This window comes from Octopus bimaculoides, chromosome 14, assembly GCF_046866305.1.
Source record: "Octopus bimaculoides isolate indiv1 chromosome 14, ASM4686630v1, whole genome shotgun sequence".
Lineage (NCBI taxonomy): Eukaryota > Metazoa > Mollusca > Cephalopoda > Octopoda > Octopodidae > Octopus > Octopus bimaculoides.
The window spans coordinates 48,667,364-48,739,452 of NC_142941.1; the positions used below are offsets into that span (position 1 = coordinate 48,667,364).

General features: G+C 38.8%; 3 protein-coding genes across 18 annotated transcripts in view; 2 read left to right on the top strand and 1 right to left on the bottom strand.

Annotated features, from left to right (window-relative positions):
- Positions 1 to 273: 273 nt before the first annotated feature.
- Positions 274 to 35,326, top strand: LOC106875546 (uncharacterized). Of its 8 annotated transcripts, none has more exons than XM_089362887.1 (4): positions 274 to 687; positions 3,918 to 3,963; positions 5,030 to 5,319; positions 33,213 to 35,326. In XM_089362887.1, the coding sequence occupies exon 4, from the start codon at positions 33,616 to 33,618 to the stop codon at positions 35,101 to 35,103; it is 1,488 nt and encodes a 495-aa protein (XP_089219013.1). In that variant the 5' UTR covers positions 274 to 687; positions 3,918 to 3,963; positions 5,030 to 5,319; positions 33,213 to 33,615; the 3' UTR covers positions 35,104 to 35,326. The 8 variants fall into 8 exon arrangements, with proteins under 8 accessions (XP_089219013.1, XP_052828839.1, XP_089219014.1 ...); XM_052972879.2 differs by having other exon boundaries at positions 5,030 to 5,194; XM_089362888.1 differs by having other exon boundaries at positions 5,119 to 5,319.
- A 19,976-nt stretch (positions 35,327 to 55,302) lies between these two features.
- LOC149132719 (uncharacterized) lies at positions 55,303 to 58,010 on the bottom strand. The gene has a single exon (XM_089362884.1). It carries the CDS (start codon positions 57,774 to 57,776, stop codon positions 55,884 to 55,886), a length of 1,893 nt encoding a protein of 630 aa, XP_089219010.1. The 5' UTR covers positions 57,777 to 58,010; the 3' UTR covers positions 55,303 to 55,883.
- A 150-nt stretch (positions 58,011 to 58,160) lies between these two features.
- Positions 58,161 to 72,089, top strand: part of LOC106875545 (nicotinamide/nicotinic acid mononucleotide adenylyltransferase 3) — a 25,697-nt gene continuing 11,768 nt past the window's right edge. For 3 of the 9 annotated variants that reach the window (XM_089362894.1, XM_089362895.1, XM_089362891.1), the window contains exons 1-6: positions 58,611 to 58,976; positions 60,738 to 60,820; positions 64,926 to 65,014; positions 67,705 to 67,772; positions 69,159 to 69,259; positions 70,898 to 70,998. In XM_089362894.1, the coding sequence (XP_089219020.1) occupies positions 58,816 to 58,976; positions 60,738 to 60,820; positions 64,926 to 65,014; positions 67,705 to 67,772; positions 69,159 to 69,259; positions 70,898 to 70,998 (603 nt within the window). In that variant the 5' untranslated portion in view covers positions 58,611 to 58,815. Of the gene's footprint in view, positions 58,303 to 58,610; positions 58,977 to 59,530; positions 59,823 to 60,154; positions 60,227 to 60,259; positions 60,400 to 60,737; positions 60,821 to 64,925; positions 65,015 to 67,704; positions 67,773 to 69,158; positions 69,260 to 70,897; positions 70,999 to 72,089 lie in introns of those variants that run through there. The other 6 variants (XM_089362896.1, XM_089362892.1, XM_089362898.1 and 3 more) reach the window with 5 other exon arrangements.

Consider the following 72,089-nt stretch of genomic DNA (forward strand, 5'->3'; position numbering starts at 1 on the left):
GAGAGGTGTAGAAATTGTAAGGGAGGAAAAAATAGAGAAAGACTAAGAGGCATGAGAGAAGGAACAAGGGGAGAATAGAGTGGGATCGAGAGTGAGTGAAAGGAAGAGAGAGAGAGAGGAAGACGCAGACAGAGGGAAAATAAAAAGAATTCTAGGGAGGAAGGGAGAGCAAGAGTGAGAAAGAGGGTGGGAGGGAGAGAGAAGAAGTGTGAGGGCAGAAACAATAAGTTCTCCCCCCCTGACCTTGTACAATGCTTGCTCCCTCTTCCCTTTAAACCTTTCGTCTCGGCCAAGGAAGGGGCATCACTACAAACAGTTGCTTGTTAAGGCCGGGTTTGCAAGGTGTGTGTGTGTGCGTGGATAGGAAACGAAGAGGAGACCCGAAGCACAAGAGGCAGTGCTTGATTTAATAATAATAACAACAACAATAACAGCACCACCACTCACAACTCTCATCATCATCATCAACATAGAAAGTAATACAGTGACAGCTCCTTCGCATAGAGAAAAAAATAACTGTGTGTATATATATACACATATATATATATACATATATATATATACATACACAAACGCACACTCATATAATAATAATATATACATACATCTGTATGTGTGTGGTTTACTAAGCTAGCTATCTTCGTTTTATTTTCGCCCTTACAGCTTGGCTCCACCACATTTTCTGGGGTAAGTAACCTACATCGTTCAAACCTTTTTCTTGAGCCTTAAACGTTTTATAATTGCTGTTTGTTTGGCCTTGCTTTGCTTGTTGAGTCTTGCCATTTATCTGATTATTTCAATGTTCAGTGGTTTATATATATAACTCTCTCTCTCTCTCTCTCTATATATATATATATATATACACAGAGACACACATATGTATATGCACACACACATAAGCACATACTTACATATATATATCCATATATATACACAGTAAGAGAGAGAACGCCAAATAAATATGTATGTGTAAACCTTTGAAATTTTAATATAGAAGTGCGCGTGCGTTTATATATAGTCTTATACTCTTTCACTTCACTCTCCCTTTCTCATTCCTTTTCTATCTCTTTTTTTTTCCAGCCACCATTTTCTCTCTCTCTCATAACTTTTCACCCTTCTCTTTCTCTCTCTCTAATTGCGTCTGTACCTCTTAGCCTTTATATGTATCTATCTGTCTCTCTTTCTCCCTCCACACGCATCTCTCTCTATTTCTCCCTTTCCCTCCACCTATCTCTATCTCATAGTCTTTCTCTCTTCACCTTCTCCACCTGTTTTAAAGAGATTCTTCATTACCTTCCTTTTCATTGCCTCTCTTTCTCCCTTCTCTCTTGTTTTCCCCTTGCTTCCTCCTTTTCGTGTCTTATTTTTATTCTTTCCCTCCTGTTGATTCTTCTTGCCACTCTTCCTCCTCTCTCTCTCCCTATCCCTCTCGCTTCTCTTACGTTCTCACTAACTTTCTCTCGCTGCCACTGCTTCCCTCTCCCTCTTTCACCTCTCTCTCTCTTTCTGTATCTATCAACCACCTCCTCCCCCTCTCTCGGCTGACTACGTGTCCTCCTCTTTCCCTTACACACACACATATATGTGTGAATGTATGTATATATGTATGTATGTATACACACGTTCATAATGATCGTATAAACATAACCATAAGCGTAAATTATATTCACACTTAAGTATATGATGTAAACATATGGGTACCTGTGTGATTGTGTATGTGTATGTACACACACACACACGCACGCACGCACACACAAGTACGCGCGCGCGCACATTATTTAATAAATACAGAAGTTCAACTCTTTCCTACGCATAGATCCATGTAAATATACACAGACATCAATGATGTCACCTATAAACACCTGAAAGGCTCCATCCGTTTGCGATGCCAACGAGGAAGGGGCTCTCTTTTAAGGTTGTTTCTTGTTCCGCAATGGAGGCCGAGATTCCCGGATTCCACTTCCTAAAATGTCGTTTACTGCCCTTGAGGAGGAAGGTGTGAACGTCACAACATTTCCTTTCTTTCTGAAATAAAACTCTATCATGATCAAACCATATCATTATTATTATTAGAGTTGCTAATGACACCAGCAACAGTGGAGTGTCGGATAAGATTCCTTGTATCTGTTAACTTCCGATCCTGCCGAGATGCCTTTCATTCTTCTGTTTGACTTCTTCAGTTGATTGACAGACGCTCCATAAATCTTCGTCGATGTTGGTAATGTGTGTGACACTGTTCTGTCGTTATGTCTTTCAAAGTAAATAATACTTCGGGTTGCTTCTCAAAGGAATACTGTGGCTTTTCATGCCATTGTTATAAACCATCGCCAAAACCTAAGCCCAACGAAAGTCGTTCGGCTGTTAGACACCAGTATCAATGGATACCATTACTTGACTGTTATTTTATACTGTCGACTCCAGAAAGATGAAAGGCACAAAGTTGATCTTGGTAGAGTTTGAACTCAGAATATAAGGTGCCACGATTACATACTGTCAAACAACTGTCTCTATTTCATTCTACCAGAGTCGGTCACTGTATGCTCCCCCGTCGAAGTGTGCAGTCTTGTCCATGTCATAAACCATTTGTTATTAAAGGTAGAAGCGGTAAGATACAAGACAGGATTGATTGGTAGACTTTGTAGATTGTCTGACTGCAATGTTTAGTTGAATTCCTTTCTTGTTATGAGTTCAAATTTCACTGAGGTCAACTTCACATTCATCTGTCTGGTGTCAGTTAATTAAAGTACCAATCCAGTATTGACACTACTCACATATCTCTGACAATGTTGCTGCTGTATACCTATATTAATAAGGTTGTTGATGTGAATGGAACTATTATAGAAGTCTAAGGCAAGTCACGAAGTCCTGCTCATTATCTAGAACTTTGCTGCTATACAGACACAGTAATGTTATAGGTGTGAATGCAATGGTAATAGAAGGCTGAGACACGACATTACAGTATTACTTGTATATCAGGGATTGTGTTACCTCGGTAACATCCTGATGTGAATGGACTTAGATGATGACCTTGCAATATTTAGAGACATTATTTTTCTCTATATTTTAGCTGAGGTCAAATTTGCTTTCCATCTTTTCAAGGTGAATAAAATATGTACCAATTGTTATTGTTTGGCCTAAAATCAGCCTCGATCCAGCAGACTTATTTGTGATCAAAGGCTATCTTGTCCCTTTTAAGTACAGTATATCCAGGATTAGCCTACTGTTTCTAGCAGGTTCATTGACTATGTTGTGCTCTGTTGTGCTAAAGGGAGAAATAATTATTGTATACAAGCCAGCTAGTGTCTTAAACAAAAGAGAACTTGCATTACATCATCTCTTTGCCTTTTTTCATCTTTTTACTTGATAATGTCTTACATCAACATCACACAAATCCCACATTCGTTATATATTGTGTTGCAACTTACGGCTTAGTGACAGGAGGAAGGGGACAAGGTGGAATAATGGTAGAAACAATCCATGGACCATGTGGCTTCCTTGTTTGGAGACTTGGTCCACTTACTTGCTACCGAGTGGTTACTGTCATCCAGAAGTCAGGTGATAGTGTTGAACTAGGCAAGGGGTCAAGCATAGCAACTCAAGAACTGGCTCATCCAATGACTACAGTGTCCTTCCACTTGGTTTGAGTCACAGAACAGAGGCAGCTCTGATAGAAATGATTTACTCAAAGTCTTATGGTCAACTGGAAACAGCTGTGGGAGAAGTGACTTAGCCAACGTGCCATGTAGTTGTATTGAACCTAGAACCATGTGACTGCATGAAGCAAATCTCTTAACACATCACCCTACATGCACCAAACTGTTGACTAATATTATTCAGAAAAATATGACTTTTTTACATCTCCTTTCACAGCCTCTTACTGCACCTTTGTCTCTAAAGCCTGGTTTTATGTTTTACAGATTTACAGCTAGGTGAAAGATACCTCCCCATGTCACCTATACACAGGTAGGTGAATTATATTTCCCCATGGTACTTATATACAGACACAAGTTGGAAGCACAGTATTGATGTATAGTTAGACTGTATGAGCAGGAAGGAAATTCCAGAAGGTAAAAGTTCTGGGGAAAGAGGACCGGCTGATCTGTTCCGTGTGACTGTAAAGTGAAATAAATTATTTTAGTGTAACGGAGAAGAGTCCCATGGTTTAAGTAAACAAGTTGTCAGAGAAAAGATAAAGCGACAGAGAGATGGTTCCTGCCTTTAAATCTTAAATTTCTCATCTTCTTCACAATAAGATAATTTATTCTGCTTTGTGAATGTTTTCTGCTTGCAATTTGTTGGCGTAGATCACAACTGGTTCCTGGCTCTAAGCTCTTTTCCATTCTCTTTTGTGCAGACTGGTTTAATAGTTAGGTATAGTAAAGATGGCAAATGCCAGAGAAGTGTGTGTTTACTTATGGTTTTGTGTTTTCTAGTTGAGGAGCAGAGTCAGTTGTTGGAGTAAAAGGGTCAGAACTAGGTTAGGGGTTAGTGATTGTAGTGTGTTGGTAATTGAAATCTAATAGGTTCCATGGAGTAGTGAAAAAAATTAAAACTGTAACCAAAAGTTTATTAATCAGATGGAGACAACCATGTTTCTGAATGTTGATGGACTAACAGGACTTTGACTGTAGTCTAACATATCACTATCTAGCACTGTGGAGTACTTCAGATATATATAGCAGTACTCTACTATCCTAGAGTACTGCTACGTTCCTGTGTACTATTTCAGGTATGTCATAGTACTCCTTGGGGTGCTTCTGTTGAGTGATTGAGCTGTGAGTTTGGCTGTCATAAATATGAGGTCTGTTGCCCATCTCATTACCCTGCAGGACCTATTACAATGTCCATTTATCAGTGGTCAGTATTGGTCCCCCTCACCACTATGTCCTATTTTAGCTAGTATAGACAGTGTTAAAGACTGCCACTTCATTGTCCAGTGGCATTTGTTCAGAGGTCAGGGATAATGGTCGCATTTCAGAAAACTCGATCCATCAACGATGCACTTGTTCACTGCTTTTTGTATTGTTAGGTTCCTGAACTCTTAATATGAGGGTTGGACGTACTGCAGCACGTGCTACTCAAATGTGGACATTACTGTCATGGTACTGGATATTTCAGGAATCAAGATCCTCAAGAACAAGTCTGTAAGCTGGCAACTTTGCAGCTGAAGGCAGATCCATGCTGAAAAGAATTTGTAAGTTGGATTCAACATCTGGTTTGGTCCTCATCTTCTTGTGGATAGGAACTGGGACAAGAAGATGGAAGTGGAAAATGCTTACATTGCCATGCTTTGCCCCCAGAGAATGCCTGATTAGAATGGTATATTTGCTTTTTTCATTTTGTGAACAATTCTATGATTTTTGTGATTGATAGTTTGCAAGTATGCACTGAAATTCAGGAGAGATTTCTGCATGATGAATAGATGTTGTTGCCATTTATCAGACATACATTCTCACAAGCCAACGATTCTACCTGAACTGGGATCTTGGGTGGACTGCCTATATCAAGGCCAGACATTACCAGATGCTGTCATCTTTTTACTTGTTGACATTGGGGTTTGTAGAATGTCAAAATAATAAGTTGTTTCAACATCATGTTTAACCCTTTCGTTAGCAACCTGGCTGAAACCGGCTCTGGCTCTGAGTTCAAATGTCTTGTTTTCATAAGTTTTGAATTAAAATCTTCCCCCAAACCTTAGTCACAATTTATGGTCCTAACACTAGCTGTTATATTTAAAGTAATTGAAAGAAACACAGAGCAAATCAAAATAAATACAGTAGCGAAAGGGTTAATGATGTGAGTATAGATTTTACTAGAGGACTTTCAAGTTGAGGGTTTTGAACAATTTCCACAAATCCTTGTTACCAAGGGGTATTACTGGTTTAAGATCAGAGTTGTTGAGTGTATGGTTGGTTCAGGATCAAAGTTATAAGGAGCATTGCTAATTCATTGGGTTACTTGAAGCACCACTCATTCAGAATCAGAGTTTTAGGAAATATTGTCAGCTCAAGATTTCTCTAGTGTTCCTTTCCTAATCAGCATGTCACCTGTGTAATGTGGTAAAAATGTTACACCTGTCCATTCTCTGTCTCCCCTGTCACTATCCATGCCTCTCTGTCCTGTTAATCACATTGCATTAATAATGAGAGATTCCATTGGGTCTGTTACTATCTGATACACTTGCTACTACTGACTTTCTTACTGCTATCCATCCATCTCTCTCTCTCTCTCTCTCTCTCTCTCTCTCTCTCTCTCTCTCTCTCTCTCTCTCTCTCTCTTCTCTCTCATTGTGATACCTGCATAATGAAAAATTGTATCAGATTAGTATCCAATCCCTCTCTCAAGTGGGTAACTGCCATTATTGTCTCTCTCTCATTACTCCCTGCCATTATTGTCTGCCTTCCATTGCTCCTTCTAGCACTGTTTCTCACATTTCTCTCTTCTGAAGTTTCCCTTCAATCAGTCCCCCCCCCCCACATATTGTCTTCTCATTTCTCTCTCTCACCTTAGTTCATATTCCATGATGCCCCCCCCCCCGTCCTTCTTCTGTCCACTCCACTGTTCTGGTCCTGAACAAATAGACATTATAGAGCAGTGTGGACCTTTTTTTTTTGTTTTGTTAAAGCAGTGAACAAAGCAACTATCCTTGTGTTGGTGCTTTGAAAAAATGCCTCTAAGGTCCACTCTGCAAAGTGATTGAGAAATAGAGATTACGTTGGGTCAAGAGTGCCATCCAGTGTTGGAGAAGACTTTAAAAACCTCTCTGTTGCTGGTGCAAAATGATTGCTAAAAGGGATGGATATCCACTCGTGGCAACCATACTGAAATAAAATGTAGGAGTGTGACCTGACCCCTGATCCCTTCCAGGGTTCACACCATGATCAATCTGTTTGACCCTTCCCAACATGGAAAGCAGTTATGAAACATCGATGATAGCAACAACGATATATTTTCAAAGCTGAGTCTGGATGAGTCACGATTTAGAAATTTCCTAATTCTGATCCTCAGCCCAGATAAAAGCTCAGCCTTGGATTTATCCATGTATAATCCTAGGGTACTGCCACGTATCTGGGGTGCATCTGTAGAGAGATTGAGCTGCAAGTTTGACTGTCATAGATATGAGGTCTGTTGCCCATCTCATTATCCTGTGGGACCCATTAGAATGACAATCTGTCAGTGGTCAGTGTTGGTCCCCTCACCACAACCCCTTGGGTAGACTTCTTGTAATTCAAAAGGTACAGCTTTACCATATGCACTGTTTCGTGTAGATTCTGTCTGACAGTCACATTAAGAGTGCATTTGTGTCTGTGGAACATTCAACCACTTACACGTTAAATCAAGGGCAGGTAACTCACTTGATTGAACGGTCAAATCTGCATAATTGAAACTGATGGAGATATATAAAGTTCCCGAAAGAAACATGGATAAGTTTAAGCCTCCCTAAAAGCCAGTTAACGTTTTCAGTCATGTCCCTTATTACACTTGAAATAGACTCATCAGAACACTGACCATCGGTTCTATAAAGTGTGTATGTATATCTATCAATGTGTGGGGATGTGTATGTTACATGTATGTGCATGTGTGTGTGTGTGCAAACTTTCAGACCATCTGGTCTTGGGTTCAGTCTCATTGCATGGCACCTTGGGCAAGTATCTTCTATAGCACCAGGCTGGCCAATGCTTTGTGAGTGGATTTAGTAGATGGAAACTGAAAGAAGCCTGTTGTGTGTGTGCATGTGTATGTATACTGTGTATATATATATATATATATATATATATATATATATATATATATATATATATATGTATATATATGTGTGTGTGTTTGGAGCACACCCGAAATAGTTTTGCTTAAATGCTTGGATGGTTCATTAGAAGTAATTAATAGCTTTTGTTACTTAAGAGATGTAATTAGCAAAGGAGGTGGCAGCGCTGACAGTATATTAGTCAGAGTAAGAAGTGGTTGGAGAAAGTCTAGGGAGCTACTACTACTGCTGTCGGCAACAAGGTCTTTTCTCACAGAGTGAAGGGCAGATTGCATGATGCTTGGGTTAGAACTGTTGTAATGCTGCATGGCAGTGAAACATGAGGAGAACTGGGCATAAGAAGAATCCGATGTAGTGGGCAGGAAAGAAAACTGTGATGGTTTGGACATGTGATGCATATGAATGAGGACAGATGCATAAGGAAGTGCTCATCGTTTAATGTGGATGGAGGTTGTGAAAGTGGGAGACCCAGGAAGACATGGAATGAGGTGGTGAAGGCTTTTCTCAGGACTTTCAATCTCACCACGGAGATCACAAAGGTCTGGGATGGCTGGCAATATGCGGTTCTCAACAAAAACTTGCCCATCATGATGAGTTCTGGTTGAGCTGTGTGCCTGTATATATGTATATGCACAAACTGGGCCCTTTTCCCAGTTTTCTTTCCTCTCATGACAACCCTAACCCTAACCCTAGTTCTACTTTTCTTACCACCCAGAACCTCTACACTTGTTTTCCATTCTTCAACCATTAATCCCGATCTCTCCACCCATTCTTTCAATGATCCCCATCTCTACTGTGCCACCAAAGTATCTCTCCCCCTTTGCCACAATATGTCTCGCCCCTACCTCTATACACTTCATCTGCCACAATCCTCCCCATCTCCTGCAACCTATCCCACAACATGTCATCTCTCTTTCATCCTTCTGTTTATTGTATCTTCATGTTTATTCTCCAGTCGTTGTCCCCCCCCCCCAACACCACTTTATCAGACATCCATTAACCCTTATTTACTCACTCCTGGCACCCCTACCTCTTCCCTACCCACCCCATATTCTAAAGGTCCACCCTGACACCCCACCTCCATTTTGTTTCTATTATTCTTCAGCTCCACTTAATCACCCACCCCCCACCGTCCAAAATGTAAGTAACCTGTTCTGCTCTGCCCCTTTTCTTTCCCTTTCTAACCCTTGTTTGCTCCTCATTCTTCTAGCATTAAGTTGTCCCCCCCCCTCCTCTTGCAAACTGCATGGCTACCCCATTAGTGCTGCCAGTGGCATGAAAAAAGTAGCCCAGAACATTCTGTAAAGTGGTTGGTGTTAAGGAAGGACCCAGCTGTTAGGGAAGGGATCAATAGAAATGTGGGTGGAGAGAGAAGTATTAATGGAGGACAAAACAAGTGGAGTAGTTCTGGGTTATTAAGAAAAAGGGGAATCGAGAAAGGGTTACGGTGAGGAAGGTGGTGGGTGTCTTGAAGAGGAAGGAAATTGGGAAAAGGGCACAGTTGTGCATGTGTCAAATGATGATGATGATGATGTAAATGATAAAGGTTGATATATACATATATATATATATATACATATGAGGTTTAGCAAGCAGGCTCTTGGAGAAAAGGGAAACCCAAAGAGAACCCCCCCCCCACCTCTTACAGATTTGTATGATGGAATTGTTTTCTAGTCAGGAGTGTGAAACTGATGTTGTAAACTCTGATATTGCCATATCCATACTACTACTGCCACCCCCCTCGCCGTGTGTGTGTGTGCACGTTTGTTCCCACACCACTTGACAGGTTTGCTTGTAAGCTGTTTGGCAAAAAAATCCCAATGGAATCGGTACCAGATTTTCAAAAACGAGTCCTGGGGTTGATTTGTTTGACTGAAACCCTTCAGTGCAGTGCTGCAGCATGGCCGCAGCCTAATCACTGAAACTAGTAAAAGAAAAAAAATATCGAAGGAAAACAAAAATGTGTATGAGAATGAAAGAGAGAGAGAGAAAGAGGTTTGAAAAATTATGTAAGAACAGAAAGGAAACTTATCTCTTCACTCATTCAGTGAATCTGTGCATTCGTTTTTTGCAGAGAACTGTGTGTGTGTGTGTGTGTATGCACATGTAAAAGTATGCATGTGTGTATGAATATATATATATATATGTGAGTGTGTGTATGTGTGTTTGTGTTCCTTTTTTTACTTTTCTATGTAAACCTTTCTCATATGCATCATTATGTTAAGTGTGTGTATATGCTTGAGCTGATGCATCTCTGTGTTTTTGATGTGAATATCACCCCCCCCCCTCCCTTCTAAGTATTTATTTATGCGTGTGTGTGTGTGTGTGTGTGTGTGTGTGTGTGCGTGTGTCCATTATACTGTGTATGACTTCATGAGGAATGACTTGTACTTTCTGTTTAAGTGTTGCTTGTGTTCAGGTCCTGCTTAGCACGTTATTGTCATTTTCTTCTCATTCAGAATCAGTGACAACATTTTCTGAAGTGTTTGCATGATTATGAAAAAAAAAAAAAAAAAAAAAAGAATTTCTTCTATTCTGGGTCTTCCTGGGATCAGATTCCTTAGAAAATTTGTTTAGACACAAGGGTTTTTATGCCTGAAGAGTTCATAGCTTAAAGCATTTTATTGTGAGAATGGTTTAGTCTAAAAACAAGAAATACACACAGAAACAGAATTTAAATGTTAGTAGTAGCTGTAGTAGTAGCTGCAGTAGTAGTAGTAGTAGTAGTAGTAGTAGTAGTAAGATGGATGTGGATGTGTGCAATATAGTATGTGTGTGCAATATTGTGTGTGTGTGCATGATATTGTGTGTGTGTGTGTATTATTGGCAGAGTCAGGGGTGTGTGTAGTTAAAAACCCCACTTTGCAACACCATGGTTCCCGGTTAGATACTGCTGTGTGATACAGCTGGAGTGTCTTCTATGCTTGGGTTGACATGGGAACTGTGCGTAAGCCGACTAAATACACCATCTCTTTCTCTCTCTCTTTCTCTCTCCACCTCAAAGAACATACGTTGCATCTGGAACCAACCCTGAATCAGCTCTACAGTTTCAATTGGATTTGGTACTTCCATATCTACAGTATCCTACCAACCCATGATTCCTTCATGGTTGTTTTATCTCACTGTGAACTCCATGTTATTGTACAACCTAGCCATTTCTGGCATTCTACATGTTGATCTGCCCAGATTCTAATGAATTCTATAACTAATTAATTAATCTCTCTCTCTCTCTCTCTCTCTCTCTCTCTCTCTCTCTCTATATATATATATATATATATATATATATATAATGTATATATATATTTTTAGACATATATATATATATAGATAGATAGATAGATAGATAGACATACGCACACACACACACACACACACACACACACACATATATATATATGAGTTGAAAAATTGATTAACTGACTCAAAGTATGTTTAAAATTGATTTAAAACCATGTGAGAGAGATAAGTCGTCTAACAGTGTCAGCCAATCCAATTGTTTGGATCTGTTGTTGTAAAGACACAACACCAGTTGGACTGAAGAGAGTCACTCCTAACTGCATTTGTGTTTATTGTCAGAAAATGTACAAAAGCCAATATTATTGATTTGTCTTCCTTCTTTCTTGAATTTCATATTAAACACTCTTAAAGGAGTTTTGTTTTCTTTTTCCCCCCTTCTAATTGCATGAAGAATTCCAAGCAGGCAGAACACTTCTAAAGAGCTTTTCTACTATAGGCACAAGGCCTGAATTTTTGGCATAAGGGTGGGGGGTGGGGGGTGGGGGGGGGGGGCTAATCGATTTCATCGACCCCAGTGCATAACTGGTACTTATTTAATTGACCCCGAAAGGAGGAAAGGCAAAGTCAACCTTGGTGAAATTTGAACTCAGAACATTTCTTCCAGCTTGCTAACAATTCTACAGCACTGCCAGCACACCGACTTCGGTCAGGTTAAATTTAGATGTTCCCTTAGATTTAAGGTTTTTGGGGTTTAGTAGAAGGGAAGGTTTAGGTCTGAGATTTCTGTTCAGGGTTTAAGGATGTAAAAGAGAAAAGAGACTGGAACGACAATGATATGGTACTGAATCATTCCGTCCATCCTACCCTGATAAATAAATTTATTGAGGGAGATATAGTCAGGTTGATTATTGGTGAGGTAGATAGATGATTGGATAGACGAGACAAACAGACAGATATATTCATGGATGAGTAGAGAGGATGACAGATAGACAGATGGATTGATGCAGAAATAGATGAATAGATGAATGAATAAGACACACATAAATTCATGGATGAATAGATGGAAAGAAAGATGGATTGAAATAGATACACACACACACACATCACACACACACACACACATACATATACATACATGCATACACACATACATGCATATATATATATCATATATATATATATTTTCAATCCCCAACTACCCGTTTAAGTATGCATTCATATATATATTCACAAATATACACACAGAGAAAGGAAGAGAGGGGGACTGTTAGAGAAATACACAGTTCATGTGTTTCTAGTGTTCAGCCACCAAATCCATCCACCCGTCCACCCATCCGTCCATCCGTGCCTTCATCCGTTGATCCATCCATCCATCCATCCGTGCCTTCATCCATCCATTCATCCATCCATCCATTCATCCACCCGTCCACCCATCCGTCCATCCGTGCCTTCATCCGTTGATCCATCACTCAGTTGTGTTATCAGCAAAGGACGACAGCAACAACAATGGTTGTGATGATGATGATGATGATGGTGGGGTACAGACAAGGCAAGGAGAGGAATGCGAGGTCATCTGGGAAGTAGGATGCTTATAGGTACCCATTAGTTTGGACTAGATTTTGCAATACTTAGAAATCAATAAATATTGAGTAGTAACTACCAACGGCACTACCACTGCTCTTCACAACTGCTACTACTACTACTACTACTACTAATGGCGGTGGTGGTGGTGGCGATGGTGGTGGTGGGGGGGGGGGGTAGGTTACTTAGCAAAAGTGAAAGAAAAAAAAGGTGATATTGGGTCTCTGAAGATTTTGAGGTAGATTGACACTTGTAGTTGTTACTGGAGTTGCTATCCTCTCTCTCTCTCTCTCTCTCTCATTCAGTCTGTGTGTCTGTCTCTCTTTCTTTCTCTCTCTCCCTCTCCCTCTCTCTTATTCAGTCTATCTGCCTGTCTCTCTCTCTCACTATTTCATGTTGGTGGGGAAGGTTTTACACATGTGCTTGTAAGGAAAAGGTAGAAGGTTTAAGAGGGGAGCGTTAGACAGATAGATATATGCGGTGGTGGGAGCGTGGAGATAGGGGTGGGGTGGGGGTTTAGAAGACAATGGAATAAAGGAAGAAGGACTATGGGTGTGTGATAGTCCTTTTCTCTCAGAGACATTGTTGATTTTGACAGGGAATCAAAATATGCCTGTGGAAGATTAGTTAGTGGTAGACATAAAGGTTAGTCTTCTTCCTGTCTCTTCCTCTCCGTCTGTGTGTGTGTGTGTGTCTGTGTGTGTGTTATGTGCAGATAGAATTGAATCCCAATAATAGCAGTTGCTGCTGCCTTAAAGTAAGTTCCTTCTTTTCCTCTCTCTCTCTCTCTCTCTTTCTGTCTCTATTTAATGTATCATCATCATCATCATCATCATAATCATTTAATGTCAGTTTTCTATACTGGCATGGATGGATTGCATGGTTCTGACAGGATCCGACCAAGTTGAAGAACTGATTTCTGTTCCAATGTCTGCTTTGGTATGGTTTCTATACATGGATACCCTTCCTAATGGAAGGGTATCCATACAAAGTGTGCCGGCAGGGTGCCTTTTTTGTGCCACCCCTGTTTGTCAGTTTGCCATGGAACCCATAAAACTAAACAGACCCCCCCCCCCCCACGGAAGTGACTTAAAGTATGGTAAAATGAATAGGCTTGTTGCTGTTGAAGAGCTACATGCCCCCCTCCCGGGTATTATTTTAGGGTAGGCAGGTGGTTTTGGGGTAGATCTGCAAAGATAATGGTGGAGGAAATGTGAGAGTGTACCCTCAAGGTACAAGATGAATAGAAAGGAGTGTGGAGATAGATCAGGGTGGGTGGAGGAGAGTGATGGTCAGAAAGGGGAGGTGGATGTGGTAAAGGGTGAGGGAGGGTGGAGAGGTGGTTGATGGTAAATATAAGTTGGGGAGGGAGGAAGGTGATAACATTGAGGGGGGTGAAGAGCCACTGGATAATAAAACTACAAATAGGGTGGTGGGGAGGGGGGAGATGACAGGTGAGCGTGGGTGATTAAAGGTTGCAAGATTGTGGGTGGGAGGGTGAGAGACATAATGACAGGTGTGGAGGAGGATCAGAGGTGTGTGTGTGTGTGTGTATATATGTGCATATGCATGCTGTGTGTGTGTGTGTGTGTGTGTAAGCCATGCAAGTATGGAAAGCATAGGTGGCGGGCTTAGATAATGATGATGATGATGATGATATATATATATATTTGAAAAAATGGAATAAGAATGATTTTTCTGATAATCTTCCCCCCCATTTTAATGATTAGATGTTTACAAATCATATCGTGACTTTTGCCTTTTTTTCTCTTCCGTGATTAAAGGAGATTTTTCTATATTGAAAAGGGTTCTCTGTTTAGGATTGAATGTCTTGCGTAAAAGCAATTTTCAAATCGTTCTGGGTTTTTTTTTTCTGTCAAAAGTTTTTTAACGTAGTTTTAGTGTCTGTCTGGGTGTTTATACACACACACATGTATATATACACATGTATATATATATATATATATATATATATATATATATATATATCAGATCAGATCAGAGCCTGGTGCAGCCGTTGTCTCTCCAGACCTCAGTCAAACCATCCAACCCATGCCAGCTTGGAAAATGGACGTTAAACGATGATGATGAAGATGATGATGATGATGATATATATTCCTTTATTCTTTTGTTTCAGTTATTTGACTGTGGCAGTGCTGGAGCACCGCCTTTAGTCTAACAAATTGACCCCAGAACTTATTCTTTGTAAGCCTTAGTACTTATTGTATCAGTCTCTTTTTCTGAGCTTCTAAGTTACGTGGATGTAAACACACCGACATTGGTTGTCAAGCAATGGTGTGGACATACAGATACACACACTCAAACTTCTTTCGGTTTCTGTCTACCAAATCCACTCACAAGGCTTTGTTCAGCCCGAGACTATAGTAGAAGACACCCACTTGCCCAAGGTGCCTTGGGATTGAACTCAGAACCTTACGTATATATGTCAGAAATTAGAATGAGAAAGACATAAGAAATTATGCAGTGCACTCATAGGTGAATATATATATATTGAGTTCTCTAAACCTCCATAGACAGAATGGTTATTTCTTGCTGCTTCCATTGTTGAAGAAGCCCTTTAGAATTCATGCCCTATGCAGTGTCAGGTAGGGGTCTGATCTAAAGTCATTTAAACCTCTGTGGTTTAAAATAATCTGCAAACAAACATCAGGATCTAAAAGTTAATGCTTCGTTTATCAGAAGTGTTTAAAAAGTCCTCTCAAAGGGATCAGGTCAGAAATGTGGCAAGACTTGCTTTCCAACCTAATAATTTATTTGTGTGTGAGCAAACGTGTACGTCTTACCTCTGGGTGTGTTTGTATTGTGTGTATATCTTGATAATTTTTCTGCTGGTTAATTAATGTGGTTGTGTGGTGTTTCTATATATGTGCATGTAATAAAAGTTTTAAATGTCTTAATTTTCTATCCCCGTCTCCTTTACCCCCATCTGCAGTCTTTTGCACCCCTTCTCAACCCCTACAAGTTTTATTCATATATTTTACTCAAGGCATCCACAAATCACCAATAGACATGGCAATTTTAAAATTTATGTCATTGGTGTAAATAGCCTTTGAAATAGCAATTTTTTTATATGTTATTTGTTATATGTTTATGCTTGTGTGTGTGTGTGTGTGTGTGTGTGTGTGTGTGTGTGTGTGCTTTCGTTTATATTTGTATATGTTTGTATTTATGTGTATTTATATCTATCTGTCACTCTCTCTCTCTCTCTCTCTCTCTCTATGTGTCTATCTATCAATCATCATCACCATCATCATTGTTGTTTAATGTCCGTTTTCCATGCTGGCATGGGTTGGATGGTTTGACTGAGGACTGGCAAGCCAGAAGGTTGCACCAGGCTCCAATCTGACTTGGCAAAGTTTCTACTGCTGGATGCCCTTCCTGATGCCAACCACTCCGAGAGTGTTTGTACATGCACCCACTATCTAATTTATCTATCCATGTATCTATCTGTCTGTATATTTATCTTTACATATACATATACTTACATACATACATGCATACATACATACATACACATACATACATACACATACATACATACATATATATATATATATATATATATATATATATATATATATATATATATATATATATACATTTAGTTAGGAATTTGGTCTGAATTGGTTTAGAATCGGTGAGTTCTACTTCTTGGGGAGGCAAATACCTTCTGCTCTTATCTATCATCTCATGATTACCTTCTCTTTCCAAGCTCTTCAGAGACGGAAAAATAATTTGTTGGTCAGAATGAAACACCTTTTGTAGACTTTGTGAGGCATGCCATCTTATCCGGGATGCTCTTCAATCATGTCTTTTTATTAAAGTCCTGGGGTTCTTCCATCTGGAAGTTTCCAAGATCAAATTTGGTTCCTGGTGCTGTTAGTTTTGGTGTCCCTTGCTTTGGTGATACAAGGGATATCTCAAAGACTGTCAATATAGGTTTTTGCACGAGGGTGTCTCCAGATTGTCCTTGCTGTATATCAAGTGACTATTTCTGCTCTCCTGAAACAGACCTTTCGCGAGTACCCCTGCTGCTAATTTGATCACTTAGGTAACGAAAACCATCTAAACTCTAAGGACCTCCACAAGGTGCCCAGCTTAATGAGACCTAAACCTAGCCCCTTGGAAAGACACTCTCGTCACTGTTGGTAATATCATAAAAACTATTGCATGTCTATATATCTATATTTATAATGTTTTATTGCTCGTACAAAGTGATGTAATAAATACTATTTTCAAAAGAGATATATTTATTACCACCACCCAATAAAATTAAAAGAAGTTTCTCATTTGTATAACTCCTCCCATAACTTCTCTAGTTTACTCCCTCGCTTTATCTTCCTCTCCTCTTCCTTCTTCTCAATGACTCTTTCCCTGCGCTCTTTTTCTTGTACCACTTATGTTAACTCTCTCTCTGACTATTGCTGTTTTACTCTCTACCCCTCTCTCTACTTGACGTAAAGCGTGAATCGAAAACCACCCACCCACCCAACCAACCAACGAGCATTTATATCGGCTAGTACTATATATATGTGTGTGTGTGTATATATATATATATATATATATATATATATATATATATATATATAATATTTTAGGCCGCTCTGTGTTTTCCGCAGCATGGAGCCAACTCAAACAAGTCTACACACATACATGCGTTTTTGTTCCTCCTTATCACCACCCATATACATACATATATATATATATATATATATATATATATATATATATATATATAGACATAATAAGGGATCAGCAATTTGTAATAATTATATATATATATACACACACACACACACTTTATTTAATACCTTTCTTTTTTCAAACCCTAGTTACACTCTACTTCTTTATCATGACATCGTATCCGATATATATCATCACCATTGCATTGTACTTTATTTCTGCTCTATTCGTTCACACACTCCTCCAGAGGACATTGACCTCCTTAATGTAATCGTTGCTGCTGCTGCTGCTACTATCATTACTACAACGAGTACTACTACAGCTGCTGCTGCCTTTCTGCTTTTATTTCTTGGCCTTTGTCGTTCATTTAAAAAGACTACCAAAACAAGCACGACGGAAGAACGTATTAATGCCTCAAATTTCCATAACCTTCTTTATAAAACCGAAACTGTATTTTTCTCTCCATTATCCTAAATTCCAATATCCTCCCACATACTCTATTATTATTATTATTATTATCTCCTCTTAAATTAATATTACCTTAACATTACATGTCTCTGCGGCTCGCCTTAAGCGTCAAGGATTATCCATTTATCGATTTTTGTTTTCAATTTCCGTTTATTTCATAATTAATTTCTTTTCGCTCCCAATTTTTTTTTGCCTAGTTTCACTATCAACCATCTGTTGTACCCAAATGAGTGGAGGGCAAGGTCCACAAAATATAGTAGGGAACCTGTTAAGGGATTAGATACTATGTCAATCGAATGATTTTATTCTCTTACTGCGAAATGTGTGTATCTGATTAGAAAACCTCGCTATTATACAATTTAATACCGCTTAATTTTTTTTCCTTTCGTTTTTGAAGATACGTTATTTAATAGAAATTAGGAATGTGTGTGTGTCATTGGATTTTAGGTACCTGGTCCAATCTGATCACTAATTGCCTGTATCTATATCGCCTTCTTGACCTATTTTTACCCATTACACACACACACACACACACACACACACATATATATATTACACAATACACACACACATGTACATTTCTTATTTATGGTTGGTTGGACAAAATGAAGGTGAGGTTGGAAGTGACTAGTATGGCGTTGTCGTGTCTTTTGGAAGGGCATGAATATCAGTTAATCTATAAACTGTTTACAAAGTGATCATTAGGGATTGTCACCTTAAGTACGATTGAGCTGTATGGTGTGTGTGTGTGTGTGTCGGTGAAGTAAGTGGCTGTCCGTTCTGATCCTGGTTTCACTTCAATCGATTGTGTTTGCCTTCTAGTAATTCCTGGCCGACCCAATGAGGGAGATTCACTGATACGTGGTCGCTCGACTTGCTAGAAATTATAGGCATATATATATCCTTTATATCATTCACACTCTACGACCTTAAACAATGTTAGGGCACATTTGAGGATGTAGTTCTGCAAACCTTTTTTTGCTTGATTAAGGTTTACCTGACATTAAATCGCAAATTTGTCCTGTCAGTGCTGAGAAAGGGAACGACAGGTGTGTATGTGCGTGTATATATATATATATATATATATATATATATATATATATATATATATATATATATATATATATATATATATATATATGTATGTATGTATGTATGTAGTAGTAGTAGTAAGGTTATTGGGGATTTATGAAAGTGTTGCCGTATTCCTTATGCAACCCTCTGTACGATTTCCAGCTCTCTCTACACGTTAAGACATGTTAAGATAATAGACATGATCTCTATAACTTATACAAGTCTTGTGTAATTTATTACTTATAATTATTAATGGGTAATGGTGGGTAATGGGATGTGATATGGAATGCTATTGAAACAATCGTAACCAACATTAAACTTAGGTTACACAAATATCTTCACCTTTATATATATATATATATATATATATAAAGGGTAAGACCATTATTTAGAATAACGATCATATCAAGTGGCGAGCATGGAAAATAATCGTATAAGTAATAATTATTATATATATAAATATAATTATAACACACACACATATGATTCTTTATACGGGACATGCAATCTGATTATTTTTCTCCCTCCAGTATATTCTGCCTGTGTCATATATTAGGCATTTCACTTGGAAATAAATAAAAAATAATAGTAATAATCTATTTCTTGGAAGAATCTTAGATACCAAATGAAGCGTATTTGGCGTTGATCAGTTCTCCGAATCTGTTAGAGACGACCAAACCATTCTGGAGCCATTTTGTAAAGGGAAGGAGCGAGAACGCGAAGAGTGGTGTCTGTCTAGGATTGAGTTCTTCCCTTACACCTAACTCGACCATTCACCCACACACTTGCTATTATTATTACAACATTGTCTGGCTGCATTCTTTTCCCTCACACGTATATATTGTCAACAAGTGTTTCTCTATTTAATTACCTCTGCTGCTACTAACCCTATTTAATGGATCCCAATATCTCTTATCTCTTCTCTCTCCTCGCTCTCATACAGCTTCGCCCGTCGTTGTCATGGTTTTAACGTATGAAGATGATGATGATGAGAAGAGATGAGAGAAAATAAGGGCTCATAGAAAATAGTAATAATAGCCACAAGTAGTAATTAAATGGCGGAACACTTGTTGATTAATATAAGACGCGCGCGCATATATATATATTAATCGGCAGCAGTTACAGAGTGCCTCAAGGGCCGAGAGTTAGGTACAACCAAACGTGTGGCGCGGCGGGGGGCACTCCATTAGTTATGACAACTAGGGTTACAGTTGACCCTATCGACAGAACAGCATGCTGGGGAAATTAACGTGCAAGTGGCTGAGCACTCCACAGACACGCGTAGCCTTAACGAAGATCTCAGGGAGATTCAGCGTGACACAGGGAGATTCAGCGTGGCCCTTTGAAATACAGGTACTACTCTCTCATTTTTGCCAGCTGCATGGACTGATGCTATGTAAAATAAAATGTCTTGTTCAAGGACACAATGCATTGCCAGGAATCGAACTTGGGACCTTACAATTATGAGCTGGATAGCCTTACCACTAAGCCACATGACTTTACGGCTGGATAGCAATGATGATACAGGGGCGGGGGGAAGAGAAAAGAGAGAAGTGACATGGTTGGGTAGTCTTCAGGAGCTGGGAGGTAGGCATTGTGCATGTTTGGGGGGGGGGGTAATTTGATTCAGTGCAAAGGTGGGGTGGGGGAATAAATCATTGTAAGAGGTGGTGGGGAGCACAATATATACACTGCTGCTTCCAGAAGAGCAAGTTTTTTCAAGGACCTCATATTGCTAGACATCCTGGTCTGTCGTCATCACCATGAGGTTCAGGGTCCTGAAGTTGGCTTTCATCACTTCATCCTATGTCTTCTTGGGTCTCTCCTGTCCACAAGTCTCAACCACATTTAGTGATTGGCATTTCTTTAGACAGCTCTCCTCCATCCATAGGCATCCTATAGCCATACCAGCATCATCTTCTTTCTTGCACACAACATCTGATTCCTCTTCTCAATTTTTCTCTCAGCACCTTTCTGCTTTGTCTTTCATGCACATTCATATTGCACATCCAACAGAACAAACTTCATTTCTTTCCAGTATTCTATGTATAGGTGTGTGCGTGTGTGTGTGTGTGCGTATACACTGGTATGACTTTAAAACAGCATCTGGTATTTGGGGCCTCAGTGTGGCAGTTCCAGGGTTGTGAGGTGTGTGGAACTACCTCTTAACCATTCTTATTTCCAGGTCTACTCTGAACTGCCACGGTACCAGCTATGAGTTAATTTGCATGTAAATAAAACAATTTTGAGTGACGGACCCCAAGTTGAATATAAAACTTGCAGTTTCGGTGTGATTGCTAGTCATCTCACTTTGGCCTTGCACTAAATGCTAATCACAGACACTCAGAGAGTGGTGCTTGTGTTGTACAAGCGTCTGTCACTATAATCCAATGATGTACAGATGTCTCTTTATGGTGACCTTATTTGTTGCTTGTCATTCCATCAAATGAAAGTCCTATGGCGATGGAAGAGTGGCAACATGTGCAGACCTAATCAGTTGGAAATGCACTGTTACACAACGCAGCAGGACGGAGTAGTCATATGAGAGGTCATGGATGGAAGTTAGAAGTGCCATTAACAACAAGGAAACGCAAGGAGATGGCAGTCATCTATGAGGATGGAGCAATCATCATCATCACCATCATCATCGTTTAACATCTGTTTTCCATGCTGGCATGGGTTGGACGGTTTGGCTGAAGTCTGGTAAAACCAGCAGCTGCACCTTGTTCCAATCTGATCTGGCAATGTTTCTACAGCTGGATGCTCTTCCTAACACCAACCATTTCAAGAGTGTAGTGGGTGCTTTTTACATGCCACCGGCACATGGGCCAGTCAGGGTACTGGCATCAGCTATGTTCAGATGATGCTTTTTACATGCCACCAGCATGGGAGCCAGTCAGGGGGCACTGGCCACAGTTACGATATTGATTTTACTTGACTCAACAGGTCTTCTCATGCATATCATATTGCCTGACGCATTAGGGGTATCCAATCATCATTTAATGTCCGTGTTCCATGTTTGTATGGTTTGCATGGTCTGACAGGATCCAATGGGCCAAAAGACTGCATTGGGCTCCAGTGAGGTCTGCTTTGCTATGGTTTCTATGGCTGGATGCCCTTCCTAACTTTAACCAGTGGTTGGCAAAGTGGCTGTGAACCCTGAGGGGGGTAACATAATGCTAGGAGATGAAGGGTAAAAGTTGGAGAAAGGGACCAGAGCAAAATAAGTTTCTTGAGGAAGGGAGGGTGGGGGTGATCAGGTGGAGTTGGAAAGAGATAAAAAGAAAATATGTAGTGATGAGATGTCAGGGTGGACCCTCATGGTACAGAGTGAGTAGAGGTGGAGCATAGGGACGAAGAGTGTGGGTGGATGGAAGTTGGAAGAGAGTACATAGGGAGAGAGAGAGAGGGAATGGGTGATGGAAGGGGAGGTAAGCAATCACATAAAAATAGGGCAGGGTCTGAGGATGGATGTAGTGCATGATGGGAATGTAGGGAGAGTAGGAGATGACTGACAGTACGAAACAGCAGAACAGTAATGATGAAACATTTTCTGCTGGGTTTTCATTGGCTTTTTTGTATCCTAAAAGGTAAATGTTTTCTACTTTCCCTGTTCCTTTATTCATTTAGTTTTAATAGTGTGTGTGTGTGTGTGTGGTAAGAAGTTTGCTTCTGGGTTCAGTCTCACTGCGTGCCACCTTGGGCAGGTGTCATCTATATCCTCAGGCCAACAGAAGCCTCGTGGATGGCTTTGGTAGACGAAAACTGAAAGAAGCTCGTACACGTGTGTGTCCCTCTCCACCATTTGACAACAGGTGTTGGTGAGTTTATGTCTTCGTAACTTAGCGGTTTGGCAAAAGAGACCAATAGAATAAATATCAGGCTTTTTGAAAAAAAAAAACAAAAAAAAACAGGTCCTGGGGTTCATTCGTTAGACTAAAAATCTTCAAGGCTGTGCCCCAGCATGGCCACAGTCTAATAACTGAAACAAGTAAAAGAAAAGAAAAGATTCACAAATGCAGAGGGATTTCATGTTTGGCTTTTGAACTCAGTATACCACCACCACAACTGCTGGTGGTGGTGGTGGTGGTGCCAATGTGGGAAGAGTAGCATTACTTGTGTCTCTCTCACGTACATCTAATAAAATCAGAGAGAACACTTCCAGCACTCCTCAGTTAGACACAGGAACATTGCTACGACTGCAGCTAATGCACCCCTGCAACTATCGCTGCACCCACCCACCCACCCACCCAACTGTCAGTGCCTCCAAGCATCATCATCATCAACAGTAACACTACACCACTTTGTGGATTACTATGCAAGGGAAAAACCAACTGTTGCTGCTGCTAGCAACTACTACTACTACTACTACTACTACTACTGCTGCTACTACTACTACTGTTATTTCCCCTGCTGCTGTTGTAAGCGTACACTTTTAATGCAAAGCTTTCCCCTGTTGCTGTTGTGGTTGTTGTTGTTACTGTAGTAATACTAGTCGTAGCAGCAGCAGGGAATTCCACCGAAAAAGAAATCAGTTCTTTGAACGTAGTATGTACATCTGTGTGTGTGTGTGTGTGCATGCGTGTATGTGTGTGTGTGTGTGTGTGTGTATTTATGCATATCAGTCTCCACTCCATCTTACTCCACCACCGCCGCCATCACCGCTATCACTTGGCCACCCTTATGTACCTTCAGTAGAATCTACCCTTGTAAACATTTGAGTCTAGCTTTCAGGCTGAAGGATGTCTTCCCTACTTTCCACCCGTTTCTGACTCCCTAAAAATAAAAGTCTCCTGCTGCCTTTACAATCTTATTGGGGTCAGTTTTATTTCATAATTTACATTTCTGTTGGTTGTTCGTCTCTGCGTGTGTGTGTGATTCTTCTACAGACATCTGTTGCTTCTCTCAAAGGCATCTCTCCTTTCTCTTTGTGGCAGTTTATGATGATGATGCTGCATTAGTCATTGGGGTGTGATGGCTTCCTCCTCTTTAACTTCATTTACTATTCAGGTTGTGATCATGTAGCTTACCTCACTTGCTATCTTAAGCACACCTGAAACTGTTCCTGATCAACCCCTAGCTGTCTCTCTCTCTCCCTTTTTTTTTATCTACCAAGCTGCTGTCAACTTTAATTGCTGGTCCCTCTGTAGTGTCAGCATGATGTAGCCCTTTCTTCTTCTTCTTATCTCATGCAGCCTTTCATGCCACTTCCTTGTTCTCCACATCAAAGGCAAGTATATCTTTTTCATGTCTCCCCCAGTAATGTTCTAATACGTTGCTTTACAATCCTCAACATTCCATACTTCTGGTCCTCATATCTCAGTCCATGTGCAAATTTCTTTCTGCCTGCCTCAGCCTTAGCCAAATATTCCTATCACCTATTCCTGTCCTTCCACTCATTTTTACTAACGCTTCCTCTAACTACCTTCTTTCCAGCTTTTCTAAGCCAACCTCTTCATCTTCACCACCCTTTCAACTCTGTCATCATTCCACCATCACCATGCTACTTTGGCTTTGGTTGAGACTTTGCCCCTACTACGTGTCTGATCTGTAACTCTTTGAAGCAGGTTATTTGGTAGAAATTCCTTGTTGTCATCTCTGTTACAGCTATCTGCTTGTTTCTCTCTGCAGTCTTCTGCATCACTTAGAATTTCTCTAGACCTATTCCCAACTGCAGGATTTTTTTTTGCTCCCCTCTCATCCACCTCCATATTCTCCTCTTTTTTCCATGTCCTCCACATCAGCTGCTAATCTGTGGTGGTGTAGTGTATTCTTCACCAGGAAAGGTTTCAGTGTTTGCAATTGTTCTTCTCTTTTGTTTCCTGGTAAAAATGTAATCTGACTTGTGTGACCACCAGATTGCAAGGTGATCAGGTGGTTATACAAATGTGTGTGTACACACACACACACACACACATAGGAGCTTTCAGCTGTGACTCTAACATAAATACAAACACACACACACACACACTCAGAAACAATACCTCACCACCCCCATCACTCACATTACTGTTTAATTTCTGGTGTATTGTTTTTTTTAAGTGACCCCCCCCCCACACACACCAACTAAATTGCTGTTGAACTTGTTGATATTACAGCTACCCATTATCCAGTGAATGGCTAACAAGTGTGCGTGTGTGTGTGTGTGTGTGAGAGAGAGAGAGAGAGAGAGAGAGAGAGAGAGAGAGAGAGAGAGAGAGAGAGAGAGAGAGAGAGCATTTTCCAAATGAATTTTGTGCAGAAGCTTAATCAGATGTATATTTATAGGAAGTGAGCCTGTCTTCACTTGCTCTGTGTGTGTTTGTGTTTGTGTGTGTGTGTGTGTGTCTTGGAGAAAAGGAGAGAAAGAGAGAGAACTCAAGTATTGAACTCCTATTCATTTGCTCCATGCAATGGAGAGGCAGGTAGACCGACAGTTATATATTCTTTTATTCTTTTACTTGTTTCAGTCATTTGACTGGGGCCATGCTGGAGCACCACCTTTAGTCAAAGAAATCAACTCCAGTACTTATTCTCTGTAAGCCTAGTACTTATTCTATCGGTCTCTGTTGCTGAACTGCCAAGTTACGGGGACATAAACACACTAACATCGATTGTCAAGCAATAGTGGGGGCACAAACACTGATACTAATACATATATATACATATATATATGTGTGTGTGTGTGTGTGTGTGTGTGTGTATGTATATATGTGTGTGTGTGTATATATATATGTATATATATCTATATATCTATATATATAAAACAGAAACTCTGTGTGTGTGTGTGTGTGTGTGTGTGCAAGTTTGAATATTTATAACTCGAGTTCGATTGAATAACTCGATTGAAAGAAACTTCAGACATGCATTTGGTATGTTCCGAGGCATGTTTTAGTCATAACAACTGCTTCGATCAATGTTTGGTTTTTGCAAAAACTCGATCGATAATTATCAATTTTTTTCAAAAAGTTGTCCAGTTTTGCTCAAACTTGACATACCTATGCATTCTTACCCAATCCTCTTCAGCTGAGATGTGTCATTAACTCTTCTATTGTGGAGGCTGGGTCTTCTTGAGTACAACAAGGTGCTTGAGGTTTTGGTCCTTTGTCATCACCTCCGTTAGGTTTCAGTGTCCTGAGGTTGTGCTTTAGTACTTCATCCCATGTATATGACGGGGGGGGGGGGGGGTGACCATCGAATTGTTATGATACTGAGTGAGCTTAATGCCAACATGTGGTGTTTTTCAGAGAAACATCATCATCATCATCGTTTAACGTCTGCCTTTCATGTTGGCATGGGTATTATCTTTTATGTGCCACATGTCCTCTGAGCCCAAACTACTGCAGTCAGTGTTTGATGGTGGTGGCCAGTTGGGGCCATTTTCCTGTCAATGTATCAGTCCATCCTTGCAGTGGCTTTATGCAGCTGTTCTGATCAAGAACAGAATAACCACCAGTTTCTTTGAAGATGTTAGTGGTGAGAAGCCATTACTGACTCTGTGTTGCCATGGCTTGGAAAACATGCACTTGTTTGGACAGATGTCTTCTGCTGCATCTCTGGCAAGAAGGCTTCCTTCTTTACCAATCAAAATAGATGATGTAATCATTGAGTTATTTCTGCTGTTCTCTGTGTATGAGTGGTGAATATTAAATCTTAAACATTCTTTCTTAAATTGCCTTTTAATTAATTGGCATTACTTTTGAATTAACACTGTCAATAATAATTATGTTACGCTAATTAAAATTTTCAAGTTTATATTTTCATTATTTAAAAGAGTAACAAATTATCTTTTTATTTGTGTTTATCGAATTGTGAGTGATTAACTAAATGAAAATGATTAACAGGTAATCATCCGTGTGCTTGTCACGACACTGTGTTGTGTGTGTGTGTGTGTGTGTGTGTGTATGTGTGTGTGTGTGCGTATCCGTATTGTATACAAATAAGTTTTGTACAATACTTGAAACGTACAATATGCTACTTAAGTTTCATGGTTAGGCTGTGGTTTAAAATCTGGAAAAGAACAAAAAAAAAGTATTGAGAAAAAGCCAGCTGAAAAGATGAAATCTAAAACTGACCGGTTGATCACGACAGAGTTTGAACTCAGAAGGTAAAGCATCATAAGAAATGCTCACAAGGCATTTTCTCTGATGTTCTAACAATTCTGCCAGATTTGTGTGTGTGTGCGTAAAATTTTGAGCAATCAGTATGATTTAGAAGAAACCTGGCTGCTATTTATATCGAATCAAATGAGCATCTAGAGTGTTGGAGTTGTTTAGTTCCTCGCCATTACAGATCCAATGATGTTCCAATCGTGACAACCCCACCGTTCTTTTGAGACGTAGCTTATGGAGCACTGCAATAGCCAATGTGTGTCCTTCCTTTTTAAGGACATTAGGGGGGATTTTGTTGCTATTACTGAAGCTTGGAAGTGTCTGCCACTGAAGGTCTAAGGTTCTCACTCCCCCCCCCCCCTCTCACACACAGACAAAAAGTTTATTTCATAGAATAGTAAGGTGTTTGTTTTTATTAGTACACTTGATGTTCTGTCTTATCATTCGACTCACATAGAACTTCTTGATGATGATGATGATGGTGGTGTTGGTAGTGATGTCAGCAGTGGTAGCGTGATGTGATTGTGGTGATGGTTACGGTAATGGTTAGATTATTGTGTTGGTGACGATGATGATGATGATCGTTGGTGGTGGCAGCAATGATGATACTGATGGTGGAGACAGTAACCATGGTTACAGTTGAAACAAAGTTACACATTGTTCGGTGTTATTGAAGAATCCTAGATATTCTGGCAATGCTCTGATATTTACATCACACACCCACACACACCCACACACACCCTTACTTTATCTCTCCCTCCCTCCCTCTCTTTCTTTGACTCCAAACCACATCAGACTCCTTAGTTCTGTTTATAAAAATCTCTCATTTTAGAAATATTTAAATCAAAATTTCAATCTTTTATGTTAGAAACATTTTCTCCTCTTCTTCATCATCATCATCATCATCATCGTTTAACGTCTGTTTTCCATGCTGGCATGGGTTGGACTGTTTTACTAAATCTATCCAAATTCTATCTATCCACACACACACACACGTGTGTGTGTGTGTGTGTGTGCATCTCAATATCTCTATCACAGAGTATGTATTTCTGTAATAGTATCCTATGTATGTGTGTATATTCCAGGACATCTTTTTGTCAATTTTTGCCTCTGTGTGTGTGTGTGCGTGTGTACGTGTGTGTGTAACCATTTCTCACTGATAGTTCCAGATCATGTGACCCTCTCCTATGATAACAGGTGATTGACATGATTCCACATGTCCCTAATATTCAGACAAAGAATGTCAACTGGTTTCCTTCCTCACGATGCATCTGGATGCACAGGCCTGGCTAACGCCACTGCAATGCTTGAAGCATTTCTCTCAAACAGGCAATTTCTCCCCTACCACCACCACCACCACCACATCCTTGATCACGTGATCATGTGTGAGCGACCAGAATATCAAATGTTTGTTATACATTGCTTTCAACTATAGGTACAAGGCCTGAAATTTTGTGGGTGGGGGTCAGTCGATTACATCAACACCTCCACCCCTCAGGAGTGAGTGCTCAACTGTTTTTTTTATTTCATTGACCAAGAAAGGACGAGAGCTAAAATTGACCTCGACAGCATTTGAACTCAAAGTGTAAACACAGATGAAATGCAGTTAAGCGTTTTGTCCAGTTTGCTAACGATTCTGGCAGCCCCTCCACCCTCACCACCCACTGCCTGATAACGACAAACAATCTGTATTTGCCACCATCACTACTGAGACATGTAGCCAATATTTCTGATTCCATTCCACTACTACTACTACTACTACTACTACTACAATCAAACAAGAGAACCTCAATGTAGTTATTTCAGCCACTAGAAATAGCAGTCGCTTCTCCTTCGTATCTCATTACTGTGTTAGTAAAAGGACACATTGGACAGTGCAAATGGAAAAATAAAAGACAGGATGGTCACAGTTGGAACGCCTTTAGAACAGCATGTAGTACATTGCTATACTGAAATATTGCAGTGTATGTTGTAGTGTAGCACCTCATTTATACTATATCACCAAAAACTCCACCATGGAAAACTCTGTCCTCTCAGAAAGACACACTGTTGAATGTTTTCCTGGGCAATCTGTATATTAAGATGACCAGCAGTGGAAATACTTGATCACAGACCCAGGTCAGTCCTGACTGACCTGGGTCTGAATAATAACATTTGCACTACGTAACCTTCAAATTATGTCTGCATTTCTCTGAGTATGTATGTGTGTATACACATTATGAACCTGTTTCCACCACCACCACCACCCTATCGTTCCACTGTCATTATGAACACCCTACTTCCACCCCACCACTTGCTCCTGACCATGTTTCCTCTCACTGACCACACTGTTTATTTTTGGCCTCTGAATGGATAGACTAATATGCTCTCTGACCTTGTGTGTGTGTGTGTGTGTGTGTGTGTCTTATACAATTAATTGATTGGTTCCTCACTGTCTTGTCTCTGTGTCTTGTCACTCTCTCTCTCTCTCTCCCTCAATCTTACCACCACCCCCTACCAGTGCCACCCACCTGCCTCAGATATCCCTTTACTTTGCACTCAATGTACACATATCTCTACTTCCCCCACCAACGCCATATCGGGCCGTCCATCTGGTCAAATGGTCAGTTGTTAGAAAGCCACAAATAGACATTGTGGACACTGAGACTTGCTCTGTTCACTTCTTCCACTGTCCTAAGAAGAAGAAAAAGAAGTTGTGATGGGGCTCAGGGTTAGGGTGATGAAGGAGATGGAGGTGGAAGCAAAGCTGTGAGTCCCAATTCCATTGCCAGCATTCTCTATGGGGTACATGGACATCAATTCTATGGTTTATATATTTATTTAGCGAGTGGTGGGGGTGGGGGTGGGTGCAGTGGTGCCTGTTGTGATTGGTATCTTCATCAAGGGGAGGGAGTCTCTATCTACTAAATGTAGCAGATTCTAGTGAGGTGGCATAGAATAACAGTTGGTTTGGGAGCTTTGAGCTGAGACACTGACATAAATACACACTTGTACCCCCACCATACACACACAACACACACACACACACACACACACACACATGTATGATGGGAATTTCTCATTACCTTAAAATAAGATGTGTGTGATGGAGAGATCCCTGTACATGATGCAAGTCTAAATCTAAGCTAGAACATATCGTTCCATGGTAGTTGGCTCCTCATCTGAGATGCCACATTCTGTGGCACCTCCAGCAGCAACTTGGTGTGTTCAGCCACCAACCCAAGCTCTGCTGTTCATCAGGCTGAGAAGGGCAAAATATCAGCTGCTCTCTGACAGGTTTGTGGTCAAGCCTGTGGCAGTAGAGATCTCCAGCGTTCTTGGTCCCTAGACCACAACCCTGCTCACCCCTATCAGGGTGGAGATGGCTATCCGAAATGCAAGCCCTGTGAGTTAGAGCAGATTTTTCAGCGCACCCACCTTGCCATCCTCCAGAGCAACCTCTTTTCCATTTTGTTTGTTGGGATCATGGATATTTCTTTGCTGTGAAGAAGAGGAAAGATGTGATGGTTTAGGCAGGGCCCTTCATCAAATTTAGAAAACTATTGCTAAAATATTATGTCTGTCGATAAAAAAGCTATTTGCAGTACAAAAACAAAAGGAATTACAAGAGTTTGAATGTAAATGCTAAGGTAGACATTGATCCAAGATTGAACCAAATCAGTGTTGTTACATTTGGATGACTCTTCTTTTCTGACACGAAAAATGCAATGTGGAGTGAGGTGGAATGGTTCTTTTTTTAGCAAGGGATGCAACACAATATCTATTGTAGGATTTGAACTCATGATCACATTGAGACTAATCCAACACTTTAACCTAACAGTAATCATTGTGTTTTCCATTTTTAAATTTCTAACTTATAAACATCTGTGATCCAACTCTACTCATAAGGGGGCGAGAGTAATAGCAATATTTGGGATGTGGGTGGGAGTTGTTTAGCCCCAGGACTGCTCTGATTTAACAGACTTGTGGTCAAAAGCATTCCAGCCATGACCAGTCCATATTTTTCCCATGTGCAGCAATCCCTAGACTATATTATGCAATGAGTTCTTTTGTAAGACAATAGGTTGTAACTAGAGCAAGATCTGGCTGCTCTTTCTAGCCAGTGGAATCACCTCATAGAAGTTTCCTGTTGGGTTCTTGGCAGTGGTGGTGGCGGCGGCGGCGGTGGTGGTGGTGTTAGGTGATGTAATCTATTTAGGTCAGATTATTGACCTATTTTTGAAACCCAAACTGAGAATGTTTATGGAATCCTACTTTTTTGTTTCTTTCATCTTCCCACACTTTTTCAGTGTTTTCCTTTCTTTAAATAGCTCCACCACCAACCACCACCACCCACCACCATTCACAACAACAGCTATAACCACAATCATCATCATCATCATCACTATTTCATTCCTATTATCTTCATTAATGCTTTGACATCCCTACTTTACTTATATCAAGCAAGCCTCTGCAACATTTGTTTTGTTATGTTTAAGGTTCAGCATCAAGTGATCTCATTTTACCAGCCACTTGGTGCTAAAAATAACAACCAAATCTCACTCCGACCACTACTACTGTCTTACATAATGGAAGGGCACATTAGATATGATGTAGTTCTACATAATTCTTTAAAAAGATGACTGGAAATGCCTTTTAGAGGTGATCTGATGGATCTGGGCTAACACAAAGCGGAATAACAACAACAACAACAACAAAAACAGCAACTTTTTTCTTTTTTGAATAGTTAGATTTCTGTCACTTAAAAAAGGGTGATTGTGGGTTCCAGTTAGCTTTGTTCCTGCGAGGAGACAGGTCCCTACATTTCCAAAGGCTATCAAACATAGACACCTAGAGTTACTCTTTCTCTCTCTCTCTCTCTCTTCCTCTCTCCCCCCCTCTCTCTCTTCCTCTCCCCCCCCTCTCTCTCTCGACAAAGAACTTCTCTTGCATTCTGGGGTTTATGTTTCTAAGTCGTTGCGCTGGGTCACAGAAATGGTAAAGTTGGTCACCTACCACCACCTGGCCACCATACTTGGGTGTCACTACTCGATTCCAATTAGGACACAGACTTCAACCATTTCCTGTTTTAACACTTCCACCCCTTGGGGTAGCTTCTGTTGGGTGTGTTCAGACCAAGCCTCCATGCTGAGAATAGCTTCCGTCTTTCTTCCTTTCCTTCCTTCCACCAGTTGAGGGAAGGACTGGCCATGAGCTGTTGTAGTCCTGACCTGCCCCTAACCTCTTTGAGATAAAAATTAAGTTGCCCCTTCTCAAGTTACAAAATAGAAGTTGTACACATGAAAGCACCTGGCAATCTTGAATTGTTAGTTCAAGTCCCAGAGAGGCCAGTAATGTTGGTTTGGTCAGCTCCAAGGCTGATCAAACAGTCCCATGGTCAGAGACATCCAACCATGACTATCCTGAGCAGTTTGATGGCTGTCTTGTACATTATCTGATATGCTTTATTCCTATACATAAGGTGGTAAGTCAAGATTTGAGGAAGATTTGGCTGCTATTTCTAGCAGCTTGAAAAACCACGTTGAGACCCTCTCTTGGTAATAGCAGTGTGTGTATGCAATGTATATGTTTATATGTATGTGTTTGAGATATGTGCATTACACACACACACACACACACACGTGTGTGTGTATGTGTGTGTGAGTTTGTTTTTATGTTCAGTTACAATTAAAACAATTTCACATTAATCTGATGAGTTACTCTATGCTTTCAGAGAGGACAAGTCTTACACAAGAATGTCGTTGACAGTGACTTTGGTGAGTTGAGCCATTGTCTGACAATAGCTTAATTAGCAGAAACTTTGAAGTCACTATCAATAATATTCTTGTTTAAGGGGATACACACGTGTGCGTGCGTGCATATATATGTATATAAACATGTTTTAAATTATATTTTTGTCAGCCAAAACAATGCAACTTTGAAAAATTTCAATATTAGGAAAACTTCTTTTCAAAAGATTTTGTAAGATAGATAAGAACACCTTTACTCTGAAGATTTCTTGTTTCCCGAATTATTGAAATAACCATGTAAAAGTACAAACCATTTACCTGTATAATTATTTGGCATTGTTTTGGCTTAAAAAAAACAATTATAAACATTTATTAGACAGTGTTTCATGCAAACTATAGTAGTCTCTCTCTCTCTTTTTCTCTCTCAACCCCCACAGCCTGTTGTACCTGTTTTATTTACTGCATTTCTGTTGCTTGTTACTCTTTTGTTTTCTGTTTATGCTTACATTTCCACCTCACACTCATACTCTCTCCCTCTCTCTCTCTCTCTCTCTTTCTCTACAGGAGTCCATTCTGTTATGAACAGAAGCATCTGTACATCAATGAATCCAATCAAGATGATACTGAACTACAAATACCATAGACACCTTGAACCGGCAACTTTTGGCCATGTGATAAAACTAAAAGTATAGATGCTGCCTCTGCACACCCTCGGACACTTTGAAAAACTGGCATCAAATTATTGCTCTGCTCTATAACACAGAATTACACAGCTAAACCTGCTGGTGGAGTTGCTGGTGGTCTTGCTAAAGCTTGCACAACACCAGTGTGTATTTTTGTTGTTTTGTTCTTTGACTTTCAGTTGAAGTTTTTATTTATTTATTAATATTATTTTTACATTTTAAAAAAAAAAACCAACCCTTTTTTGTCATAATTGTTTATTTTTTTTTGGAAAAGTGTTTAGAAAATGCAGCCTAGTCCAGCTGCACCAAAGAAGCGCAAACGGGTGCACTCGTGTTCGATATGCGGTGGGTCATATAGCACACCATCGCAGCTGCAGCGTCACTCGAGAGTGCATAGCGGAGAAAGACCTTATGTATGTAACCTGTGCGGCCGTCGCTTTACACGCTCAGATCATGTAAAGCAACATCTCAAGATACACTCGCCACATCGGCAGAAGAACATGTGCCGCATTTGCGGGTCACAGTTCTACAAGTCACAGATACTCGGCAGTCACTTACGACGCCACGACGTCTACCAGATCCACTTGTGCCACCAGTGCGGCGAAGGTTTCCAGGAAGCCGAGGAACTTGAGAAACACGAACGGCTCCATAACATCAAGACGGACATAAGATCGAGTGGCGAGGGAGCTGACGGAGTACCAAGTACCAGTACTGAGACGAGTACGACTGACGGTGAAGGGAAATGGCTTGGTTGTGCTCGTTTCTGTCTCGCTCAGATACCGTCGATTGGCAACAAGATCGTGCAGCCATCTGATAGGAAAACTGACACCAGCAACAATGCTGTTGGTGGTGACCAGGACAGCAACAACAACAGCAACAATGCCACAGCTGATATCCATGATAACAACAACAGCGCCACTGTCATCATGGCTGCCAATCTCCAAGACCAGTCGTTCGACGCCGATCTCTCGACTTCCAAGCCCAGCTCGAATGAGGATAATGAACCGCTGCAAATAGCCGTATCTCCTGGCTACTCTCTCGTAGGCCCCGCAGCAGACGTCGGAGACGAGAGCACCATAACTGCCAGCGATGCCCTGCCCAGCAGCTCCAATGCTGCCTTCTACATGGTGACAGGGAAGTCTGGTAGCAACAGCACTGACACCGAGGGTGCGCAGTCAAAATCTGCAACAGTAGATGGCAATTCCAACAGAAGTGCCCTGCGCAAGGCCAGCAGGCCACTGAAGGCTGTTATAAAACGTGAGCCAATTGTCAGCAGTGGCACAAAAACTGCACCAAGGTGTACAATAAGCCTTTTGGCTAGCAACAAAAGCAGTGTGACACGTGCGGAAGTGTGCACCCGTCGCATGATCTCATCAAACAAGATGACAGCCATCTCAAACTCAGTTGTGCTGACTGCAGTCAACAGCCATAACAACAACAACAACAGCAACAACAACACCAACAACAACAACAACACCAACAACAACAGTAACAGCAACAACAACAACAACAGCAACAACAACAGCAACAACAACAGCAACAATCCCTCATCATTGACTTTACCTCCATACTTATTGAATGGCAAGAGACTGGGACGCTGTGAATACTGCGGAATCTGGTTTGAGGACTATGCTATGTGCATGTTGCACAACAGCCTGCATTCCGCAGACGATGCTGATCCATTCACTTGCAGAAAATGCCTGAAGAAACTCGGCAACCGGCTGGAGTTTATGGCACATCTGGTCTGGCATTTAGACCCTGAGTTACCATAGAGACAAAGCAGGCAGGCAAACAAGCAAGTTACTTTTGTGGAGAGAAACACTTACAGCATCCGTTGGTGTAGAGATGAGAAAAGATACAACAATTCAAAGAAAAAAAAAATAATCAAAGAAATAAAAAAAAAAAAATATACAGAAATTTAAAAAAAAAAAAAATCAAAGAAGGAAACACACATTCACACATACACCAAGTAATAACATCGACTAATTAAGAAAACAGCAGGAAAATTAAATAAAAAGAGGAATTCCAATAATGGTGGTGGGGGTTGTTTTTAATCCCTCCCCCCTCCCCCCAGCTGAGACAAAAATATTTGAAGCAAAAAAAAAAACTGAATGAAGACAATCAAATCAGCTGTCTGTGTAGTAAGGATGAATGAAAGCTGCTCTTTTTTGGTGCAGAATTGCAAAGTGCAGCAATATCTGTCATAGCAGCAGTGATTTGCCACAGTTCTGACAAGCTCTCTTGTTCTGTGCATATTTTGTTACAACATGTCTGCATGCATGCTCACGGGCGTCCACATACACACACACACACTCACTGCTCTTCACAGACCAGCTCCATTTCATCTAAACACACACACACACACACAAGCATTCATACCGCAAAGTTATATTTAAATGCATATATTAAAAAAAATACATACATATATGTGTACACACACACACACACATGCATATGTACATGTGCATGTACACATGCATACACACACACGCTATATTATACTGGTTAATTGTTAATTGATGTTACAGCCTTGTTAAACTAATGAGGTTTAGCCAGCTTCAGATGAAATAGATTAGGTCAGCAAGATGCTGGAGAAGGTCTGAGAGGAGCGGTAGGAGGACTGGGAGTAGGGCAGGGGGGATAATCACACTGCCACCGCCACCACCAACAACATCATGTCATGATGATGGTGGTGGTGGCAGTGGTAACGGCACTGGTGGTGATGGTGGTGGTATGACAGTGGTAATGTATAATACCAGTCAAATATTAGGGTCTGTACTGTTGACGACATATCTCCTTGGGTCTACGAATCAAGGTGAGCAATGCTTATTATTAATATTATTTTTGGAAATAGGGCATTGATGTTTGTGGAGTGAGGAGATGCTGGTTGTAACAGATGGCAACTCCCTTGGTCACTAAAAGAAAAATCATCTAAATACCAGTGATACACCACTTCACACTGGGGTTGATGGGGGGAGCATGGTATTGGTTTTCTTCTTTCCTTATCTGACAATTACATCATCATCATCATCATCATCATCTTTCTTATCTTCAGTGGTGCATTTCCTTCTCCATCCTTTCATTTGTACACCTTAACACACACACACACACACCTATAAGTGTGTGCTCTTGTATCTATGAGAAATTATTATTATTATTATTATTATTGTTGTTGTTGTTGTTGTTAAGGGCAGTAGAATGCTTCATTGAATCTAGTAATTCACTGTTCTGGGTTAGAAACCTTTGATGCAATTGCTAAATAAAGGGCAAGTGATAGACGGGGGTTACATCTGCTTGTGCACACCCACTGTTCTTTAGAAACAATGGCTCCTGTGTTCGTTTTTTGTTTTAGATGTCAAACCACTGGAAAAGGGGTCCTCGTTCAATGGGGGTCCATTCCCCAGACAGTTTTTATTGCTTATAGGGCATCCATCACTGAGAGAAGTCCAACGGTCCGTGTCTTCATTGTGGTGCTGTGGACTGTTATGAAGTCAAAACATTTCATTTGTCAGTGAATGAATCCACCACATCATCCATAGACTCATTCATTAGCTGAGTTCAAGTTGTTGTGTGCACCTAGTGACAAACCCCATCGTAGACGAATTGGAGGTAAAACTTCACCCACAAGAGATCATGAGATTAGCCCATCTCTTTGTCATTCCCCACACCTTCAATGGTATTAAGCCTTTTGCAAGCAAGTTGAAAATGTGTGTGTGTAAAAATATATGACCCTATCGACATAACTTATACACCCTGATATTTATTTCTAAGTCATTGCCATTCTTGTTAAAAGTATGGACTGTTTTTCATCCCTGATTCTATGAGACCACCCCTTCCTACATCCCTACATGCAGAACCCTCTACTTGGCGACTCAATCCTATCATATCGTATGTGGATGATGGAATTGCGAGCCTGGAAATAGCATGGTTAAAGCTGGAGTATCTTTGATGTGGTCCAACATGGAGTTAAGCAACAATTACCACTAATTACTAATTAAGTAAGAATGTGGACCTATTGTCAGTCAAGCAGACTGGTATTAAGCTTATCACAAAGCTTCATAACTACTGCATAATGACTACAGTAGCTAAATATTGAACTCAGAATATTTCTTGCCATTTCATTATGGAATGGGAGGGGGGAACTGGCCTGTCAGTTCCCCATGCCAAGACATGTTCTCTGGCAAGGGGTCAAGGGACAAGGACTGCAAGAAAAGCATAGTTTGGCTCCCCATAAATTAGACGAATAGTATTGCTGTTCCATCTTACAGGCTATTGGTACCTTCAGTGGCATATATAATGTGTGTGTGTGTGTGTATGTGTGAAAATACCAGTAAAGGATGCCAGACTCTGTCCTTGCTGCCAAGGAATATATTGCATTCTGCCGCTTCAGACATAGGTCCAAGCTCCCTGTTGCTGTCTTTGAGAGGTTTTCTTTCCTTGCAGCGGAAATTTTTACCAACATTGGGTTCTTCACCATATTTAGTCTCGTTTATATGGCAATCCATCCCACAATTTTCTGAATATATTTGTTTTGGGGCTTGTTATTGTTGTTGTTGTTTTTTGTTTAGTTAATACACAAGGAAGGTTGAATGTAGGTGGCTGGTGGTGTGTGTGTCATTGTATAATCCACCCTTCTAATTATGCTGTGAAATCTTTGGGCAGGTAAAACAGCTGAGTAAATAGGCCCAGGTAGCATCATCATTCGACCTACCACATGTATTGAATGACCCCTCTTTAGGGTAGCTTGCCACATTTATTCTTTCTGATTTAAGCACAAGGCTTGCAATTTTTAAAGGAAAGGGGTCAGTCAATTATGCTCACCCCCAGTATTCAGCCGGTATTTTATTTTATCCAATCAGAGTTCAATTCTGCAGGATTTTAACTCAGAACAAAAGAATCGGAAGAAATACTACAAAACATATTTCCACCACTCCAGCGCTTCTACCAGCTTGCAGCCTTAATAATGATAATAATAACACTAATAATAATAATAATAATGATAATGATAATAATGATAATCCTTTCTAATATAGGGCACAAGATCTGAAATAATTTTGTGGCAGAGAATTGATTAGATGAAGCCAATTACTCGGCTAGGACTTCATTTCATTGACCCCCAAAAGGATGAAAGGCAAAGTTGACCATGGCGGAATTTGAACTCTGAACTTGAAGAATGGACAGAATGCCACTAAGCATTTTGCCTGGTGTGCTAATGTTTCTGCCAACTCACTGCCTTAATGATGATGATGGTGATGGTGATGATGATGATGATGATAGTAATCACTACTTTAATTACCCTGAGGCTACAAATGAAAACATTACAAAAGCATAATATATTTGGTGGCCGTAATGAAATATTGCTGAAGATGTGTGTTTGTGTGTGTGTGTGTGTGTGTTGTAAGATAAGAGTTGTAAAGTATGTAGTGGTTCAATCCTCTTCTGATGCAGAACTTAATGTGTTGAGAGTGGAATCGGATGTGTTTATTACATCATCATCATCATCATCATCATCATTTAACCTCCACGTTCCAGACTGGCATAAGATGGACAGTTGAAGAGGGTCCAAGCCAGAGAACTGCATCAAGCTCCAGTGTCTGCTTTGGCATGGTTTCTTCTGGCATGGATGCCCTTCCTAATGCCGGCCTCTTTACAGAGCATAATGAATGCTTTAGTCATGGCACCAGCACTGACGAGGTCAGCGAGTAACTCACAAGACGAGACCCCTAAACTGAGCAGGGAGTAATAGGGAGAGAGCTGGCTTTATGCTAGATAACAAGCAGGATAGAGGGACAAAAAACAGGGGTCTTGCTGTGAAGGTGGTACATGGCTATGCCAGTGGTTAAAAGAGATAAAGATGGTGGGAACAGGGTGTCAGGATGCATCCTAAAGTTACATGAAAGGGAAGGAGAGAATAAGGATGGGGGATTGGGAGGGGAAAGTTTGAAATAGTGTGAAAGGAGAGTGACAAACGGACAGAGATGGAGAGAGAGGTGAATGGTGGACAGCAGTGGATGCATGGTCAGTGTGGCAGAGGAAGTGCTAAGTGGCAGTGAATAATGTAGATAGATGAGAAATAGGGAGATGGTGTCAAGTGTGTAGTAAAGAGAGAGAGAGAGAGAGGGATGCACAGGGACAGAGATGGAGGTCAGAAGTATGTAGGGATGGATATTGTAATGAACAAAGCTGGTGGTAGTGGTGGGTGTCATTGGAAGATAATAGAGGGTGTTAAGGATGAGGTATGGCAGTTCTAGAATGAAGCTGAGGGGGAAAAGAAAGGAAATTTAGTGGAAAATAAATTTGGAAGGAAGGCAGAGGGAAATGATATTGAAAATGAGGGAAGGGTAAATAGAGGAAGTGGTTCCAGAGAGAGGGGCAACTGGAAGCATTAAAAGGGAGATGAAATATATACAGTTCTGCTCTCATATAATTACAACAGCTGAGTAAATAGGGCTGTGATGGGATGGTTGTTAGCAAGAAGATTAATTGTGGAGAAGGCTTGACACTAGCTGGGTGCAGGGGCCTAGGCATAAACTATTTGATTTTAGGACCTCAGTTTCTGTCCTCTACCCTCCCACCTCTTCCACATTTAATTGTATTCAAGACTCTCTCTCTCTCTCTCTCTCTCTCTCTCTCTCTCTCTCTCTCATCTTTATCTTATGTCTGTGTGTCATTGATGACCAAATTTTTTACGCTGATGAAGCTATGACCTCCCACTCTACACCACCAACTCACAATTAGCCATTAACAGTTTGCTAATGAATGTTAACTATGCATCTTGTGATATGCAAATGAACTTGGTTAATTTGCATTCCATATTATGCTAATACACATTCTCACACATATGCACACACTCCTATACATAAATATGCAATGTTATACACGTCCATTATTGTTTATACACTTTCTACACACAGATATACAATCTTGTACACATTCAGGTGTGCGTGTGTGTGCACACACACACACACACACTGAGAAACACCCATGCATTTTGGGGGTGGATAAGAAGGTTCAATGGGGTGGTGGGGGTTATTTTTAAATCTGTCCAAAAGTATTTAGGGGTGAAGGAAGAGGATTTTCATTCTAGAAAAGTTAGTCTTCCCTTCATTCTTTTACTGTTTTGTATACTTAAAGGATCAGACAGATTGTGGTGTGTGTGTGTGTGTGTGTGTGTGTATATATATATGTATGTTTATATTTATATGTGTAAATTGTTCTGAGGAAGCTATATGATGTTGCATAACCACTCAGTTCTGGGCACACGCTTACTTGTAGCTGAAACAGCTGTAAGCAAATGAATGTGATTACCTAACTCTTGTTCTTTTATCATTCATTAATTAATGTGTGATTTTACAACAATTTTGATGGTTGTGTGTTAGTTGTGATGTTAAAGTTTTTAATCATTGCATTAGCGTGATGCTGTCACACATTTTAACACACAGATGTGTGTGTATATGTGTGCATACAGTAAGCATCCAAGACAAATTTGCAAGATGGAATAAAGTTGCTTTTGGGCCTAGCATTGGAAGGGGGTGGGACTCCTCTCTTCTGTAAATTCGCCAAGACTTCTTGGCTTTCTGGGTCCCAGACTGGTATATATAAGCTGAATCCCACCCCCATCATAGGCTCTGTACACACAAGCTACATTTCTCTCTCTCTCTCTCTCTCCTATGATAACACATTTGATAAATAACAAACACTCCTTTATGATATCTACTTATCAGTTAGTTGTCCATAAGTCAGAAAAATAAAATACATTTTCCGTGTGAGTAACGGGGCATTTTTATATTCCATTGGGTCATATATCACTGGTTATGGTATAAACAGGCTCTGAATGTTACTGTCAGTTTCATGCGAATGCACTGAGGCAGTAATGACAACTCTTTAGCCATGCTGGCCAGAAACACTGCATAGATGTAATTGTTCAGACCAGGAAAACACTGCTGTTTGATAAACTTTTGATCTGGGTCAAACAAACAGACCCAGACGTCTCCATTGGTGGGAGCATTCTACAGTGCAGATATCGGCAATCTCATAGGCTTCTTTATTCTAGATACTTTTGGTAAAAAAATTCCTGTCAACTTGCTTTGGCCTGTATAGAGACAATGCTTTGGTTATCTCTAGAGGCATGACTGGGCACACTCTGGACAGGCTTAGGAAAGATCTGACCCACTCTAAACTCCCTCGAGCTTTGGATTACTATTGGTTAATTTCATAGATATAACACTTGATTTAGGTGCATACATTTAAATTCATACAACCCTTATTGCAAATCAAATGAAAGGCTGTTGTACATTGACACAATCTCCTGCCACTCACCTTTAGGGTTTAAGATCCTTGTAAAGGGTGTCAGTAGGCGGATTTCAAGCATGTCCTCAACTAGAGACTTTTTTTGACACACTGGCCCTGTATTATGAGGGGCTCTGGCAGCTAGCAGATTCAAAGACTACATCACATCCCTTCATGTTTTCTCACTTGACATGAGAAGGGCCTTCCTTAGGTTAGTGGAGGAACAGAGGTGGATACTAATAGAGAAATATGTTGGGGCAATGGAGGGCTAAATAGTCATAGATCCTCTTTTAGAATCTAAGTGAGGTGCCATGTTACAATGCCAACTACGTATATATGGTGATTAAAAGAGGAAGGAATGACATACAAAATCAACTGGAAACTGCTGGAATGGCCGGGTTCATATCTAAACTGAAGTTGAAAGCTTCGTTTGGTGGAGAGGAGAATCACTCTAAAAAATTCACACAAGTGCTTTCCTGAACTTGAAAAGCATGCCATTCAGATGCTGCCCTCATAGGAAATGTCCAGTTTTGGATGAGAGAATGACACCCCCACCCCCACACACAACTAAAAGGATAACATCAGTTCATGGGAAATAACTCTTCTTTTTCTTCTGGAAAATGTTATACTTCTTTTTCACTGTTTCATTCCATTTTCCTTTTACCAGTTCTGAGCCGCCCAGACTCTTTGCATACCTCCAGTATAAAAGAGGCTATGCACTTCCTCACAGCATGTGTGAAGGGTCAATGGTCAGCGTGAAACTGATGCTAACGTTCTGACCAGTTATATCTTATAATCAATAATCTACTACCCAATGGTATATATATATATATATATATATATATATATATATACACAGTAGAACCTCGGTTTTTGAACGACTCTGATCACAAATAAATCTTACTTTATCCCCTGTCTTTCTCACATTCATTTAATACAGTTGTACCTCGGTTTATGAATGCCTCAGATCATGAATAAATTGTGCTTTATATGTATCTATGTCTATCTATATCTACACTCACACACGCACACACACACACACACATACATACATGCTTATATATAATGAGGGAGGGAAGAATACTTGCCTATGGCTTGTAAAAAGATAATGTATGTTTTTTTTTATTATATAACCTGTATACCATAACTTCTCTCTTCATCCATGCAGTCAGTCTGATTGATTGATTGATTGATTGATTGATCACTCATTGATCTGTATCTCTCATCACTAAAGACCAACAAAGTAACTAATTTACTCATGCTTAACAAATATTTATCCCGGAAATATAAACACACACACACACACACACACACGCTTCCTTTTATTTCTTGATTCTTTTCTTGAGGATTGAACTTGGATCCCTTATTTTAAAAAGTTACAGCTGATGTAGAGATGCTGGGGCTTCACCTATTTTTCTTATAATCTGTCTTAGTGTCCAGTTTTCAGTCCTTTATACGAATAGCCAGCACATACATCTCAGATGCTTGTAGTAACAGCATGACCATCACTCCTTCACTTCCTTCTCATTTAATTTATTGACATTCCATTGCTTGATCTCAGCATTTTTTGGGGCCTCTCTTCTTTCATTGTTGCTGCTGTTGTTGTTATTGTTCTGTTTAAACACTTGAAGCTGCAGCTTACTACCAGCACCACTACACACCCATCCAAACTGTTGAAGTGGATCCAAATATTACCCCCCCCCCCCCCCTAATCCTTTAACGTCCACATAGTTCAGCTTAAATGGTCCCTTAGAAATTCTGTCTCTTTTATTACTTTTGCTGTAACACTTTATCCCTGCCAAATTTTTTATTCCCCGGAAACATTGGCCCCTGTCAACTACAACTGTATATTAACTCTCACCACAACCCCTTAACACGTGCTGTGTATTTTGGCCTGAAAGAGGAACCTTTTTGGGGTTGTTTGACCCTCTTAGGTTATGATTCATGAAAGTCTGTCTGACGCTTAAAACAATAAACCACACCTTCCTCACTCCTCTCATTTTATGATACGTGTGTACACACACACACACACATATATATATGTGTGTCTATATATATATATATATGTGTGTTTATATATATATATATATATATATATATAATATACGTTAAACGATGATGATGATGATGAATATGTGAGTATATGCATATATACGTACATGTATGTATATACCTACATCTACATGTATATATAGATGCATATTTTGGGTACAGGACGTCACATTCACACACACGCATGCACACTCACACGCATGCACACACACACACACACACCATCTATAAATAGTTCTCTGCATCCACCTGTTTTCCTGATCCATATTTTGTCACAAATGAAGGTTGGTGTCATGAAAGGTTTCGTCCTCTTCATATTATTTTTGGTAAGATTTATGCCGTAAGAATGAAAGAGGCCAAGTTGTTATCATTACAAGGATTCCTATGTCTTGACCAGTTCTACATAACAATAATATATTGGCTGTTTGAGCAGAGTTTCCTTTCTTTGAGATCTGAGCCCTTCCATCTGGCTGCTTCATGGTGGGAGACGAGTGACCTCACTTTCTTGCAAGTTCTTAAATTCTGCATCAGAGTCGGAATTACTTTTGTACCTTCTGTTCTGTATGACACTGCCTCAGAGACACATTGTTTTGTATATATATATATATGTATGTATGTATATATATGTATATGTATGTATATGTATATATATATCTATATATGTATATGTATGCATGTATATGTATCTATATATATGTATATGTATCTATATATATATGTATATATATATATATATATATATATATATATATATATATATATATTATAGAGGAAGTGGTATTTACTTTCATCTCTAATCACTCTGTTTAACTGCTGGTTATCTTTTTGGGGGTGGGTCAAGATAAAGTAACTTGCAATAAACTTGCAGTCGATGGAACTAACTACATCATCATCATCATCATCATCATCATCACCAGCACCATCACTACCACCATCATTACCATCGTCATCATCAATTACAACAAGGAGAAAGCAGTAGATTGTCTGACGATATTTTGATTTGTGCTTCTACCTCTCTCTCTCTCTCTCTCTCTCTTCAAATCTCAATGACTTCTCCATTACACGTCATCAGCCCCGACCTAGATTTGACAAACTAAGTCCCAGACATGGACTGCAATGAAATCATTTTGTTTTTCTGCATTTCTTACAAAATTATGGTCGTGTACCAGTAGTGAGGAAATATTATTAATTCTACTACAAAGGTGAAAAAATGGTCAAGGTGGTTCAACGTGGACTAAATGGTTACTAAAGCTCTCTCCATTCTCAGACCAAATCATGTTAACCTTCACTTTTAGTCATTAAGTGGCCAATGTCATTCATAATGTTCCTGTTGTTAAGTTTCTCCAAATTATGGTCACAGAGAGAGAGAGAGAAGACTCTGGAAATTTCTTGTTACAAACAATACTGCTGACCGTTGGACATTGGATACTGATGATGGTTTTATTCATACATATATGCATGTGTGTTTGTGTGTGGTTAGGATGTTGGACTCATGATTGAAAGATTGTGGTTTCGATTCCTGGACTGGGTGATGTTTTGTGTTCCTGAGCAAAAACATTCAGATTCCTTCTTCAACTGATTTTGTTTCATTTGAGATGGTCATGAGTGGAGAGCCTTACATTTGTCTCTCTATCTTGTTATAATAGGGCCAGGTTCTGTTTTGCCGGGCAGGGTAGTTTTGTTTTGATGAAATGTCTGACTGCGGTTGAAGGGTCAATGTTTTATGTGTGAAGAGTAAAGTTCTTCGTTCCTTCTTGTCCACACAGCGGCTGAAGGGTCACTCTGTACATCATGTTGCATTCATATGTTGTCACTTTTCCATGGTTGTATGGGTCAGGCGGAATTTGTGGAGGCAGACTTTCTACGGCCGGATGCCCTTCCTGTCACCAACCCTCACCTGTTTCCAAGCAAGGTAATATTTCCTCATGGCCAGACATATTTTCATGGCAGACTGGAAATGTACAACATTGCCTGTATGAGAGCAAAGCTCATTTACAACCATTACATAATGTCTAGTCAAAAGTACACACGCACACATGCAGACACACACACACACACACACACACTCCCCCCACTCCCACACACATACACTCACACACATACACACACATGTATGTATATATACATATATATTTATACATATCTGTATATATATATGTGTGTGTGTATATATGATGATACACACACACACACACACACACACAAGTGTGCATATGTACATGCATGCCTCCACTCACACAATGCACTCATGTAGATGATACATGTTTTGATGACATTCAGCAAAAAGTGGTTTTTTGATTTTTTTCCAATTATAAAAAGCAAAAACAAGACCCGTAGAAGACCTCAGCCTGTTCACAAAACACAGCCTGTTAGGGGACATCAGCTTTGCAACCATCATCCCAGCCTGTTAGGGGACACCAACCTGTCTGTTACCAACACCACCCAGTAAGCTGTTAATCCTGAAACCATGACAATTTATTTATTACATTTGTTGTTTTTATCTTGTTTGTTGTTTGTTGATATTTTGAAATGCATCCATCCATGAATTCATTCATCCATCCACATTGTGCATAAAAATAATAATAATAATAACAATAATCATAATAATAATAATGATGATGATGATGATACTTATCTATGTAAACTATTGGAAATAATATTTTTAAATTAGAGAAGCATTCTTCTAGTGTTCCCACTTGTGCTGAACTTAGAAGAAATTGTGTGTGTGTGTGTGTGCATATGCATATATGTTTGTCTGTATAATGTAGATAGATATACATGCATATATATATATATATATATATATATATATATATATTTATTTACATATGCATACAAGTATATAGATTTTATATATATATATATATATATATATTTGTATATTTAATATACATATTTATATTTAATATGTATATAAGTACATATACACGCGTATATACATATATGCACCTATAATACACATATACATATGTATACACAAAAATACACATAAATACATGTACATATATACACACACACGTGTACATACATACATATATTTAAGTATATATATATATATACACACACATATGCACTTGTATGTATATATACATATATATACATACATACATATATGTATATATATATATATATATATTCATACACAAACACACACACATCTATGTGTGTGTTTGTATATTAATTTTTTTTTTCTTTTCTCTAAACATTTTGACTTGGCCTTTCATCATTCCAGGATTTGATAAAAACACAATAAGACACAAAATGTGATGTCATTTCTGACGTTGTGCCAATACGAAAGCAAAGAGTTTTAAGAAAGAAATTATTATTATTGTTATTATTACTATTATTATAATTAAAAGAAGAAAAACGGAAACGGAATATCTGAGTATATTGTCTGATGCTATATCAACAAAATATGGTATGGCCGAGAAACAGAATTTTTGTGTGAGATAAACAGGCTAAAGAGAATCAGATTGTTTTCAAAGACTGTAATGGCTTCTGATTCTTGGGAAAGCACCTCTATAAATATACATTCAAATAAATAAATAAATATATATATACACACACACATACATACACACACACATATATATGAATTGTCATATTGTTACCATTCATATTTGTATTAAGTGTTGATAACCCTAGTCAAAAACTGGCTCCTTGCTAATTATTTTAATTGACTGAATCTTAATTAATAATATTAAATCAATACCCACATGAATTTGTATCATATTCCAAGGTTTGGTTATTTATTTACGGAATATGAATTAAAGTTTTCTAATGTATTAATGTTTTCGTTAAGGAAACATTGCAGCAAGAGAAAATGCAGGGATTGAGAAATTAAAAACTGGTGTGTGTGTGTGTGTGTGTGTGTGTATGCATGTGTGTGTGTGTGTGTGTATATATATATATATATATATATATATATATATATACACACACACACGCACACATAAATATAAATTGCATAGAGGTCGCTCAGAGATTGTGTATTATTGAAAAAGAAACATTTATGTTGTTGTTGTTAAATTATTATGGTTATGATGTTTAAATGTTTATTACAAAATTTTATCACCCTGCCAAACTCATATAAAATATAGAGAAAATATTATAATAATAATAATAATAATAATAATAATGATAATAGAGAGGGAAAATTTATTGATTGACCATGATTTCAATGAAGTGACTAAAAAGATAATTAACATGCATGTGTCAAAATTCACACACACACACGTACACACAATAATAATAATAATATTAATGGCCTTGTGCTTTGTTAAAATGAATATTAAACACATGTTCAAGAAACTCTACAAATACGAAAGTTTCATTTTCCTTTTGTGTTATTTTATTTTGGCCATATTTGTCTGATTTCCGTTAATTCTTCATCTCCTTGTTATTGTTGTTGAAAGGAACCTATACATGTTGCAGTCAAATTGACTGATAGAAAATATTAAGTTTTGTCTGTGGGAGACAGGACAGTCTTCCCTAAGCACAGCTGTTTATCAGAATAAACTCCCCTGCATTGGATGATAATATTTATTCAAGGACAAGTACATTTTCCTCCTGAATGTCAACTGCTTAATGCTCATTAGAAACTATGCTTCAGTCGTATTGAGGGAAGAAACTTGTTACGTTTAAATGGCACTGAAGGTATTTATTGGAGGCCTGTTGGAAATCATAATCCTACATTTACATCCAATTACCTTTTGCTGTTGCAGAAAGAATGTTTTTATCTGCAGTAAATAGTTTAGCATGTTATCCAGGGGTGATGTTGCCTCTTTTTCCATCTAGTGCATAAACAGTAGTTATTTATGAAGTTTCAATCTGAAGGGGGTTTCTGACTTTACTGAAGAGATCTGTCCAAGGAATCATAATTATAAAATTCTGTTAATATTTTTTGTCTGTGAATCGATTGTTCTGTTATCGTTGACTTCCTTTTGTTTAAAATCTTCCGACAATTTAAATCTCTATACAAATGAGGTCAGTTGACTTAAAGATATGAATGTTTTGCTGTTTCCATTGCCAACTTTAAGTTAAATTCAATTTACTTACCTACCACTAATGTCCTCAGACAATAACTTTGTAAAATCTTCCATCATCATGTCTTTTAAAAATCAATAGGACTGATCAATTATTGATGAATATCTTTGGTCAAACAACAGCTATTTCTAGAAAGTCTCTTGATCTGATGAAGTATTGGACTACTAAACGATCTTCAGTATTTAATCTCCTCTGGCCAGCACCAGAGTTCAACCCTTGTTACAGTCGACTTTTTACCTTTCCAAGGGTGTGGACATTTGACAGGTTTCATATAACCAGTACCACTAATGTACTGCTAGTTGATTCAATCATCTAGACATGCCCCTTTCTTATATATATTTTTTTTAAAAGGGCCCTGAGCCTAATCTAAACAAATTATTAAACAGTTACAAATGTAATATTTAAAGATATTTATAAAAATAACTAAAAATAATTATCTGTTTGCTTTCAGTGATAAAGTTTATGAAATATTGTTTCTCACCCTCCTCCTTTTACTTGTTGTATTCCCCCCCTCCCACTTCTACTTGTTATCAAAGTCACATGATATGTATTACCTGCTTCATTTAGAGTCACATGATGCATTTCTTGTTAAAATATGTTAATTTATTTCTGACAAAAAGAAGAAAAAGTTTATATGCATACACATATATATTACTACGTGTATCTGTGTGTGTGTGTGTGTATGTGTATACAACTGTATGTTTGTATGTATGCACACACATTTATTATTAGCTGAGAACACCATAGGAGTTACTTAAGGACTTACAGTTTCATACCTTTGGTAAGTGTTTTGCTATGAAACAGTATGTTCTGACCAACTTCTCTAGTTTTCTCAGTTTAAAAACTTACATATACTCTGCTTCATGTATTGAGTTCTCTTTTCCCATTTTGTAAAACCTAATGTTCTTAGGTTTGTGTGTAGAAGTGGCATAGCTGTGTTATTGTGACCACTTACTCCTGGGGTCTGTGTTTGTCCCCTGCTAAAAGCACTCTGCTTTTTACCATCTTGAGGGTGAGACCTTGTAAATTCCATCTTATTTCAGTAGAAAGGGTACCAAATTGTCTCTGAATCTTAACCAGTCATGAGGAGAGCTGCCTCCATTTGGAAAGGGGTCTCTCTCTCTCTCACTTTCTCCCTCCCATTGGGGATGGGGTTATCTTTCATGCCACTCCCTCTAGTTGGGGGTGGGGCTATTTCTCAGTTTCTCCCTCCATTTGGGGTGGAGCTATCATTTCCTCTCCCTCCAGTTTACTGGCACAGAGGGTGACAAAGGTCTGCAAGGTAAGCCTTTGTACATGAAATAGCAGCCAAATCTCCCTCAAACCCTACCATAGTTGTAAAATTGAACACGCTGGATAATGTGGTCTTACATCAGTTATGTGTAAAACAGGATGGTCAGGAGTGGAACATTTTTGATCATAGGTCTGCTCTGAAAAGGCTTGCCTGGGGTCAAACAGCAATTGACATCACCTACTTTGGCTTGTAGACCTCTGTGTTTGTGTGTGTGTGTATGAGAGAGAGAGTGAGTGTGTCTGTGTGCAGGTACATGTTTGTGTGAGAGAGAGAGAGAGAGAGAGAGAGAGATTGCCAGTCATCAAAACCCTTAGAGACCTTTTATGGTTCAGAAAAGAGTATTTGTTTTTTCAATTTTTAATAATTTCTTTTTTTTTAAACCATTTCCCTGTTGTTGTTGTTGTTGTTATTGTACTGCATTTTTAAACACACTCAGCTGTTGTTGTTGTTATTGTAGAGCTAAGATTTCATAAATTTGAGGAAGGAGTGGATAAGGGTCCCAGCCAAAGAGAGAAAAAATTAAAAAAACAATGAAAATGTAATTTTTTATTTTGTTAATTTTTTTTTTTTAAGACTTTAAAAAAATTATATTTTCTTTAAATTTTTTGGAAATAAATCTCTCAAACCCAATTTATATTAATTTAAATTTGTTTTCTCAAAAAAATTGGGGAGAGAAACAATACAAAAATGTTAATCCTTTTTCCTTTATATTTTTTCTTCAGAAAAAGAAATTCTCTCAAGATGTAAAAGAAATCTTTATAACAATGTTACTGAAATATTGGTGTTGAATATATAATATGGTGCATGTGGATGTTATATAAAAACAAATGTATATATCTGTTTATATATACATATATTTGTGTATATACATGCACACACGTGTGTGTTTATTGGGATCATCTTTTTTTTTTAATGTATTAAAACACGTCTGTTCTAGTTTTCTTTTTTGTTGAGGTTTTCTTGAAAACCAACAAATTAAACTAGATCAGTTATAATTTTCAATAAAATACACACACACATATACACATATACTTGCGCATATGTGTGCATGTGTACATACATACACAAATGAACAGTTAATGTCTGGTTTTTACCTATAAAAAGCAAATTTTCTCTTCCATTTCTGGGGAAAATGAGAATCTAGTGTTGTGTGTGTGTGTGTGTGTAATAATTTTGGCAAGGCTGAGTTCACTAAGGGTCAGATTCATGTCAGGACAAACACAAAGCCAAAGTTTATATTTAACGATTTAGTTGCTTATTCAAATACACATGAACTATATGTGTATGTATGTATGTATATATGATATATTTATGTATGTAGATATATATATACATATATATATATATACACACACACACATATATTTATATATATGTGTGTGTGTATATATGTATATACCTGTTTGTATATATGTGTGTGTGTGTGTATATATATATATATATATATTCACATACAATTTTAAATGCTGGATTAAACTTAAATGTAGAGAGAATTTGAGAGAAAATAAATCTATAGCATGTCATATATATATATTTATGTATGTAGATATATATATACATATATATATATATACACACACACACATATATTTATATATATGTGTGTGTGTATATATGTATATACCTGTTTGTATATATGTGTGTGTGTGTGTATATATATATATATATATATTCACATACAATTTTAAATGCTGGATTAAACTTAAATGTAGAGAGAATTTGAGCACACATTTGAGAAAATAAATCTATAGCATGTCATATATATATATAATTATATATATATATATGATGGTGATAATTACACTACATATTTGCGTGTTTCACTGGATTATAAGGCAGTTTGAATACTCGCTCCCACTTCACTCTTATTTATTGTATTTTTTCCCCTCATCATCATAATGGTTCATTGCAATGTTAAACAATGTAAAAGGGCCACAATCTTGTGGTCCCTTTCTAGCTAAGGTTTCTTTCCCCACCTGCATTGCAGCTACTTTTGAGTGTTATTGGGGTCTGGAAGAGGCATAGATGTCACATAAGTAAAAATGTGAGGCAGGGCAGTGTTTAAAATCATCCTTACGGAAATGGTCTGACCCCAGAATGTTTCTCCCTTTTCAATGTGTGCTCGTTAGAAATCATGAATATTAATGAAATGTCATCAGATTGACGAGTTGGAAACAAATGAAATCGATCTAACTTGTAATACCAAGCAATATAATAGTCCGTATTGATTAAACTGTTCCCTTTATAGAATACCTTTGGGAGCCAGGGCCAACCTAAGGAATTATTATTATTATTATTATTATTATTATTATTATTGTTGGAGGATTGACAGAATGCTAAAAGCATTTATTTTGTTTGTTTCAGTCATTAGACTGTGGCCATGCTGGAGTGCTGCCTTGAATTTTAGTCTAACGAATCAGCCCTAGTACTATTTTTTTTTTTCAAGCCTGGTACTTATTCTGTCAGTCTATTTTGCTGAACCGCTAAGTTATGGGGGTCATAAACACCAACATTGATTGTCAAGTGATAGTGGGGGGGGGGACAATTACAGACATAAAAACACACACATAATATATATATATATACGACGAGCTTCTTTTAGTTTCCATCTACCAAATCCACTCACAAGGCTTTGGTTGGCCCAAGGTTATAGTATAAGACACTTGTCCAAGGTGCTATAAATTGGGTCTGAACCTGGAACCATGTGGTTAGGAAGCAAACTTCTTACCACAGTCAACGCATCTTGCATATTTGTTCCAGTTCTTGCCATTCAGTGTTGAAATCTCACCCCAGTCAACTTTGCTTTTTGTCCTTCCAGGATCAATAAAATCAGATACCAGTCACATACTGAGGTCAATTTCATCAACTAAGCTTCTCTTTCCAAAAATTGCTGTCCTTATGGAAAGATAGAATCGTTGGTGTCTTTGGACAAAATGTTTTGCAGGATTTACCTGAAGCCCTTGACATTCAGAATTCAAATCCTGCAAAGATGAACTTTGCTTGTCTTCTTCCCTCTTGGGTTGATAAAATAAGGAACCGGGAGATGTTGGGGTTGATATAACTGATTATCCTCCACCCTGAATTTCTAACCTTGTTAGAAGTAACAATTATCGTTATTATTATTATTGATAAGTCACAGTGTGTGTGAGGTGGGGTATATAAACAATGAACAGAGGACTAGATTGGATATGTTATTGTTACAGGTTCAATTCATTGCTCTTCTGGGACTCTGGTGAGAGAGGAAACAAAAATGTTTCCCTTAGTCCAGAGACCTGACAACACACAGAGCAGTCAAAGATGGTCAGAAGGGAGACGGGTTCACATTACTGTTATGTTTCTTTGTTCAAAATTTAAATCCTGCTGAAGGCAACTTGGCTTATTACCTTTACGTCTATCAAAATAGATACCAGTCATATTTCGAGGTCCGGGTTGTACTTCTTCCTCCTTCACTTCAATGTGGCTGAATGCTTTAATTTCATTCTGTGTTCCTGGAACCAGTAGAATAAGTACCAGTTATACATTGTGGTCACTTTATGGAACAGTGTCCTCTGCAACACCTTGGCCTTTGTGCCAAAGCTAGACATCATCACCATCATCATCATTGTTATTATTCCTACTGCTAGGGCAGTGACAGAATCAGTAGAGCATCAAACTAAATGTTTTATAGTATTTAGACTCACACTTGCACATTCTGAGTTCAAATCCTGCCCACAGTATATAAAATTAAGAAACCAGTCTTGAACTGGGAGAAGGAAGCAATTAATGAATGGCCGTCACCAAGAAATCACCACGATTATTATTATTATTGTTGTTGTTTAAAGTGTGTGCTGTGATGTGACAGTTTGTTCTCAGTTATATTCCCAAACACATTTGAAAACCTTCTCATCATCACTTCCTTGAGAAAGGCATCTACTTCACAATCTCTTACACTCATCCCCAACACCCTTTAAAAAATATATTCATATAAAACAAAACTAAAAGTCCCAGGCCTCCAACCTCTATATGTCATTGTTTACGATTATTATTATTATTATTATAAGAAAACTATTGTTGTTATTGTTGTTGCAGGTAACATAGTGTAGTAAAGCTAGACCTATGTTAGTTGCTTTCAATTCCTGACTGGATCTTCTTCACTTCACTAAATGTTACTAATACCATTGGGAAAGGTATGAATGCCACAACTCCCGCCTTCCCTCCCTTTGAAAAATAAAAAAACTCACCTGCTTCATGCGTAAGAATACATTACCATTATGATCATGATTACTATTGTTATTATTATTATAATTATATTATTACTTCTATTACCATTGATTATTATTATTATTATGTTGTTCACCCAGAATATTCTAGAAAGATGTATTTAAGACTGTTTTGCTACCTGTTATCAGTTCAGAGTTCTGTTAATAAAATATATTTAAAAAAAATCTACAGCAATAAAGTTGTTTTGTATTTTATTTCATCAAATAATTTTGTTTTATTATTTATGCATTGTGCCAGCCCCCCCTCTTTCACCGTCACAAATCCCTTTCGTTTTAGTTTGCTGACCAACATTACAGGTGTCTACTGCAGTCTAGGGCAGTGCTGTTGCTATTATACACACACAACAAACATCCATTTGTTTTGTGGCCTCTTAAGAGTCCACTCTGTCAGCTTCTTTTATATATGCATTGTGTGTGTGTGTCTGTGATTGACCCCCACCACTGCTTGACAACAGGTGTTAGGTCGTTTACATCCCTGAAACTTAGCAGTTCAACATGAGAGACTGATAGAATAAGTGCTGGGATTGAGTTGTCAAACTAAAATTTTTCATGGTGGTGCCCCAGCATGGCCAGTCTAATGACTGAGACATGTAAAAGATAAAAGAGAAGACATGCCAAACCCAAAGTGATTTGTTATCTTTCTTTAAAGGTCCACATCTTGTGTTTCATTTTGGTTTGCTTTTTATAGCTAGATGCCCTTCCTAACACCAACTACCCTGCAAAGTGCACTGAGTACATCTTATCATGACACCAACAAAAGAGAGACCGTCATGTCCTCTCAATCTCACACTTTACAGTGTGTCTACTGGGTACATTTTATTGTATCACTAGAAAGATGGTGATATCCGAGTAAAGTGTCTTGTTGACCCTTTCTCTTACTCACTGGCGATTGTACAGTCTCCTGGTTGAGTTTATGCAGGCACCAGCTGTAGTGGGGCTGCTTTGTCCCATGCAAGATAAAGGAGTTCTCACTACTCTGTGTTTGTAAGAGCTGAAACCAATGAAGAATTATAAACAATTGAAATAAAGAATTATTACATAAAACAGTTTTATTTAAGGTTCCACCTGTTTAAAGCTTTTCAACAGGAATCAGATCTGGATTAGAAATTAAAAACATATTTAGGATTTTCGTCTCTCATTTATGTCAGTGGCTACAAGCATGGCTGTGTGATTAAGAAGATCGCTTTGTGATTACGTAGTCTCAGGATCAATTCCATTGCATGGCATCTTGGGAAAATGTTTTCAAACGTAGCCTTGAACTGACAAATACCTTGTGAGAGGGATTTATAAATGGAAACTGTGTGGAAGCCTGTTGAAAGGAGTATTCTCGTTATTGAGTGATAAACTGAATACATCACCTAGCTGCACAACCCCACCACCTGGCCATTGGGAACCTTTAGCAGGGACTACTCTGTGAAGAGTATTCAGTCCAAGTGCCTAGTTTGAGGGTTACTTTGTTCCACCAGCCTTGGAGGCTCTGGGAAATATAATGGACACTGGTTGTTGATTTGTGGTGTTTCTGGACAGAACACTATATTCTACATGACCAGTCCAGCTAACTGCAAGGACATTACACACATACATGTGTGTGTAAGAAAGTTAGGACCAAAGTTCATGAATAATCTTTGATGACATCTTCACATCCAACCCAAATCTGTTGAGCTTCTGTGGTCAAATAATTGCTGTAATGAAAGTTATCCTGCTGGTCATCTTTCAACTTGGATTGATAGGGTTTGACCAGACTTACATATCTACTTCGAATGGCTAATGAACTATGGCTGGGTTCAAACTGTAACAAGATTTCAGCTGATAAGAGAAGAACCAGGTGTGAATGGATGGAATGATCTCCCTTGTTGTCTATAATGAATTGCAGAACACTGTCTACAAAACTGAGGTCGACTTTGCTGTAAAGCACAAAGGTCAACAACAGACTATCAATGACTGATTTGAACTCAGGATGAAGATTAACAGTTACTGGTAAGATGCGCTTCACTTGATCCCACGTGGGGCTGCACTGATGGAATATTAGCCTAATTTCTTTAATAAACCCATGGAGGATATTCTTTGTGTCTTCACAGTGCGATGAACTAAGGTCAGCTCTGTAGAACCACAGCAAAGCGATTAACCAAGCTTCTAGGTTAGCTTCTGGTACAGTGAAACTATGTTTCAATAGATACGCTATAAATTTCAAACGGAAGTGCTGTGTCTGAAACCAAACGTGAACAAGATCGAATCCAGCATACTTCCAGATTTCTGTTTGCTGGAAGAAAGACTTCATACTTTGAACACATTCTGATATGTCCTGGTAAGGAATCAAAATATACTGTTTAAGTATTTCATGAAGAAATGACGGGTACAAGCAATAAAGTGATATTGAATCTTCTCTAGAGCTGTATTCTGTTGTGTGTCGATGAATGCATTCATAGAAAACAGACAATACATTGAAAATGCTGGCCCCACCACCGCAATGTTTTCTCGCTGTAATGTCTTCCTCGTCCACAGCAATCATATTCTTAACGACAGAGTGGAATACACTCGAAGTTTCCAAAAATAACTGTGTATCCTCCGCACAGGCTTTGGGAAGCGATCTGGAATTCATTATTCTCTCCATGCGTTTTCTACAGTGACACCAATCCAAGCTTGCGCGGATCAACAACAAGATTTCTCGTTCCAAACTAGGCATATGACTGATCCATAATCTATATCGACTGTAGAAGCTTAGGTACCAGGAAGAAGGCGGATTAGCAGATACGAGACTACCCGTATATATACACGATTCTAAACTATCCAAGCTTTGGTAAAAGTCTAAAACGACACCCGAACAAGGCTGTGTTGAAAGATAGTCCATGAATGCATCAACCAAAGTCTGAAGGCGTGGTTGCTGCGAATTGTGCAAGAGATAAACCAAAACTGAACAAACATCAGAAAGACTGTCTGAAGACATGACGATGCCACTGGGGAGAGGTGTACCATTAACAGTATCAGTGCTTATCTTAAGGTCCATAATATACTGTCTTAACACTGATATGGCCTTGTCACATATTAATTCGGTATGCAAGCCAAGTTGATCATGAATATATTTTCCTTCGGCATCGACATACATGAAACAGTTTCGAAGTTTTGAGATGACCCACGGATTGGTTCGTATTCCTGTAGGTAGGAAATGACCAAAGTCATACGTATTTAAAATACACTCAATTATAAGTCGATTGATGTCTGAATGTAACGTTAAACTATTTACCTGAGTCAAACAGTCTAACAATCGATAAATAGTTTTCATGTCGTCCGGGAATAACGAACTATAATTAGACTTCTCTGATAAATACTGCTTTAATTGTTGAAGTATTCCTATAATTTCTGGAAATCTTTTAAATAAATTATTATCTGGGTTCGGTATACTCTCGTCGTAAGTGAAATTTAATCGATTCAATAATGTAGTTATCTTGTTTTCCAGGCTTGTATCAATCGACGTCGCTGACTTCAAAGAAGAACTGATGTCCGCCATAATTGTCACGGTAACCGATAGCTTTGGATCGGAGCAAAAATAGTTTCGTATCCCTAACCCGCTACATAATTATATCGAGTCAAGTTACTTTAACGTAACCCAACAGTTTCATTCATGGTCGAAAATACTGATTAATTGATATGGTTTGAGTTAATTTGTAATAAAAAACGTAGTGGAATATTACTGACACTAACAAGATTGTAACGGGTAAAGAGATTAAAAGTAAATAGTTTACTACATTTTAAGCTGAATATTACAAACGAAAATTTTTAAAGTTTATTCTTTTCACAAATGCATTTTAAAGCAAATTTAATTACAAAAATCTGCTTTAAAATATAGTTTAAAAGAAAACCAAAAAAAAAAAGAAAAAAAAAACTTGTTTGAATACGAAAGTACGAATAAACAAGTATATTGTTAGTGACAGCTCTGCAATGGCTAAAGTCCCAAAGTTTGGAGCTAATATGAACACGGCCGTTCGGCAGATCTATTCAAGCACTGTAAATGCGAAGCGCCATATAAAGACTATGTAAGTCCATTCATTATTTAAACAGATATTGTCAGCTTGTTGGCCATTAACATTAACAACAGCGTCCTTCAGTTTAATTATTGGTTCATTGTAAGGAAATGAGCTGTACCCTTAACTTTACAGATCCTTGTAGGGCCGAGTATTAATGGGTTTCCATCTGCTGCCCACCTTGCTTCTCTCTTGGTACATGTATTCCCTTTAGTCATTTCATCTACACATGTCCAGGGAGGATATTATTCTCATTCTTTTTCCTGCTAAAACCTTTAGGTTTTTCGACTCTAGGTCTTGCTTCCACCTTCAGAACTTTTTGCCCTGTCAAAAGAATTGAATTGGAAATTAACTATTGAGTCAAAACTCCTAATTTCTTCGGAAGTATATACTTCAAGCGTCGTAGATTACAATTCTACAAACACACACGCTAATATATATATATATATATATATAATACAAAGAATATATATACATGTATACACACATATATGTACATACTTACATCTACATGTGTGTATATACATGCATATCAGGGTACAGGACGTTAGAACAATAAACTACAGACAACGGAACGAACACATAGGAAAACGGAAAGCCACTTGGAATATCCCTTCATCAGCTGTCTCTATTCTATCTAGACGTTTCATATATATATATATATATAATGTGTGTGTGTGTGTATGGTATGTACTTCGTTTTCCCATAACTTTCTTGTTTTCATTTTTATTTCAATATCTTTTTCAGGTTATGTTTTAAGCATTTGAGACAAATTCTTTTCAGAAATAGACGTAATTCTTTAAAACATAATTCTGGGAAAATTTTCGGAGAAAGAAAACAAAAACTGAAAACTTAGAGAAAAACAGGGGAAGCAGGCAAAAGAATGCTCACCCCTCCCCCAAATCTCAGTAGTGTTACCATCGTTGTTTCAAACATACTCATCTGAAGAAGTTAGGGTTTTTCGTTCATTAATAATTTCTGATTCTATAGGGGCCCCAACTTGTCCCCTACAGTTTATTAAAAAAAAAAAATAATAATAACGACCTTGGTGAGTAGGAATCGTACCGTTGCTTCTCTGTTCACTTAATCATAGTTTACACCTCTAATGCTCTTGGAAAGGGCATGAATGTCACTGTACCATCACCTATTCGTACCTGCTCCTATGAGATTAGGTCATGTAGCCCCCGAATGAACTCTTCCACCTTTTGTTACCTGATTACAACGGCGAGTTATTCGTTCTGATGCTTATTTACCATTAGGGGGACTGCGGCATTTGTGAGCTAGGTGTTGTTTCGACCATAAATATAATGCATTTTAAGTAACCGAATGTGGACCGCTGACCTTTTGGTTGCAAGTCCAACTTTATTTACTCAGAACGTGAGATGCAGGGAAAGCTCGACAGGGATAGATGAGGTTGCGGGTGGGGCGCATAGGCTTAATATGCTTTTAGGAACCCATTTTTGTTGAAGCACAGCAAATCGCCATTTATCTCGGTCCTTTGTTTTTTCCTCCCTAAAGCTCAACATCTTGAGGTAAGTCTGCACCACTTTATCCCGCATCTTCCTGGATATCTATGGTCTATGCACAGCACTTACTCACTGTCTAATTGACACCACTTTCGCTCATAACATATATATGTGTATATATATATATATATATATATATATATATATATATATATATATATATATATACACACACACACACACATACATACATGCACACAGAAGCGTGCAGTCCCCAGACTGTTACCTCATAACTTTCTGAAAAATGGTAGTTTTTCTCCTCATATCCAAATGAATTCCCCGTCACCTCCTCAAGTCTGGCAGCTCTTGTTTTATTTCTTCTTCCCAAGCACTGTGTGCAAGGCTGACGTCTAAGAGAGCTAACTCATATCAAACTTCTCGATACCAAAAGTAAAATTTCCAAGAATACGGTAAATTTCCAAGAAATCTTTAGATTTCAATTTCAGTTGTATGTTACACGCCACAGTTTGCCATTTCTAGTTTTCAGTCTTCCGTTTTCTCCTGTTAAGGTTTAACAGAGATTATTTGTCACTTGAAGTAGTTCTACAAACTCTGAGGACTTGTTTTTGTAGGACGTACGTTTGTAGGTTTAATAACATTTTTTTTCATTCGTTTCTCTATTTCTCTTTTGTTAAACCGACAAATGTGTCATGTCATTTTGCCCCACCCTGTATATACATGTGTGTGTGTATATATATATATATATATATATATATATATATATATATATATATATATATATATACTTTGAAGTTTGTTTTTAATTTATCGTAGCTGAAATTAAGTATTCTCAAATAACTCTAAATATATTCTTTTCATTGGCTTGTGAAGTGTACTTTACATAAAATTATCGAAATTTCTCTCTCTCTCCCTATATATATATATATATATATATATATATATTTCTTGTTTGTGAATTAGGTACAGAACGAAGATGCCTCAAGTTGTTTTGCTAAGCTGTGGTTCCTACAATCCGATAACCAATATGCACTTACGTATGTTCGGTAAGAAAATGCTTTGTTATTTTATATATTATTTACAATTATTTAAAACGAAAGTAAAATTAGAAAAAAATAAGAGTATAATGAAAAACCGGAATTTAACGGGCGAAACGTATGTTGTTTCTGTATCTATTCTGCTTACGAGAATATATTTTATATTTGTCTTTATTGTTGTAATACGAAATAATCCAAAGATGTCCTGTGGACATCGGAACGTATGTTCCGATTCTCTGCGCCCAAAGTTCAAATCCACTGAGATCAACTTGTAGTGGTGCGTGTGGCCGCCATCTTGGGAAGTGCCATTGCGCATGTGCAATGGATTTGCCGTCAGCGGAAGTACCCGAGCACGCATGTGCAATGCAACAAGTGGCGAAAAAGCAATAGCGTTCGCTCTCTTATCCATCCAGCATCCATGGCGACAGGACGTTCTTTCAGGCTGTCCCAACTCAACCCCGACATGTGGTCGAAGCTTCCTTTGGTATTCTAGCGGCATGCCTATTCACCCAGGAACGAAACGGCTCTACACCAACCTAGAATAAGCTATTGATCTGTTGTTACCGTTATCCCTCATGTTGTTGTATTTCTGGATTTAATGATTAATATAAGAACTGGGGAGAGACGGCCGAGCCGTTATATCTCATCCAATTCTTATAACTGGTGACCCCCGACGTGATTTCTACAAAAAAAACACGAGAGACGAGGAAATGGAACAAATACAACAGTTTTAATTACCCCGGAGAAAAATACCATACAGCCTGGAAACTGAACCAGCAACTACTATGACACGAGCCGCCGCCTATAACTCTCACCCGCGTGTTTCTTTCAACACCAACAGAGGCTGAGGAAAGAACAAATGAGCGAACAGTGACTTCTCTTTTCGTCTGACTCCACGTGGCTTGAAAGAAAAACAAACTACGTTGCTTCCATCTATTGTCTTACAAAAAAAAAAGAAAAAAATACTACACACACGCACATACATTAAAAAAAATTTTTTGCCTTGCAGCAACGACGTAAGGTTGGTCAACAATATTTTTTTTTTCTACAGACAGTACAAAGCAACACCCCTCACGAGAAAAAAACAAAACAAAATTTTGACAAATTTTTTTTTCTCTCTCTCTTGTGCACACTGTAACTTACAAAACACGGGAAATATTGTGTCTTTTCTTTTTGGCCTCTCGTATATTTCATACGACTTCGTTTTTCATTGTTTCTTTCCATTCCTTTTTCCTACCTCGACGGAGTCATCCCAACAAAAATGTCGCATGGTTTACCCACATTCATTGGTGATACCGATATCTATTTCGCACAATTGGAGGCCTATTTTCAAACCTATGACATCTCGCCATCCAAGAGGTTAAAGTTGCTTTATTGCAATCTGCCTCCATCGCTTACAAAAGTGTCTAAAGACTTACTCACATCTCCAAAAGACGACGCCACATATGACGAGGTGAAAAACAAGATCCTACACAGGACCACCAGGTCTGCCACCAGCCGATTCAATGAGCTGATGGCAGACGAACAGCTCGGGGACAGGACTCCCACGGAATTTCTAACACTTTTACGAGATCTGAGCGGAGAATCAACAGATGCCCCACTTCTCCGCAAGATATTTTTTTCTCGTCTGCCGTTGCACGTTCAAACCATTCTAGCGACGGCATTTGAGTCAAACACTGTGGACCAAGTGGCCACAATGGCCGATAGTCCTCGAATACTCGGGAAACCCTTCTCGCGCTGTTTGGCAGTGTACTGAGTCCTCCACAGATGCTCCACGGCAGTCGTCTTTTGTGTCCAACGATGACATGCTTCGCAGGATCGATAATCTCACACGTCGCGCAGACAACCTCTGCCGCTCGAAGTCTCGGAGCAGCTCACGTTCTCGCAGTACTTCTCGAAATCGGGGAACCAACAGACCTAAAAATGGTATGTGCTGGTACCATGAGACCTTCTCACACAAGGCGCGAAGATGTATTCAGCCTTGTTCTTTCAAACAACCGGGAAACGCGTAAAGGGGAAAATGAGCACATCACTTTCCTCCACTCAACCAACTTTCAATCGTGCAATATTCATTCAGGACCAGGTGTCAAAGGAATTCTTCATGGTTGACACTGGCTCCTGTTGTAGCATTTGGCCACTTCGCCTTACTGTAGACAAACCTCGCCACTCGGCGATTGTTTTGCATGCTGTTGACTCGTCCCCGATTCCTACTTTTGGTCAGCTTTCTCTATGCCTAGACATCGGTCTTTGTAGAGACTTTCAATGGGTTTTTGTCATAGCTGACATTCCGTATCCTATTTTAGGTGTGGATTTCTTAAATCACTTCCAGTTGTTGGTAGATGTCCGACGTCGGAGGCTTGTCGACGACTCGACATCCCTTTCCACGCCGGCAAGGAGCTCTACCAATTCCCCTCTTAGCTCAGCATTTTTTATTGCCACTGCTGGGGACGCTTTTCATTCTCTCTTAGCGTCTTTTCCGGAGCTGGTGGACATTACTTTCAAACCAGCGAAGCCCGCGCATTCCACCCTCCATTACTTCAAGACGACTGGACCACCCGTTTTTTCGCTGTTGTGGATAGCCGGTATCTATACCAATTTGTGAGATAGTACGGTATCTGCCAGGATAACTTATTCCTTCTATACTCTCCCTCTGGATGTATGTGTGATTTTTTTTATTGCCCACAAGGGGCCAACATAGAGGGGGAATGTGTATATGTGTATCCCTCTGTATGTATGTGTGTGTGTATATATATATATATACACATGTGTGTGTGTGTGTACATGTACAGACATATATACAGGTGAGCTTTCGGAGGAAGTCTATCAAAATTGAAAGTATTTGTTCGACAAATTCCGTGAAAAAATTTTGGCACTACTTAAATACAGAGGTAGGGGTAGGGTTACTTTTTAGGGACCTCTGTATTTAAGTAGTACCAAAATTTTTTCTTTAATTTTACTTTCAGCTGAATCGCTTATGTTTTTGTATTTTTCTTGTATGTATGCATGTGTGTGTTTGTATGTTTATTTGTGTGTGGGTAGAATGCATACACGAAAAGTACATAAACGTAACTGATTCACTGGAAGCAAAAATTAAAGAAACAAAAAATATTTTATGGAAATTACGGAATAAATACTTTCAGTTTCAATAGACTTTCTCTGAAAGATCATCGCGTGTGTGTGTGTGTAACGGTTAGGTTTTAATTAGTGTAGTTATCAATTGTAACGGGTATGATTGATTGGGTACGCAATAATATGAAATGTCGGAGTCAGCAGTTGTAACGATAAAAATTTGTTATAACGGCATGTTGTAGGATGTGAAAGATGGACAATGCATGAAGTTTTAAGGAAATATTTATTTACCGTTACATTGAAAAATGCCAGATATAACCATATTAAATGCCAAAATGTTAAAAAGTCATGGAATGCTTTTGAAGAAAGATAGATTTATTGAAAGACGTATGTTTTGCACATCTGTGCAGGGGCATCGACACCTGCACAAATGAACCACATTTTATTTTCCAAATAAAATATTAGAAAGCTATCTGGTGTACTGTCCTCAATTTCTCTAAAAAAAATAATCACCAAATGATGTTTTGGTACAAGACCTTGTCGGAATTTAACCAGAAATGCAATCAAAATCTCACCATAACATTTTTAGGTTGGAGATAAACTATTCTCCTTCTTTGATGGTGTGCTTCCACTTTGCTGAAATTTTAAAGATGGAATCAACTGTGTTGCTTTTTAGAGACTTAATCTCTGAAAAGTACACTCTCTTCTTAGTACAGAAGAACCATTATTTCTACAAACACTTTTTTTTTTTTAATTCTTAAAATTTTTCCACAAACAACATTGCTCAGACTTGTCTTGGAGGGGAACTTCTATGTGCAATCCAATGGTCCTTCGTGACTGAAGTGGGTCTTTGCTCTTTATATATGGTGCCACATAAAAAAAAGCACCTAGTACGTTCTGTAAAGTGGTTGGTGTTAGGAAGGCCATCCAGCCGTAGAAAGCACAAGAATGGCACCTGGTGCAATCCCAGGCCTTACCAGCCAAACCACACAACTTTTGAAACTACACAACCATTCCTGCAGCTGTAAGTTTATTTTCTTTACAGAACTTGCTCGTGATAATTTGCAAAGAAATGGTCGGTACAATGTGATTGGTGGGATTGTCTCTCCAGTAAACGATAATTATGGCAAAAAGGTAATTCCTTCTGTAATTGATATTTTTGTTGTTTTCATTTCTGACGAAGTTTATGTCTGATGTTGTCATTCATGCTCACTCACATTGCACACCTAATGGAGTATGCTTGCTTCATTCCTTTCCAGACCCCTAAATTCCTCTGCATTCAAGGTCCACATCTCACTACCCTGCAGCATTACAGTTCTAACACAAGCATCGTGCAATCTGCCCTTCATTCTGAGAGGAGAGACTTTTGTTGCAGTTGTAATTCCTTGAACTTTTTCCAATCCATACTTTGATAATTAACATACTTTTGGAGCAGTCACCTCTTTTACTAATGACATCTCCTAAGATAACAAAAGCTATCAACTGCTTCTAGTGAGGCATCGTCCAAGTATTCACAAGAATCGTTTTCTGCTGTATTTCTAGTATGTACTGTTGCAGTGCATCTATCACACATTGAAGCTCATATTCTCTGCTAGTTTGCCTGTTATTTCATTATGTCTCTTGCATGTCTATAGCTGACCTTGGTACAGCATATGGGGTTTAGACTTACTCCATTTCTGTATATCAGGGTCCTGTTTTCTTTCCTTACTCACTAAAATCTTTGTCTTTGCTAGGTTTACCTTAAGGCTTCTCGATTTAGCTTCCATGTATAGAATTTCTTTTAAAGATTCTGCTATGAGAACTTGGTCATCAACATATTGGAGTTCCCATGGGCAACCAGTCTTAAACCCCACTGTGATGTCCTGTAGGAATTGGAAGGGACTAAGAACTGAGCCTTGATGGACCCTAACCCTTACACTAAATTTGTCAATGTCTAGTTTCCTTTGTGACCACCAGATTCCTGTATGTGGTACCCTGTCAAACACTTTCTCCAAGTCAATAAATTGCTTGGAATTTAGCCAAGTATTTCTCTTGCAATACCTAGGAAAATTGCATCTCCTCTAAGTCTCCCTTGTCCCAAATCTAGAACTCTCTCTCTGACCTTCAAATCCTGATCCAGTAGTTTGATTCCTTTGTAATTTCCTCTCTCGAAAGCACCTCCTTTGCCTTTGTAGCAATTTCTAATGATATTATGTCAGTCATTTGCTATGACTTGATTAACCATCCAGGTGGTAATCATGTATCCTGCTCAACTGGTTATATTAAGCATCTCTGCAACTATCCCTTATGGACCTGCAGCTTTCCCTCTCTTCATGCCCTTGATAGCTTTGCCATGATGCTGGTCCCTTTGTAGGGTCAGCATGAAGTAGCCCCTCTTTATCCCATGTATTCATTATGTTCAATAGCCACTCATGAAAGCACTTTCTTGTCTTCCATATTTTGAGAGTGAGTCATTCTAAATAAACCCTTCACACACACTGTCTCACAATCCTGAACACTTCATACTTCTGATCCTCATGTTGGAGGACATGTGCAAATCTTTTCGTTTCTGTTTCATCCATAAGCCAAATATTCCTGTCCTTCTAGCCATGCGGTAATGCTTCCTTCTACCTCTTTACTACTAGGGTTTCCAAGCCTGTCTTTATCACCCTATCAACTACATCAGTCCACCACCAGGACCTTGCTCCAGCCACATTTCATATTTAAAAGATATCCAGTTGTTATCTATGTTACAGCTACCTAAATCTTGCTCCCTACAGTCATATGTGTCAGAATTTCTCTGAATATCTTCCAAATTGCAGAATCTTTTAGTTTCCTTCTCCGTGTTTTTCGTTTCAGTGTCTGCTTCATTCTGAAGTTACTAACGACTAATCTGTGTTGTGTCATGCATTCCGCATCTGGAGATTTCGAGCATCCCCTACACACAGTATGTAGTTTTGATAGCCAAACCAGCAGCCAAAACACTTCATTTCATGTTGCTCAGTTCACTCGGCAGAATTGAGTAACTTTGCAATAGACTGGCATTCTAATCAAGGGGGGAATGTTGGCCTATCATCATAGGGTTGGCATCATTTGAATGCTACAAGAATGTGGAGAAGCACATTGTGACCAGTGGTGTATGACAACACCACATAGTCTGGTCGATACAGCGAGGTAGTCAGTATGTGAGACGTAGGGATGCTCAATGTAGGAAGCCTGTAGTGGTGCTCAAATGATCAGAACCTAAACTCCATAGTCTTTATTGAAGACAAGGTCCATAGAGTAAAGAGTGGCTTTATGAGAAATCCAGGTGAGCCTATACAGTGATAGTGAAGCAGATAAATACAATTAGGCTTGATATATATTTAAATACACACACACACACACACAGATATATATATGTTTATCAATGCATATAAATGTGAATGTGCTTGTACATAAGTGTTTTTATCTGAAAATACCTAGTCTTTGTATCTATCTATATATGTATATATATTTTACATAGAGTATAAAGAATAGGGAAGACTAAGGGAAGAATGCATAGTTTTTTTAAACTCAACAGCTGTTTCTGGGAGTTTGGAATTATGTAGTAGTTGTAAAGTTCAGAATTAGTAGATGGAATGTGCAAAAAGTCATGGACATGCAACCAGTTGATTGCTGCATAGAAACATTACCGTAATAACGGCTTCCTTTGTCAGAAGAAGATTGGCAGATGGTAATTCACATCATGGTGGAAGAGATTTAAAGGTTGAATGAGAGAAGAGGTAGAGAAATAAGAAGCTAGCTATGTATGTATATAAGTATGTAGTTAGACACATGAAAAGTGATTGTTAAATGTTCTTCAGGACTTGATCAGCTCATATCATCGATGTAAAATGGTGGAGAAATCTTTAGAGAGTTCTGATTGGATCACGTAAGTTGACCTCTTCTTGCTTCACTTTGTAACTTTTCTTCTTAGACATAGAGCTTGAGGGCAGAATTTTAGCTCCCTTTTACTGAACATTATTAATATTCATGTGAGACCCCTGAACTCTGTGTGTGTGCATAAATGTATTCTTCATTCATCATGAAAGACTGGAAGTGTTGACATCCCTTATGAGTGGCTGGTCAGTCCATACTTTTGAAAACGTCTGGAACGATATATCCCTTACTTGAAAAGCAGGTATTGGTTGGCAAGGGGAAGAGCATTCACCTGTAAAATCCTGCTTCAAATAACGTTTTCTCCAACCCATTGGACATGAAATAAGCAAATGGAAGATAGTTATCTGACAATCAGGAACAACACGTAAAAGATGCTAATTTAGTCACCAGTTCCAAGAACAAGGGAGAGAAATCTGTTTGTTCCAACAGTAATGGAACTGCCCACCCCACTGTCCATCACTATGGAAGCTCATGGTGAGGGACATGTTCAAAAGACTGATTTTTAGTCAATAAAAGGAACATCAGAACAGAGTTACGGTGCAGCCGCCACTTAAGCCCAAGAAACATATTCTTTATTAAAAACAACTTTTCGAGAAATGTAAGAGACAACACGAGATCTTGACTTTGTTTATTGTAGTTGTAGATCTGGCAAAAACTGTTTGATATTGGTAAGCAAGGAACTTCAGAGAAAGTTTGGTCCCTTGTACAAATTCTTGAATCTTCTCTACTAGTTCCATGGAATGATAGCTTGAGTTTTCGTTTTGAGGGCAAAAGTCTGTGCTGTTAAATATGAATCCAAGAGATGTTGTTGTCCTGATTGTTGTTCAATGTTGCAATTCTTCCTGAGTTGCCAAAATAGTTTCAACTGGAATTGATTTGAGATTTGAAAGTTTTGTGGAAAAGTTAGCTCTGAGGATTGTCTGAGGCAAGTTTGGTTGAGGAATGCTTCCCAACCACATGGTTCCAGGTTCAGTCTCACTGCATGGTACCTTAGGCAAGTGTCTTCTGCTATAGCCTCAGGCCGACCAAAGCTTTGGGAGAGGATTTGGTAGATGGAAACTGAAAGAAGCCCGTCATATATCCGTGTACCTTTGTCTGTGCTTGTCCCTTCTCCTCCCTGCTTGACAACCGGTGTTGGTGTGTTTATGTCCTTGTAAACTAGTGGTTCATCAAAAAGAGATCGATAGGCTTAAAAAAATAAATTTTGGAGCTGATTTGTTTGACTAAAAAAAATTCTTTATTGTGGTGCCCCAGCATGGCCACAGTCTAATGATAGAAACAAATAAAAATCCCCAAAATTCTGTTTGGAATCTGTTTGCATGTCTAAAACATTGCTTCATTAGAGCTTCACTTAATTAATTTGTTATTTACTTTGTAGATTAGATCGGTGGGAGAGTGACCTGAACTGCTGGACTGAGACTCGTCATGTGTTGGCCTACCACAGTAACAGATTGAATAGCACAGAGACCAACCATATCGGTACATTTATTCATAAACACTTTAATGGTAATGTGTGTATGGAAGTGGTTATGGCATTGGTGGTGGTGTTGATTGCTTGATCATCTCCAGCACCATGGTGCTGGTGTTGTTTCAGGCCCTGTTCTGATTTAGCAGATCTATGACCAAGATGCTCCAACCATGGCCATCCTATCTTCATTTCCAAGGTATTGTGTATCTAGGAGTACATTATCAATTATATCTTTCCTTTCATTATACTGAGTAGTTTGGTTGTCACATGACCTACTATTCTAGTAGGTCATGTGACTGCAAAGAGGTTCATTCATTGAATGTTGGGTTTCATGGTGTTGGCGATAGTGCTGCTGGTTGTGGTTGTTGTGCTGGTTGTAATATTATTATAATTATTATTATCATGAAATCAAAAAAATGGCAGAATTGTTAGCATGCTGGGCAAAATGCTTTGCAGTATTTCGTGTCTTTAGGTTCTGAGTTCAAATTCTGCTCAGGCTGACTTTGCCTTTTTTCCTTTCAGGGTCAATAAATACCAGTCAACCAACTCCCCCCCCCCCCAAAGCAGCTGGTCTTGTGCCAAGATTTGAAACCGGTTTTATTGTATTTAATTCTCTCTGTTAGAGTTGATTTAACCATTTACCCCTTTACCATTTTACTTGGAGCAAGTACCAGTCATACACTTGGATCATTTCTATTGACCATTATTTTTACTCATTGAACTGTGACCCCCCCTCCCCCACTGTAATATTGATTACGTCAACCCTAATATTGAATTGATCTGCTGAGGGGGAGTAACGACAAATTAACTCTGTCCCTTATAAATTTCTGCTGCCTAAGAAATTGTTTTATATTTAAATATTTTTTAGTCAAAAGAGAAACCATTTTTTGGCATTGGTGATATTCTGCTTGATTAGGATGGAACCAATATCTGACATGTAGAATTTTTATTGTCCTACATGTCCAGCTAGCATTTTTGACCAACAGCCAAATGCTGAACGTTGTCTTATCTGCTGACAATTCTGAATTCATAATGATGTTTATTTCTTTCTTGACACTAGAGATGACCATTCTCTTGCAATGATTACTAATCCATTAGAATGCTCAGGTGAAACCCAGAACAGCATATGGCTCCTACATCCAGGACGATGCAGTTGTTACACATAGAAGAAAAGACTGATTGGCACAGAGCAAGTTGGTCAACGCACTCCAACCTCTGGTTGGCCACAGATGAGTTGTCTCACCTTCCATAAACGCTCTCCTGTCTCTGGCTCACAAACATTGTCTGTTTCTTTTCTACTACCTCTATTCTGGCCCCTTTCGAGTTAGTTGCTCTGATGCTACCCATAGTCAAACCCTCACAACTTATTCATTTCTCTTCTTCTCATTCCTGTATCTTGTCTACCCTTATCCTACCTGACCAGGTTCCACGCAAAGCACTTTTCTGAATCCTTCCTTCCTCTGGAATTCCCTTGCTGCTCAGGTAGAGGAATATTAGCGATATCTGGGCACCTGTCAAAGCCATGGACACAACCCCTTTCGTCCAGTCCAAGCCCCTCTAAACTAAAATGTGAATAAATCTAAGACCATCATCACCATAATCATCATCATTATTGTTGTTGATTTTTTTTTTTTGTTTTTGTTTCTTAGGTGATGAAAACCAGAATCCAAATGCAATATTGGTGAAACTCTTGTGTGGTGCTGATCTTTTAGAATCTTTTGGAGTACCAAACTTATGGAGAAAAGAACATGTATGATGGAATTCTTCATTTTCTCTCTCCTTTTCAGTTTTATTATTTTTTTTACTTTCTTTTTGTTGTTGTTTAGCCATAGGTTTGCTCCTATTGAACAGATTGACCTTGTCTGGTCAAAGGTCAATCCAGTCATGCCCATACTGTCTTCTCTGCAATACTGTACCTCAGAGAACATTATCAACATTTTAAGATACTATAATGTTTGGTTGGGATTTGGCTACTATTTCTTGCAGGTTGTTTTCTTGCCAGATGAAATACCATAACATTTTGCTTTGATCGACTTCCTTTCTCATATTTGTGGCATTAAGTACCAGTTGTATACTGAAGTTGATATCATTATTTACCCAACTAAAAAGTGAACTGTAGAATACTTTGTTATAAGCAAAGAAGTTTTAATTAATTACAATTAAGAAGAGCATTGTAATTAGCTTGAAGCATTGTAGTCACAGAAGTAGAATAATAAATGAAATGAGGAAAGCTTTTAACAATGCACAAAGTTTTAAAAACCTTTGTTTTGGGTGCAAAGGTTTATCTTCAGAAGGATACAAAGAAGTGTGTGTTAGGAAGGCATCCAGCTGTAGAAACTCTGCCAAATTGGAGCCTGGTGTAGCCATCTGGTTCACCAGTCCTCAGTCAAATCGTCCAACCCATGCTAGCATGGAAAGCAGATGTTAAACGATGATGATGATCCTGCCGTTTTTGATAGCCAGATGGACAACGACTCCATTTCAGTCTGGTGTTTGTTGGTGCTGTGGAGGTCACACTGGGGACAATAGTGGAAGACTGGCTGTAGGTTGGCAGCAGTTATGGTGAAGCTGGTCTTCTCCCACTGACCTCAGTGTAACCTCTCCGGCACCAACAAGCACCAGACTAAAATGGAGTCATTGCCCATCCAGCTAAATATTTTCCCAGTTTTATGTTCAGACCAGACAGATCCAGCTTCTCACACCTATCCTACAATGTTATTCTAAAAATAAAACAATCCCATCATTGAAATCTCAAACTTATGAGATAATGCCTGATTTATTTCAAACAATGAGAATAAATAGTGATTACGTTGAACAAAGAAATCTGAACACTAAACGGTT

Excerpts from the sequence above, each read along its gene's own strand:
- LOC106875546 (XM_089362887.1), top strand. The coding sequence starts at position 33,616 with ATGCAGCCTAGTCCAGCTGCACCAAAGAAGCGCAAACGGGTGCACTCG.
- LOC149132719 (XM_089362884.1), bottom strand. The coding sequence starts at position 57,776 with ATGGCGGACATCAGTTCTTCTTTGAAGTCAGCGACGTCGATTGATACA.